Source organism: Phalacrocorax aristotelis, chromosome 2, assembly GCF_949628215.1.
Source record: "Phalacrocorax aristotelis chromosome 2, bGulAri2.1, whole genome shotgun sequence".
Classification (NCBI taxonomy): Eukaryota; Metazoa; Chordata; class Aves; order Suliformes; family Phalacrocoracidae; genus Phalacrocorax; species Phalacrocorax aristotelis.
In genome coordinates, this window is record NC_134277.1 from 17,383,286 (window position 1) to 17,454,961 (window position 71,676).

At 46.3% G+C, this 71,676-nt stretch overlaps 1 protein-coding gene across 2 annotated transcripts; it reads right to left on the reverse strand.

Annotated features, from left to right (window-relative positions):
• Positions 1–9,260: 9,260 nt before the first annotated feature.
• JCAD (junctional cadherin 5 associated) lies at positions 9,261–42,665 on the reverse strand. Of its 2 annotated transcripts, XM_075082547.1 has the most exons (4): positions 42,572–42,665; positions 29,134–29,492; positions 18,753–22,402; positions 9,261–14,759 (listed from the first exon to the last, which is right to left on the reverse strand). In XM_075082547.1, exons 2-4 carry the CDS (start codon positions 29,430–29,432, stop codon positions 14,725–14,727), a joined length of 3,984 nt encoding a protein of 1,327 aa, XP_074938648.1. In that variant the 5' UTR covers positions 29,433–29,492; positions 42,572–42,665; the 3' UTR covers positions 9,261–14,724. The 2 variants fall into 2 exon arrangements, with proteins under 2 accessions (XP_074938648.1, XP_074938649.1); XM_075082548.1 differs by lacking the exons at positions 29,134–29,492; positions 42,572–42,665 and adding an exon at positions 28,046–28,466.
• Between the last annotated feature and the right edge of the window lie 29,011 nt (positions 42,666–71,676).

A 71,676-nucleotide genomic window follows, 5' to 3' on the forward strand; every position in this document is an offset into this window, starting at 1 on the left:
ATCCTTTCGGATTTCATTTTCACTGATACATGTTTTCCCAAAAGCATCTTGTACTGCAGGAGAGAAGAGCTCCCTGAAGCTGGTTTGTGTAGATCTTTAAAATAATACTGGCTTACACATTAAAAGACAGACACAGCTGCAGTGAAGGGCACTAGGCTTTTGATCTTAAAAAGAGAAGAACCAGGGTTTAAAGAACATTCATTTTATGCAAATAAATCTGTGCAGAAGAACAGTGTACGAGAAAACTCTGCCCTTTAGAGACCAGGGAAAGCAGCTGGCCTGGCTCATGCAGGAAGCAGCCTGCAGGTGCTGGGAACCGGCCAGAGGGCGAGATTCTCAGCTGCCGGACTCCAACCTGGCCTTTGCTGCTGTGGGAGCAGGAGGATGTGCTTGAGGAAGCAGGGCTTTTGTGGTAGCTGTCCCTGGAGAGATGGTCACCCCCTCCTGACTCCAAGTGCTTGAAGAGAGTTGCTTGGCTCTTTGTAACTATCAATGCAGATAACTACCAGGCTGGGTGTTGAGTTTGTCTTTTCTTGTGAAATAAGACTTAATTTGAGAAATGTTTGTTCAGAGGTGGTGACTGGCAGACGTTTCCCTGTAGGGCAGCCTGTGGTCTAGACTTTGGTCAGCTCAGAAGAAAGTCAGATAAATGCTTCTGGAGAGCTGCAGAGGAGAGTCTGATCTATTACTCATTTGAAACGAGAAGAGATTCTATTTGCAGGACTTGAAACCTTTTTTGTTTATTTCTCCTTTTTTTGTCTTGCTGTCATGACTACGGATTTTCTCCCTCTTCAATGTCTTTTATATGAATACCCTCCCTTATCATAGGCAGTACTAGAAGGAGAGGGGAGAAGGAGATACAAAAGGACTGCAGCTGCCATGTGCCCACCCAGGCAGACCTGAAGTGCTTGACCTTCATCTCCCTCCTATAGTCTGTAACACTGAAGGGATCAGTATAGGTAAAAAACATTGCTTGTTGCGTAACTTGCAAAGGGCTGGCAATTCTCAGGACTCTGTAACGAGCCGAGGCTGACAGAGCTCAGGTAATGTGATGGCACTGTCTGCCTTTTGTGTCACCAGACGGGGAGATAGATCAAGGCATCTGCCCATCTCCCAGCTAAAACAGGAGATAGAAGATGTGTAGAGAGCTGGAAAAACAATCATTTTAAGAAAAACAGATGAGAAAGAATGGAAAACACACTCATAAAGATGTAGTGCTAGTGCAACCTTTTCCTACCTCTGGATCTCAAAATGATTCACCATTTTGTAAGATGGAAAGCACACGAAGCCCATTGCTAAGTTCACTGAACCTGTTTACATCAGAATCAAGGGTGAAAAATTACCTTCATGCTACTGCGTTCTTGAAATGTTCCTGTTTCTTCCTCCCAGCTCATCTTGTGACCTGTTTCAATATAAATGTCCCTTTCCCCACAACAGAGGTTCACCAAATTCAAAGGTTGGAGGAAATCAAAGGTAAACTTGGGATTGAAATGGATTTCAGGAAAAAAATGGGGTTAATTTAGCAATATCTCTTTTGAAGTTGGAGAAAAATGTGTAAGTGATGGGTGAGGTTATAGAGCAGCCGGACAAATAATTGTTCAGTTCAGTGGGTATTCCCAGTCATCCTGGGACCCAGCTCCCCATGAAAGAAATGCCAAGACACAGCTTTCCTCCTCCAGCATCAAGCTAACATGCCTAATCCCTTCCCAGCTATTCTTTAGCCATCTGACACAATCAACAATGAAAAACAGCCTCCATATACTTTCATTTTACTCACTGCCTTCAAGCTATTTTCCATACAAGTGTGAAATGTCAGATTTGCCTATGCTGGGTCTGAAACCACAGGACTGGGATCGGACAATTCAGCTGTGGTATCAAAGCCAAATGGGATTATGGGTTACATATTTGGGACTGGGGTATAGTATGGCTGGCAGGAAAAGAGCTATGAAGCTCTGGCTGTTACGGTTCGGCAAGCGGGAAGAAACTGTGATTAATCCAATTTTGAAAACAGCCTCTTATTGCTTTGCCTCCATGAGAACCATCACTGGAATAAACCCCAGGTCTTTTGAAATATTCATTAAAAATTAAAGATTCTCCCTTGCCAGAAGAGCCCAGCAGACTGGAGTATCCTAGTTTGAATAAATAATTTGGTATTTGATAAGAGTAGGAGAAATTGTGTCTGTATAGGCCATTAGTTGGAGTACACTGATTACTAATTACTGGCACCCCAGTTTAGAAAGAGGAAGGAATTAAAACCAGAGGGTTTTGGCCAGAGTGCAAGGTGTAAATGAGAACAAGCCAGGCATGACACAAGCAGTAGGGAGGAGGGATGGCTACAGGAGGAAAACAGGATGCTCTGAAGGGGTTTACTGAAGAGTCAAATGTTGATGATGTTGTTTTGGCCAAAATGGGATTAGAGGTGTTGTGTTCAGAACCAAGAACAGATGTTGGTGATGTAGAGACAGATGTTTGAAAAGGTCAGTGGTAGCTGATGAATGTGGTGACACTGCTGAGTAATTTTACATATGTTTTGTTTTGTTGAACACTTCCTAGTCACAGGAAGTAGTGTAGTTGTGGATCCCCACACCTTCGGGGCAGGTGCTAAAGCAGAACCCATGTGTCTCAGCGATGCTAGAAGGGCAAATTGTTTGATGGTGGTAGGTGGATTGGCCACCTATGAAGAGAAATGCTGAGCCTGGTGCTGTAATGGGTGCCTCTACAGACCTGAAGGGAGCTGCTGAGGTCTGGTACATGCTCCTGGGTAGGCCTGTCCTAAGGAAAGTCACAGTGAAAGTGGTTTCAGGACTGAGGTATACTGATACATGTCTCATAGGTAAATCCAAGGAAGCGGGACCTCCAGGGGAAGAGTTTCTGAAATTTTTTACTCCGTCCAGGTCTGCCAAATCACACTTCTGACAGTGTGCCACAGCACCAGCTACAGCAGCAAGCCACTACACCTAATCTGCCTGGCCTCCCCACCCTCCTCTGCCACTGGCTCCTTCTGCACCTTGTCCAGGCTCCAGTTTAACAGGAGTTGGAGTCCACCAGCTCCCACCCATCCCATCGGTCTGCTGCCCAACCCCAACCTGTCCCTGAACACTCCAACTAAATCCTGTGGCCCTATCTTGGCCTGTTTGCGTTCAGCTGTCTCACAAGCCCCTTTCATCTTTGGTAAAAGGCGCCTGGCCAGCAAACAAACCCCTCCCCGCAGCACTCTTCCCCGTCCCCTATGCTGCTCCCTAACCCCAAGGCCAGGATGAAGATGAGGGGGGGTCAGGGTGGCAAATACCTTCCCTGCCAGCTTGGCCTGTCAGGGCTGAGCCGCCTGGGTCGGCCAGCCACGACAGGCCTGGCAGCAGCATTCCAAGGACCACCCTGGTCCGCCGCGGGGCCGGGGTCACTCCTCTGCCTGGTACCACTTCAGCTCCCCGAGGACCCTCCGGATTACCAGTCCTCCTGCACCCTCTGCCTCAGCTCACCGGTGTGCCCGGGTGGGGGGTTGATCCCCCAGCACCCCGATCGCGGTGTCCCCGCGAACCCCAAGACCCTCGCTTCACGCCTGAGGGCCGGGACCCTCTCCTTAGCCCTGCCCGTGATCCCCGGCCCGCGGCGGCCCCACAGCCACGAAGCCGCCCCCAGCAGCGCCAAGCCCCCCCAGCCCTGCACCAGCCCGCCCGGCCCGGCCCGGCCTCCCGAGGCGCGCCCCGCAGGTGGCGCTGTTGCAAAGGCTGCCGCCGGTGGCCGGCACGGCACGGCGCGGCGGGAGGGCCGGTCCCGGCGGGGCGGGTCGGTCTCAGCGCGGCGGGAGGGTCGGTCCCTTCGGCGGGGCACGGCCGCAGAGGGCAGGCGGGAGGAGGGTGGCGAGGCCCGGCTGTCTGCCGCGGGGTCGGGGACGCGCGCCCGCAGCGGCTGCGGCGCGGTGTTTTGCAAGGCTGCGAGGAAGGGCTGGGTTTGCCTGTATTTGCCGCTCTCTGAAAAAGCCCCGCGATCCTGAGGGACGCTAGGGGTCCCCCAGAGGAGCCTGTGCAGAGTGAGGATGCCACGGGGTGGGCAGTACCCTTAAAGACTTGACAAACTATGGCTTCTTGACGTTTTTCCTTACACCAAAGACCAATAAAACAAGACAAACAAACAAACATAATTTTTCAATGACAGTCTTTATTCTGCAGAAAACAAACAACTGTGGCAGCAAGGCGGTGGGCAGCCTTGATCCCCCGAGAGGCCTGCAGCCCCGTGGCTGCAGCGTTGGCACAAAATGGCACCTGCCCCTGCAACAAGGCAGCGGCTCTAGCTGTGGGAGGCCCTGATGTTCCCTCACAGATTTTGGCTTAAGGTCGGGGCACACCTCTGGAGGGATCAAGGCTGCGTGGCAGCTCTGCGCAGGGTGGTGATGACGGCCAGTTCTGCAGACGTGCAGTGGCGTCGAGTCCATGGCCCAGTGGTTGTACCTCTGAGGGGATTTGCAAAGACGGACCTGCAGCAGCTCCTCATCTGCACTTGGCTCCTCTGTGTGAGGGAGAAATGGGGAAGCGAGATCTGAGTCCTGCTGAAGGGGTGCTCCAGGCTAGCCAGACAGGAGGGGAAAGGACCATCTCACTGACAGGTCTGTGAGCATTTGCTGTACCCTGCTGTGTAAAAACAGGGTGGAACAAGTGCTTGACAAAGATAATCTGAAGTTAAGGGGAGGATACTTCAGAGCTGTGATTTTTGTCTCTTCTAATGTCTTCACCCTCGAGGATGAAGGTCTACACCCTTACGGCTGAAGAGTCCTTGAGGAGGACGTTGGGGAAGGAGGTCTGCCGCTGCCTTCCCAGGCGTTTCCATGGAAGAGCACAGTCAAACCCAACTGTCAGAGCAAGAGTCGTGGTTACTAACCACCTGTAAAGGGGACATGCAAACCAACAACCACGCTGCAGTGAGGTTCGTGGGCTGACAGGAGGTCACAGGTCAGCTGCAGCCATTTTAAACAAGTGACTCTCCTGAAAGTAGCTTGACTTTTTTACTGCCCCGCCTGCATGTCATGGAGTTTTTTGTTTCCCTTCCCAGCTCCACCTCTTCGCTTCACTGCCCTGTGGCTATTATGAACTCCTTCAGCTATTTATATGGTTCAAATGTACCGACACTGCCTAAAAAAACCCTTAAGGCAGAGTTTTAGGAAATTGGTCAGAAGTCTTAGAAACCGAGTCATTGGGGATGGGTTGAACTTTGCTTTTTTCTTCCAGCTGCCTGCTGTGTGTTTGTCAGATAGGGATTGAACTGAGAAAGGGTCCTGGAGTTCAAACACCTTCTGCAGCGAGGTGGAGCATGGCACAGGATGCAGCTTATCACAGATAACAGCTGTGTGTATCAGGGGTCTCTGCTTCCCTCTCCCATGCTGTTTGCTCAGCTCCCTGCCTCTCCCGCGCATGCTGTGTGGAGGGAGGCTGGGGTAGGAGTATGGTTTTCAGACCTATTAACAGCCTCTCAGCCAGCTCGAGTCTGTGTCACAGGGCATATCCTGCTGATTCAGCAATAGACGGCAGTTCCTTTCTCAGGGGGAAGGAGGATAAAAGAGATAAATCTCCTTTGCCTGAGGAGGCATGAGTTATACCTTCCAACCCTGTCTGGGTGAAATGTGGACCTATATTACAAAACTCTACTACTTCACTCATGTAGTTAAGGTACTGTAATTTCTCAGCAGTCAACAAAACTGTACACATATAAATGTAGTCACCAACATTTACCAACTACTGAATTATAACTTCAGCTGGAATAGATACTCTGCTTTATTGAGCTGTGTGCACACCAGGCTTTGGTGGTTGTGGTATGAAAGTTTGGAGGCAGAGGGAACCTGGAGGTGTAAGCAGACCAAAAAAACCTGAAAAATTACTTTTGTGCTGGGAAAAAGGGGGTTTTCAAAGAGCATTTTGGAAAGTTTGAAATGTATCCACAATTGTTTCATTATTCCCACTTGCCCCAAATACTCTTTCTAAACGTGTTAGCAAAACAATTATCCAGGGTTTATTAAAATACCAACACCATAGCCAATAATCATTTGATAATGAAAATGCAAAGTACACAGCAATAAAAGGCACAATGATCTCCATGAACATTACCTTACTACAAGAGCTGACAACATTCATTAATTTTGTGTTTTACTTCTCCAGAGGAATAATGGATGACTTTTACACAAGGAATGTTTCTGTTTAAAATCTGGCCCAGGAGCTTGGTGGCCTCTGTTTGACTGTCCTAACCCACCTCCCCACAGTGACTATGATTCTTGGGGGCACGGGAGAGAGCCCTGTATTTTTGGCATGGTGCTGATATCCTTCAGGGGACCTTTGGTTGAAGTGACCAAGTTGTATGAGAGCCGTTTAGGGTAAGGAGTGTGTTGCAAGAACATGGAGATGTGTCTGCACTGAGAGGGAGAAGGAGCTGAAAAGTAATGCAGAAGGAAAAAAAAAAGGTTTTGTGGATACTTCTCAGCCTCAGGCACTCAAGAGGAGGCTGAGAAGGGAAGGAAATAAGCAGCATATCACGAAGTGAAGAGAGCAGTGACATTTTACAGCAGCTGAAGATCTCCTCCACGGTGTTTGTACTCCTTTCATGTGGTGTTATCAGAGTTCTTTGTGAGGGTTTATTATCATGTTCTCCTAGACAGAAAGCAGACAGCCATCCTGTGACCCACATCCTGAGTTTTACAGCCCTCCTTGTCCTGTGCCATCTGGGGTATTTATAGTCTGACCCACCACCGGGAGAGCAGAGGACTTCCTTTATACTTAAACATTATGCTACAAAATTAATGAGAAACTGGGACAAATGACAAGCCTTCCTGCCCACGAAATGTCATAATCCTGCCACTTCAAATGACGAGAGCTGGCTGGGTCACCATGCTGTTTGCTCAGTGGGTTTCAGGTTACTGCCTGTTGTTGCTGCTATGGTGAAACTGAGGCTAAAGTCTGTACCTCAGGCAGTACACAGAAAGTGAGTCTAAATAATCTGCAGGCTAAATAAAGTAGGGAAGGAGTAAGACAGGCTGAAGCTCCCAGGGTAGGACAACATCTGTCCACCCAGCACTTCCCAAGGTCTGGCTGTTAAATCAATGGCAAAGTGAGATAGATCTAGCCCTTGAAGCACACTGCTGCAGAGCAGTGGTATATCCCCTCAGAGAGGTTTAAGTGCTTTTTTCCTATTGTTTTTTTGAGAACATTTGCCTTGATCTTGCTCAGTTATCCTTACAAGAAATGTTCTTATTTTAAGGGGTAAAAGGAGGGATTTGGCTTCCTTCCTTTTTGCACCACCCCCACCCACCCCGAGGTATGACACTATGACACTTCTGCAGGCTGGTGTTAGCACCTCACTGCGTAAATGGTGCAAACGGACTCCAAGGGGACTGTTTTTCTTTTGCCCAAGAAAGGGAAGATTCAGAGGAGAACAGAGAGAGAGATAATACAGCTTTAATTGAACCTGGGCATGCATACCATTGTTACCCAGGAAAGGCCAAACATGCTTTAGGGCTGTAAGAGGTCAGTGGGAGAGATAAAGAAGATGAGGTGTGTGTGTAGAGTAAGATAAGAGCTAAAGGTCTTACACATTAGTCAGGGGTCAGGCGTGTGTGAGCTAGTGTGGCAAAGGGTGAGTGAGCTGGTGGCTCTCCAACTAGTGCTGGAGAGGGGGTGTAGGGAAGCCCTGCAGCTGGGATGGCTTCTGGTTGACTTAGCAAGAAACCTTCTGAGTGAGGGCTGAGCTGCATCCACTCATCCTTAACTGCCCCTGTGTTTCCCGCTGACTTGCTTTGCAGGCCAGGGTGGGCCTGAGCACCTGTAGGTTTGTCTGGTGGAAGCATAGACCACGTTGTCCAGCCCCATCCATGTGATGGCAGTCAGTAGAACATCTGACTGCCTGAAGCACATTAGGGGAGTGCTGGCTGGGTAACATCCAAAAGAAAAAGCAAGAGATGGTTCCCTGCTGGTGTCAGCCAGAATCAGCCTTGGTACAACTGCCCACTGCTTTGCAGAGAGGGTGGGTGCAGGAGGGTGGGAGCAAGCACAGAAAGGTATCTGCCCTCATGCCTTCAACCTTTCCTAATGGGCTGTGTCTGTAGGCTCCCCAAGGCATGTCCAGCCCCTCGCTTTGAAGCACTGGGTCTCGGGGTAACAGGATGATTTGCTCCCTAGGCACTCTGGGGACTTCCTCCTGTTGTAGCTGAAAGCAGATGTGCCAGTTCTGTTATGTATATGGCTACTTCTGGAAAAAGTAATGAATAATATATGTGCATTGATGTAGGGACCAAAACTAAGGTGAAGAGTAGAAACAAAAAAAACACCCATCAGCAATTGGAAAGAACTGAATGCCTGCCTTCTCCTACCAGCAGAAAAAAAGTAGGAAAATTGGTTTCTAGACTCAGATTGGGTGGAAGATGGGATAATGATGGACTAGGGATTTTTACACTTCAAGCAGGTGAGGAAGGAAAGGATACAGTGAGATCAGAATGGCTAGACGATGGGAAGAAAAGGAGACCAAAACTGCCGCAATGATTTCCATCTTCAGCCTCACCAGATCTGTTGGGTCTTTCGTTCCACAGGTTTGTTGATGACAGGTGAGGAGTACCAGCATGAAACCATCCTTCTACACAGCAATATCTGTGAGCATGACAGTAGGGTCGAACCTGCTTGTGGGCCAGTGACAAAAGACAGAGCTGCACTTTCTAGCCATGAGCAGCCTATACTTTTGCCTGAAAGAAAATTTTTTTTTATATATTAGCTTGATAACTTAGCTCTCTCCTATCAGCACGGATAGAGAGCATGCCATTCTTTACTGCAACGTAGCCAAAGTAAACTATCCCAGTGCCATATCAACTTGTGCAAAGGGAGTAGAAAATACTCACATGGAGTGGAAAACGCTCTGACACCATAGGTTTAACCAGTGCAGATGGCTGGTTGCCAGGCAGTAAAGGAGGAATCAACTCCCTCACAGAGGCAGAATGTACCCTAAAGGTAGCAAACAGAGCACAACTTGGAAATGAGTGACCTACAGTCTGTGCTGATCTGAGAAAGTGCGGATGTAGAAAGCAATTCTTTCAAGTAAACACAATTTCTGTACCCGATGGTGTAAAGGCCAATCACAACATCAGGTTTTGAAGTAGCAATCCCCTGAAGGATGCTGCAGCCTTTTAACACTTCACCAACACATTTATCTTTCTTGAAGGCAATGCAAATGTCAGAGCACACGCTCCATTTTGCCCCATTATAACAACATCAACAACATCATAGAGGAGTGTATCCATGCAAAATCTTTATTTGGAGAATGTCTCCTCTTGAATAACAGCACCCCTCCAGTTTACACATTAGTCCAGAAACACAGTATTTGCATTGTGCAGAAAAAAATACAAAGAAAATTCTTAAAGCACATTAATCTTCTGCTATCATATAAATAGTATTGTAATTGCTTACCCCTATTTCCTCTCTTTTTATCCCTCTAAATCTGCCTTTGGGCCAGTTAGAGCAGAAACCATGGCAATGACATAGTATTAGTTTTGGAGATAAGCCATGGTATCTTGAAAGTCACCATGGAGAATTATCTGCATTGTATAAGGACAAAGACACAAGGATTCTGATATACTGTCTAGGACATATATCTCCGTGTTCTCCTTCCAGGTTAGGAATGGCTTTTGGAATGATTCTGATTATTTTCTTTGCTGGTCCTGAGCTCAAAAGAAGGCTGAGATTGCTGCTGTTGAGGATGGAAAGTTCCTCCTTCATTGTATAATCTGTATGTTATTGCGGTTTCTCTTGGCTGAGAAATTTCATTTTTATTTCTAATCTCAGCCATGTGTCTGTCAGTTCTGACATAAGTTCTCTTCACCCTCTCCCTGCTGTGCAGCTCTGCAAGCCATATTGCAAACATGTTTTTCAGCATGGGTGGGAGGTAGCATTGCAGTTTGGGGCTTTGCTGTTGATATCAGGATTTCCCTTTTTCTTTGTTTGAAACATTTTTTTCTTTAAAAATACAGTTGACGGTAAACAGCTTTCATTTAGTCCCTAGGGGGAGATGCAGTGAACATTTTCATGCAAGTCTGAATAAGAATTAATCACAATTTCCCAACTTTCCTAATGAAATCAATTATATAGTAATCATCTCATGAAATCTTCAGCTTGATCCTTGATGGGGATTATGCAGAAGAATAGAAGTTTAAACTTTGTAGACTCCACTTATAATTAAATCTCACTCCAGTAAATTAGGATTGCAGCATCGTGGCTTATTGCCAGTGGAGGGAAATGAAGGGATCGTTTGATCCTCAACCAAGAAAATACTAATGTCCTCCAAAAGGACAGCTTTACAGAAAATATTCAAAAGGCTGAAAAGCTGTCAACCCTTTCCATTCCTTTTAACACTGTTTTGTCTCCCTTCTTTGAGCTGATGGCTCCTGCCAAGTAAAGATTCACTTCTCACATATGCTTGCCTCTATCGTGTCATGAACCTGGACATAAGTGCCCACTTTGCAGTTGCAAGAACTACTGCCATTTAAAATGCAGGAACATTTCACTTCTACTTTTCCCCTAATCACTTCACTAGTTTTTCCTTTGAAATGGGGCAGTGAAGAAAATATCATCATTGTAACCCAAAGAGAAAGTAGAGTACTATAAAATTAACATTCAGCTGGCTGTCCATGTGGCAAAGGCAACAGAATGTTGACTTTATTAATATTGATTTATGATATTGAACAAAAATATTTTACTAAATTCCAATATCTATATGTAAATAATCTTGATGGGACTGGATTTTTTCGAAGGGTGACAGATTAATACTGTTACTTGACCACTTTAGGCATAAGCTGTCCTTCATTGTTTTCAAGAGATATTGGATGTTTCAGTATATAGACTGTTTGCTCCCAACATCAGGAGCTGAGTCAAGGAAACTTGATGGTTTTGATAAAGGAGAGTTTTCAGTAAAGACTAATCTGCCATAAAACCTGTGGTATGAAATACAACAGTCCTTCTTATGCCTAGGGAAGGTTTCTTGAGTTAGTAGCTGACAAGTGATGCTTAGTCAGGCACATTGCTGGGCACTTCCATCGCCAGTGAGCGTGAGCCGTTCAAAAGGGTTTCCCTCCTTTGCCTCCCCCATCCCGCCCCCCTCACTGCGATGGCGGTGGGATCTGAAACACATACTTAAGAGCTCTTCTCAGACCACACATCTGTCTAGTTCAAAATACATTATAGTTCAAAGGAGGCTGGAGTGGGGTCCGAAAACAGTGATTCTCCGTGGAAACAAACGTCCTGTGGGTGGTGAGGGGAACCGCGCGAGGGAGCGCTCTCACCTTCCTCCCTCAGTGGTCCTGCCACCTTGCACCCTGCCGTGGCTCTGCCTTTCCCCAGCCCCAGCAGAAAGCACAGCTGTGCTCGGATGATTCGGCAGCCCCCGAAGCTCATGAGCCACTCTTCTTCTTCAGAGAGAAGAGCGTGAAGCTTTGGATTAGTTGTTTATCTTCCTGGCACCTTAGCACGGCCACCAGGTGCCGTTACTGTCACTAACCCTTTAGGCTGGCTCTCCATTCTGGATTTCAGCAGGGTAAATGGAAGGAGATGGCAGGTCCTATTTAGCTATCCATTTCCTGAGCAGTATCCCCATTCAACATTTCTGAAATGCATAAACCAGGCATGCAGTTGTTCCTTGAATTTCTGGGAATGCTTGTGAAACTGGTATCTTCCCACCCAAGCACTTTGATAACCTGTCATCCAGCCCCAGCTTCCTCAGCTGCAGCAGCACAGCAACAGCACAAGCTGGATCCACAACAGCATGTAACAATGTGATTTCCAAGGTTCTAGCTCTGCTCTTCCTCCTGAGGATAAAGATAAATGCACAGTTCTTCACTGCTGTGCTGCAGTCACACGACTGCATTGCAGGAGGCCCTGGAAACAGTGTACCACATCCTCCTTCTCTCTGTCCACTCAGCCCTGAGCCCCTGCCATTGCCATTATCAGAGACAGCTGTTGCCACAACAGTTTTATGCACCCCTTGAGATAGACCCTGAAAGTCTCCATTTACTGTTTTTTAACTACATCTGGTGTAAAAGGAGCTTTCTGTTAACTGCTGTTTGCAACTGGCAAAAGGCTTCTGGGAAGGTGTTCAGCTATGGTACCATCCAGCCCATTCGGGTGGCTGACATTTTAATTATGGCACAGGTACTGTAGACACACTGAGCCACAGTTGTTCATAAAACTGTACTTCCTGCATTTCTTAGTTGTCTGTATCATAGTATGAAATTAAACAGCCAGTGTTGTTAGAGGAATACACTGTTTTTAGAGCAGTACTAATTCTAGCCTTTCATCTACTGGTCAGTCACATACTACTGCAAAACAAAGCTTACTAACTCTCTAGGCTTTAATTTCTCATTTTTAGCCAACAAAACCTTCCTTGCAATATTGCTGCTTCCTATTTTTTTCATTTTCTTTTCAATTTTTTTAAGTTCTTGGCTGTTTACAAGCATTGGAAAAGTAATTACTTGACATGACTGACGAAACAGACACATTGCAAAATCAGTTAACCCCCTCCCCATCAGAAGAAAATAAAATGCACAGAAAACTCTTTTTCCACAGAGACATGAACTGGAGGTAGCAGGGCTGGTTAGATGTGACAGCTTACAGTTCTCCAGAAATCAAGGATAAATTAAAACTTTCAAGTTATTGCCAAGCATCTCAGCTTTAGCAGTAAGTGGGATGATGAGGGCTGAAGTAATTCTTTTTAGGAACTGGTTTTTTATGGGCAGAATTGGGACGGGCAAAGAAACATGTTTTGTAGCTTTTAACTAGCCCCCAGATATCTCAGATGGTGATGAAGAAAGGTGGATATAGTAAGAGTGGTAGGAACAGTTGTCAACAAGTATTGCTACACAGCATGCACAAGAGTGAATAAAATCAATTATACACCACATTTTCTTTTCAAACAAGCTTTAAATAGTCAATATGTAACAGAATTGTGTTACAGACAAGAAATTCTTGCTGCCAAAACACAGGATGAGTGCTTTTCCCCATCGTTCTTTCCAATTACAGACTTAGGAAAAATATTTTAAGAAATTAGAAGATTTTAAAAAATAAAATTATGCTCAAAACCAGAAAAGGCCAGTAAAATAGGTTGGTGAACTACATGAACAAGTAATCAGAAGAATGTTAGTACACAGATACTTACAAAGAAACACACAGGAATGGGCATAAAGGCTGTAAAGACACAGATACTATGCAGGCTAATTCAGTGTCAAAGAGGAGGATGATAGGCTTTATTATAAACTCTGTAATTCATGCATTTGTGTGTGCAGATAAAATATACTTAAAGCCATGTATTTAAATGCCATCAAGAAGATACCTGAACTCCTCCCCAGCAACATCAGTTGACTTCAGGGAAGAATTAAACCCAGGTTTGTTATTTTTATACACTGGCCTAATCCAAACTCATAATGTGTAAAAGGGAACAGAGTAAAAGAAACCAATCAGGTATTTTTCTGAGCCGCTCAGAGACACCGGGACAAACATCCAAACCCAGTTTTTGGTAGTCACCATCCCTGGAATGTAATGGCAGCAACACCAGCCCGGACAGTTCTCAGTTGTGTTTCAGAAGGTGGTCCAAGAAGAATGATCCAAGGGTTGAGTGGGAAAAACAGAAATTAACCCTGTGGTACATACATACATACATACATAGAAGGCTCTTGTCAGAACAAAGTAAGGTAGCACTACTGAGTATGTGGCAATATGGAGTGTGCATTAAGATATACAAGTGAAATCTGCTTGGGGCACCTTCACTCAGAGGGATAAGTCTTCTTAAAATATAATAATAATAATAATACCTCTTTATACTTGCCACTTGTTAGCAATTGTTTACATCGTAGAAAAATAGATAGTATTCTGTAACAAGAAATATAGTTACTTTGTTAAAATGGGCTATTTTAAACCAGCTACTATTCTTTCATATAAAGAATTTCTAAACAGCAAAACAAAAATAGGTAATACTGAGTGCAAAACAGCCAGTGGTATACTTTGCATTGGTTTGAAACACTAGTTGCCAGCTACTATAATTACACGTTCTGTACACTGTACTAGAAAAGTCTTCCATCTTTTAGAAGCTTTGGGTTTTTTGCTTTTCTTCTCTCTAGGTGGCAAGTAAGTATTTAATCTGAGCAATTTCAAACTCTGGAAGTCAGAAATAATTTCACAATCAGTCTTTGCTACCATTCTCTCACATTCCTTCCCCCACATAGTGCAGCAGCACTTTCTACTTATGGCAAAAAAATCCCTTAAGTTAAACAAAGTTTAGACTGTAGATACTTAGAAGTTTAGCTTATAAATTCACATTCTTTTAAAATTCATTTCACTAATCTCCCACGTTTACGTTTACACCAAAGAGAAAGCTCAAAAGCCTCATTTCATGCATTTCATCATCCCCACTGAAGACTCAAATGGAGTTTGGATAAAAACTCTTTACCAACAGTAGGTATTAAGTCCTAATGCTACAAAGCCAGATGGTTCCAATGTAGAAGTCAGATTCTTCTGTGGTTTCCACAACAGTTTCAGATATGAATAGCTAATTCCTAGTGACAGTGGTAAAGGCATTATGATGAGTACACCATGAACACCACAAATGGAAGTGATTTCCAAGCATCAAAGAACAAAAATCAAACAAAAAGCACCCAAGAAAAAACTCAGTGAAACATTCTTAGTAGAGCAGAAATCTCTATTCTCCTCTCCATTCATCTTACACCTTTTCAACTTTGGTGGGGTCATATGTATCTGAAAAAAAGACAAGAAAACACCATTAATAATGTATTGTGAAATCTATTCAATGTTGCTAGCTGCAGGAACGAGACATCTTTTCCCTAGTTTTTATTAAAAAACAAAGCTAATACTGGACTTACAGCCTTAATGATAGAGACTGCATTCCTGACCCAAATTCTGTATTTACACCAGTGTAATTCAGGTGTGACTTGGGTCAAATGCACGCAGATAAAATTTGGGAAACCTTCAGTAGGTAGGAACAAGCACACTGACTGCTAAGTGATTACTTCAAGTTTTCAGATGCTTTGACAGGGAGAGAAAGGCCTAAGATTTGCCCCCCTTGTACTGAACACTAAGGACAGGTAAATGCTTTAAGCGTCCTAGCAGGGTGTTTAAGAGTGGCCGAAGAAGTGATGATGCCATCCAGTCATCAGGGCCTTTTCATTCGCATTGTAAGTCCTTGGTTTCAGATTAATTCAACAGAATACAGAAAAGCACAGCTGCGTTGCGTCACTACGGTTAGACTGTCTCACTTCTGTCTGCAAAACTGCAGCTCACGTTTTGAACATTATTCACTAAAGCACTAGCCTGGCATACAAACATTGGTCTTCATTTTCAGCCTACATTTTGTCAGTTCACAGGACAGACCACACTTCATTTTTCTTTTCCTGAAGCCCTGAGGACACTCTTCTAATGGATTTTTGTTATTGGATTTATCCCAACACTGGCCATGACGGGAGCAGATCTGAGCCTTTTTCTTCACCCTTGTGACTGTGTGATAGGACTGCAATGGAAGGGCTTTGCCTTGTATGATCTGCCTGCCCTGTACCATCACGCACACATCTGACTTACTGTAGGCTCCTTGGGTTGCACGGTCATGTCATGGAGGAACCAGGGCTACCTATGGAGGAGTCTGTAGGCACACAGGGGCCTGGACAAACCGGCACTGTGGCCTGTGCTACTTGCTGGTCTTATGCCACCTGGGCATCTGTGCTAACCTTAAACGCCCCTCCTGTAGGCTGTAGTCCCACAGCACTCGCACTTAAACAGTTGAGCACGAAAATAGTTACACACATAAATATCACACTTTGGAGTAAATTCTTCACCCCCAGGATTTTTATGTTGATGTGAATGAATGTCTTCAAAGAAGCAGAGATAAATTTTTACTCCTGTGTGCAAGTGGTCCATCTACAGCATTCAGACTCATATTGAGGGGGGACCAGCTAAGAAAGAACTTCTGGATTTGGCCCCAGTGGGTGGATCCCTGGTGCAGGATCCTTTATTGCTTCTCTTGCCCACTCTCCTCAAATTGCTAGGCCAGCCAAGAAAGGTGCCAGCAGCACCTATGTTTTCAGAACTGCTTATCACTATTCAGCCTCTTCTGTATATCCAAACTTCAACAATAGACACCACATGAATGCAAAATAATCAAGGGGAAAAAAGTTTTTGAGGGCTAGTACACTCCAGGATAACACAGACTCTTTCTCAGCTTAATGCACTGATGGTGTGGGAAGACACCTCTAAAGCAGTAACATTTCTTCAACTGTAAATATTTTGCCATCTAAACTGCTAGAATGTACAAGCATTCTGAACTGTTCTGTGTGAGGTTGACCTAAGAATAAAAACGGATTTACATCTCAGAAACCTGATTTTCCTAAGGCCAGACACATTCACACTAATAGAAGTCCCCACAAAATTGCAGGTGCTCACTGTTTCGGGGCATGGTGGCAGGGAGAAAATGAGGCCACAAGACATGGAGTCTCGGGATAGCTCATTTATTCCTTGAAAGCTTACCCACACCCTCGGCACCTAAACCAAGGACACAAAAGGGCCAGACTGCCAGGCTATGTCACACTTCTGGGAGGACAAACATTTGAGTTCTAGCACTGATACAGAAATGTTTATTCAACATTTGGTTAAGCTCATTTGAAATGCTCTCTACAGAAACAAAGCCAGATCCGTAGCCTTGTGGAAGCAGTCTTCAAATAGCAAGGGAGAAAAGACATCCAGTGCATTTGGGAACATTTGGGAACATTTGGAGTTGTTCTTCTAACGGCAGTATTTGCATAGTAAGATGAGCTTCTTGCACTGAGTTTCGGCAGAGCTCTTGCTCTGAGATGACTGTTCCTCTGCCAAGCTGCATTATACATGTGGAAGCCTGTTTCTGCGAAGGCCTCTAGCCTCTGCGATGGGCCCAGTCTGCAACTGTAGGATTAATATCACCCTACCTCACTCCAAATAGAATGGCCTTTAGCAAGATTTACTTTTTAAAAGCAACAAATACACTGGTTTTCCAGGATTAATTCTCCTTTTGGGTTTCAATGGTACTGGTGAGCTAGTCTGGAAGTTAGAGTGAGGGTTAACAGAGGAAGACACAACATCAGGCCTTTCTATAGACCTGAATCTTCAATCCTGTCCCGGTAAGGTAAGGTGAAGATCTTGTGGCCATCAGCAAATCTGGGTCTCTTTGGATGGGAAGAGGCCAGCAGAGGAGATGCCGTCCCGTCCTGTGTGAGTACGTGTTACCCTGCGGTGCTGGATGTGTGCAGCAGGAAGGGGCAGCCACACTATCCAGACATGGGGAGGGCTGTTACATCTGTGAGGGAACTGCTGCAGTGGGAACACACTGCAGAATACAAGCCTGGCATTGTCAGCAAGAGGGATAAATTTAGACCTAATTTACTGCAGAATAACTCTCCAATAAAACACACACAATCTGTTTTGATACATCCCTGAAGTCATGTCACCACAACAGTTATTTTCTTCACTCCAGCAGAAACCCCAAGGGAGGAAAGCATATGAAATGCATGTGGGGCATACTAGACCTGATGGGTACAAGGGAGTTGAATTAGCCTTTTTGGAAAATCTGGTCTGGAGAAATACAGTTCAGAGCAGAAAGAGACACAGAGCTGTGGGAAACAGAAAAAGACATGAAGAGAAAGGCTGCAAGACTGCAGAAGCCAATACTTAGAACTCATGCAAATATTTCTCTTCAGATGGAAATACATAAATCCACTTTAAAGTATGCTCCATTTAGTTTCAGTCTCTCTGTACTGGAAAACTGTGAACAGATTTATATTGATGAGGTTTAATGAATAACCTGTGAGATTTCAAGGTAGAACGTCAGCTGCTACAGAGAGGATGGAAAAAGGAAGGAGGAGATTAATATTAATTTAACAACTTTCACACCATACATTTGCTCACTCCAATTAATTTAATGGACTAGACAGGTGGCCTGGGAGATTTATACCTTTACACAGGTCTATGGCAACAACTGATTTTCAGTTGTTCAACACAATGCCATATGAAAACTGTTTCAGAGAGAAAACAGCTCATGTTATACTGGGAATGCATATAGACTACAAAAGTTTATATGCTTTTGAAAGATGAGGAACACCAAAAAAAAAAAAAAAAGGTGTCCACTGAAAAAGTCAACTTTCCATTTGACCTGGGGATAACAGTTATTCTCAACATCTGATCTGGAAAATATTAATGAGAGAGAGAATTCTCCAGGCCCTTTAATGCAGCCATTTCCCAGAGGCTTCGCAGAAGAACATCAGATTTTTATTTTTAGTTTCTTCTGAACTCCAGTAGAGTATGTGTCTATGTAAGTATTAGAGGAGAAAAATGGGTATTCAAGGAGAGGCTATGATTAAATCACCACGTGTTCGCAAACACTGGCACTAGAGTGGCTGTCTTTGTACTCTGCTGTGTGAAGCTGGATGTTCCCTGAAACATCTAGGCAGAGAGAAGACCTCAGGGATTGCTCCAGTCTCTCTGAATGAGTCTCAGTATCACAAGTGAGTTTTACAGTAACTTTTCCTAAAATGGGATGAGAGAACACTCATCTCTTCCACAAGGAGAGCAACAGGGGTGGCAACCAGATGGGGGTAGTACCACCTACAGCCTCCTAGTATATGAGCAGCATTATGTGGGCATAAGCAAACCAATCATGCCCATTACATAAGGAAAAAGTATGCACTTGGATCTCCCATAATAGGGTCTTACCTAAAGAAAAGTCTCTGATGATCTTCTTCTTGTCCATTCCACCTAAATATCCATTTTCATTGAGAGAGATAACACGATTAGAAACTGCCCCTGAGCTTGCCAGTTTACTTCCTCTCTCCTCTTGTACCCTCGACAGCTTCTCCTCGTCCACCTCCTCTCCCGAGTCTGCGCTCTTAATGCTCAGGCGTCTCATCCGCGACACAGAGTCAACTTCTTTCATTCGCACTAAGCGATCCATGGCAGTCCGACTAGGTGGAGAAGTGAGCTTGCCTTGGAGTGTCTCTATCACTTTTGAGGTGCTTCTCACTCTCTTTTCTGAGTGCTGATACACAGCTGACTTGCAAACCAAGTTTTGGTCCTCACCTTGGCTAGGACTTGCAGGGTGTTCAAGAACTTGCTCAGTTACTAGTGTTTTAGCACTGGTTTCCTGGTGAGCGGTCTGGCATTCATCAGGGTATAAAGATCGTCCTCCCACCCCAACAAAGAGAGCACTCTCTGTCCAGCCACACTTTCGTCTGCCTTCATAAGAACCATCTTTTTTTCCTTCTTTGTCACTTACTGTGCTCCCCATTGATGACCCAAACTCCTGGGCACCATTTCGAGGGCTAGCGCCTGGGTGCGGCCCAACATGGTCATCTGGAAGGAGAGACTCCACTGCTATATCTATACCTAAAATTCTTGCAGCTCTTGCCTGCAATGACTCATTCACAGGGATTTCCACTGCATTTGCATTTGAAGAGTGATCAGAATTGTTAGCACCAGGTCCTGGGGCTACATCAAGTCCCACTGACCTCAAATCCGGCTCAGAGCGCCCTTGGTTCCTCTTTGTTAGTGACAAGCGTACTACCGAGCCTCTCTCTAACACTGTATCATTTGTGGGAGTTGCACCTTTGCTCAGTTTAACAAAGTCTAGGTAATTTTGGTCTTCACTTATCTCCTGCAAGACAGGGTTATTGAAAGGATTACTGTAACATGAACTGCTTGGACTACTGGACAAAACTCTCTTGAGAGGGCCCACGTGAACTGTCTGCTTGTTTGTTCTGCTCTTGGCTTCCCCCATCCTCATTTCTGTTATCAGACTTCCATCTGCTGGCCCAGCTCCTTCACTGCTCCCTCCTGGCTGTGAGGAGCCTTGAGAACCAATGCAGCCAGGCTCGCCGCCACGTTCTGTCCCCATGCTCCAACTTTCAGACTTACTTTTAACTCTTCCTGACTTAAATACCGGCACCTCTGGCACAACTGTTTCCGATTTCCCACTGTGTTTTGGCTCCTGGTTTGACTTCTCATTTCTGGACGCCCTCCTCTGTGTAAGTGCACCTGCCTGTGGAGAAGCCACAGCACTTTCCAAATCTTCTTCACTGCTTGTGCTCTCCTCCTGCCCTTGCAGCTCCTTGTTAAAACTTTCTAGCTCACTTATTGCATCCCAGGGACGGCGACTTACAGGCTTCAACAGGAACTGCCCAAACAGCTCTTTACTGTTGCAGGGAGCGCCTGCGTCTCCCTTAACTACATCTCCCTTGGAAAGAAGGCTGGTTTCCCTCTCCTGGGCAGGCACAGGCTGGCTGTGGTGGGCTTTTGGGGAGGGGGCCTGAAGGACCGAGCTGGCAGTCCTAGAAAATGCACTGTTGCTAGACTGGCTGAGGTGCGTCTGACCCTTCATCCCGTAAGCACTCTGTCTGCAGCTCCCTCCGTCAGAAGGTAACCCTGTCTGTTTTGACCCTATCGTGGATGCTGTACGTCCTAGGAGCTTCGGAGACAGCACTTTGTTAGTATTGGGCTGCCCAGGCTTTGTACCATGGAAAAATTGTGGGCTTTTAGGTTCTTCGGCAAAACTGGTCTGTGTCTGCTGGTCTTTGTACTGATCACCTGGCCAGGAGCCAGAGTATTTGAGCTCTCTGTGTTTTGCAGGCTGAATAAATCTGAGGTCATTCATTTGTTTGAACTCTTCTGGTCTCCACAGCTCTTGTTTTTGTAACTCATTTTTATTGGTCATGCTTCCTGTAAGCGCTTGTAACTCCAAGTCAGTTGAAGACATACTTAAGAGACTTTGTTCTTGCAAAGCCCCATTGTTATCAAACCCATTCTTATCAGGGCTCTGGGTTATGTTGTTGTTCCTATCTGTATCTGGCAGATTGGATTCTGATTTAACTGGGATAGAGACCAAACAAAATATAGTTTCATTCATTTTTTTCTTTGAACTCTTTTTGCTCTGCATCCCAGTTCCAGGTTCAAACTTTTTTACTTTTGTAACAGTCTCACAGGTGCTGTCCATATGTGAATTTCTTACAGAAAATTTGCCTTTTGTGTACTCTGCACTGTCTTCATTACGGGTGCTGTGATTAGTTGTGCTACAACTGTCTCTTTGGTCAGGCAAGGCACAGTTTTCCTGATCTCGCGTGGATGGTGCCAACCATCTGTTGCTATGAGTGGAGCTGTTGGAAGTTCTTTCTTCCTTTGCAGAACTGGACAAGTTTGATGCATCCAAAAAGGCACTGTTGTACTGTACTTCGAGATCTCTCTCTTGTAAAGCACCAGAACTGGGACTACATGCATTTTCAGTGTATTTAGTGTTGTGCTGCAGACCTTCTGGTGGTGCAATTTTAATGTGTCGTATCCGAGGATCATCAAAGGGAATATACTGAACAGAACGCAGGTAGTCAGTGGGGCGCCTCACATGGCTTTGTTTCCCATGAGGAAGATGGTTGTCTTTGCAAGGGTCCTCCCCCACTTCAAAAGTATTCACAGCTGGTCGTTGGCAGGGTACAACCTGCTCTGCAGGACCCTGCGGATCGCTGGTGGCATACGTGTTGGTGTTAGGCACTTCATTGAGGGGATGTGGGGTCACGTTTTGGTGAGGTGGGGATTTGTAAGAAGGAGGAGGTACATAGACCGGGGGCTCCAAACCAGAGTCTTGGATGCAAGCATCTTGCCTTGTCTCATTAACTTTGGCTAAGTAGGAGGTGGGTTCGTCTTTCTGGTAGTGGTCCTGGAAACCTGCAGTTTCTGCAGGTGCCCTTGTCTGCCGCTGCAGTTCATAGGACGGAGGCTTCAGAGGTCTCCCATACTTGGGTTTCACCAGGGGAAGGAAATGGCCTCCCATTTCATGGTGCTTGGCTGGTTCCACACTCAGTCTGTTTGGGGGATAGGAGGGGGTTTTAGTTACGCTGAGCGAGTTGTTACTGTTGGTCAGTGAGGGCATTTCCACACACCTCATGTTCTCTGGCGAAAGGACCCTCGGCAATGACTGCGATTTCCCCTTGTTCTGGGCGCTCAGTACGTTGTCTCCCAGAGTCAGTGAATACAGCTCTTGAAGGAGTTTCTCCCTGTCACCCTCAGACATTTGCCTCCCTACCTTTTTTGGCTGGTTCCAGTTTTCCATTCCCAGACTTTGCCATTTGCAGTCGCCAGGCACTTCGCAGCCCTCCCGCAGGCCGCTTCTGACGTACCCTGTGCCCGTCCCCACTTTCAGCTGACTCTCCTTGGGGTGCCGGGGTGCCCCTGGGGCTGCAGCCAGGCCTTTCATTTCCACACCACCTTTCTGAGAATAGCCCAGGAGCACACTGAAGTCCTGTCCTCGTCTTCTCCAGTAGGCAAGATCTTTATCAGTCTTGGGCTGGGAAGACCATGCTAATTGAGGCCTATCATAAACCCTGAAAAAGAAACACAGCAAGCATTACAGGCAGTTTGCACAGATGCCCTTTCTTTCCGTTATGGGTAAGGCCATTAGGAGGTCAAATGTTGAGTTATGCCAATGGGGTTTGTGTAATCTATTCGCAACCAGATTACTTTATGATGACTTTATGATTTTAATGAGAGGATTTAAAAGTCAGTCATTAACATGAGTAAAGGAAGGGGCTGATGCTCTTCTGGCATGTTGTTAGCTATGCAAAGCTGTTAGAAAGAGAAACAAATGCACACAGTTGCATGCTGTGCAAACATGCACAGCCCTCCTTGATGGACACTAGAAGACCAGAATGATTGTGCTGAACTTACTTCTGTACTCTGCTACATCAAAATGGTACAGAAGTTTAATAGGAAACCAAATCTAAAAATCAGGGGTAGGGAGAACAGGTAGGGGGCTATTTCGTAAGATATATTCTGTAAGAAGCATTATTTGTATCCTAGTACAAGACCTGAAATAAAACACGTAATTTCCAGTGTTGATTCTTGTTCATCTTTCAAACGGAACAAATTTCTTCAAAGTGCTTTGTATGAAAGGATGCAAGCCAAAACAATGGTGATGTATCAGCACAGTTCTGAATAAGATGGAACCAATATTTGAAATCTAAAATACCTCAAAAGAAGTATAACACTGTTAAATAAAAGGGGGATTAACTCCAGCGGTCTATTAGTGAAATATGAAAGACATTGAATTTCTAATCTGCAATAAAATGTCCAGAACACAGATTTACATGAACAGAATAGGTTCTTTGTGTGTTCTGAACAGACTGTAAACCATTTAATATATTACTACTGAACAAAATTGATACCTTTCCATATAAATAATTAATATTCTACTTGAACCATGTTCTGCTATTCTTGTACCTAAGCTGTCCAACACTGTAACTGCCTTTACACTATGTAGCTGCCACCAGCATAAGACGGGAAAGAAAAATCAAAATTGACAGAAATAGGACACGTATGTAGATAGAACCCAAGAATTTCTTTCTCTTCCCTCCACCCCAAGGTATATAAACAATGTAATCTAGCTCTTTTTTACTAAAAACAATGATCTATTCAAATAGTAGTTTGTGAAAACAGAATACAATTCAAAATCTGGAATTAAAACTAAGCAATCCTGATCCACAGCATTTTTCTTGTATGTATATTAACTTCATCCTGTGACTACAAAACTTTAAAAATCAGACTGGGATAAGGAGCATCTTGTTCATATTAATTCAACTGGATTAAGACTTAACATCTGAACAAAATGTTTTGCCTCTGAAGTACAGTTTTTTTCACTGAACCCCAGGAAGTAACAGACGACTTAATTCATCAGTGAGATATAACAGGACACCTCCTATACTGGAAAGTTGACTGCTGTAACAACGAACATTTCTGTGCCTCTCTGCATGTGGAAACATGGAGCTGAACAAATGCTGCCTTCTTCTGAGATTATCAAATCTACTTTTTTGTCTCATCCCTACGCTACTGTGGCACCATTTGTGTCTGTGTTTACAAAACAAGGTGAGAAACAGAGTCTATCAATAGTGAGGAAGGAATGGACAGATTGCTGTTTCTGTTCAATTTTAACCATTACTCTAAAAGAAATCTCAGGAAGTACAGAGTCATAGATTCCAAGATCAGAGACCGTTGACATTTTGCTCAACACAGGCCATCAGACTTCCCCAAAATTATTCCTGCGACAGTGGTAGTGTGTCTTTTAGAAAAGCATCTAAAAATCTTGACCTTTAAATTGCCAGAGATGATGTTGCAAAGTTTAATTCACCATTAAAAAAAACACAAAGGAAACCCAAATTCTTATCAACCCAAATATAAAAACATTGCAGGGAGGAGGTACGGTAGACAATAATACTGAGATTTGCAACAGTTGCAACTAACAGCACAGGAATGGAATGGGCTGGATGTTTAAAGGATTTAATAGGAAATCAGGAATAGGGAAGGAATCATTACTCAACTCTTTCCTAGGAAACCACTAAAACAGAAGAGTTTTTAAAAACAAAACAAAACCCAAGCTCAGACATTCATTGAAGTCAATTGGCCCTAAGTTAGGACAGCTTCAGTTACAGAAGGGATGTTCCTCCTTTTATTAAAAGCTGTTTAAAATATTAAATTTATTTTTAAATATTAAAATATTAATAACTAGGCTCCAGTAATAAATTTCTGAACATGATACAAACCACTGTGGCCTGTACTATGTCATCATTGCAATGTGAATGTAGAAATGACATTTAAAAGGAGGTATTTAGAGCTTTTCAAAAGTGACTATGATCTGTTCATAAGGTGGACAACATGAGTCTCTCCAGGTTCTGGCTCAGGCGCTAGAGGTGGCTATGCAGACAGCCTGTTCCCTGGGCCTCGCAAGCCTCTGAAGAGTACGGCGCTTCACCGCGCAGTGGGAAGAGGATGCGCCGCAGTCTCCCCAAGAACCCTCCAGTGTAGCTCCAGCCTGAAGACTCCTCTGCTCCCAAAGATAGAGAGTGGCTTCTGCACACCTGCCTGCAGCAGGCATGGCAGGCAGGCAGCAGGCAGCACGGCAGCTCAGCACAACCGCACTGGTTGTGGCTGCAACTGTGGCAGAGTGGTTCCTTCCAGGATTCATGGCATTCTTGGGTTTTGCAGTCAAATGAAAGGGTGGGAAGGGGAAGCATCCAAAAGCCACCCTGAGTTCAAAATGCTTCACTACAGCCTCAGCAATGCTACGTCACTGGATGGCAAATGCCAGTCATGCTGCAGTCTTTGTATCCATGACATATTATCAATGAAGAGACCACACAGTCCCTCCTAGCAGCAGCTAGTCTCTGATCATGCCACTACACGATTCTGTCTCACTCCATGATGCAACGGTACTGATGCAGGAAGAAATGCACGCGCAGATACAATGACTTGCAAGTGCTTCACAGCTGGGAGGGGTGCCAAGGATGGAGTGGTTCCATGGGACCAACTGGGAGGATTTAAATGCTGGGGGCAGAACGGTCCCATGGGACCAAGCAGGTAGATTTTAACATTATGAACTCTTTTCTAACAGGCCTTCTTCCAACAAATATCACGTTTGCTGTCATTAAGTGCTTTTAATTGATTCTATATAAAATTAATCCAATGAAAACCACTTAAAAAATAAACCATTGCTAGCTTTCCATGAATTTTAGCCCTTTGCAAGAAAAGAGGCCATCAGTCCACCCTGCACCAGCTGCATGACTGCATTTCACTGAGCTGCCGCTCTCAGAGCGATGGGTTGAAGCTGCCCCATTCCCCCAGGGCAATGCTGGACAAACAGGACCTTGCACAACCCACTGAATGGGGCTAGAAGTGAAGGAGCATGGCACAGGCTATAAAGTCAAAACCCTGCAGAATGAGGCCACTGCAGAGCAATCTAGCAATACCACGGGAGGTCCTGTCCCTGCTTCTGGCTGCCAGCATGCAAGCAGTAGGTGTTAGGCACCCAGTAACTCAGGGCAGGTGAGCCACAGGCACCAGGACAGACTTTGTGCCCAACGAGGAGGCACTGTTAGGAGATTTCCAGGATCTGGCAGCAAGGGGTAAAAATTGTCAGAGGGCTGTTCTGGACACCGGCAGCTTCTGTTCTATTTTGGGATCCTGTCCTCACATACACTCTTCCAAGCCTCAACATTGGGAAACACCAGTATGCTTTTCTAATTTTTCCAGCAGGTAATCTCATTAGCGATACTATCTATTTATCTCTAAATTTGCTAGCTACCAACATAGTTCCTCCCACACAAATAGCTAAGCAAAGCGCCTCTTCTCTCCACTCAGAAGAGAAGCAGGGGAGAGTTCTCCTTCTGTGAACCCTCTTATCTCTGCCCATAGGGTCAGCTTTCCCATTTTCTTTGCCTTGTCTCCTCTTCCAAACCTTTACTGTATGGCCTCCTAATGCTGCCCATTAAGCAAGGACAGCCAGAACAGCCCTCCCACCATCTGCTCCCCCACGCTGTGCCTGAAGAACAACGGGATGGAGCAAAACATCACTTCCCTACTCTGCCAGGGCATCACTCCCACCTTGCAAGCAGCAGCGGCAGGGGGTGTGATGTGCCCACAGGCAGTTGCTATGAAGTCTCTCTCCTCCTCCTCCTCAGCAAGGACCGATCAGCAGAACAATCCCAATGAGCAGAGACAACAGCATCATACCCTGCCATCATGAAACACACTGAGTCCTGCAAACCTGTCTGCAAAGGCAGCAATAAGGGCAACATCGCTCACTTCTGTGGTGTCTGGAGGGATTATTCCTTCTACATCAATGGTCTGAGCATGAGTGTCGTGTAGATAATTCCTCATCTGAGGAGCCTGAGTCATGCTCCAAATTGCCGTGGAGCTGGTCAAGGTCTGTGAAAGTAGTTGGGACACACACCGCCTTTTGCCACTGTGCTGCACTGGGAAGGCAGCATCAGGAGATGGTTGCAGGAAGCCTGTGATGCCCAAAGAGCAGAGTCTTTGTGCTGGACCTTGCTGGGTGGTTGTCCTCTCTTCAGGCCCAAATCGTTCCCAAATCTCTTCAGTGTGCAGTTCTGTCCCAGCCTGAGAACCAGGAACCTCTTTCCTGTGATGGTCCATAAACCAGACAGTGAGATCACAATCCCTGGTGGAGTTCAGTATGGCCCACCTGTAACAGGCCAAAACACCCCAAAATGGGCCATCACAAAAATCTTCTCTTCAGTTTTAAAACAGCTCACACTTGCATGGCAGCCCCATGCCTCAGATGCTTCCCCAGAGCAGGGGAGTGGGTCTGGAGGGGGACTGTCACCCTGGAGCTCAGCAACTGTGCTCTTCTTTTGGAAACACAGGTGATGCAGCACTGAAGCTGCAGACAGCCTTCCTGGATCAGGCCCAGAGAGCTTACTCCTCCCTTCCTGTACCAGCAGGACAGTGGCAGTGTCGCACTCTGCACCGGAGTTACTCTGCACACCCAGGGATGGCAAGAGGGATGGCTGATACAAAGGTTTCCCCATGTTCATAGTTGCTAGTGCTTTGTAAGAGTTCCCAACAGGCTCACTGGGAATCAGAATTTGCTGTAACTATAATAGTAAGAAAAGATTTCTATTTTTGTGAAAGTGTGACAAAGGCATTTCCAGGGCTGCATTCCCTATTTTATGGGGAAAAGCTGCTTTTTAAAACCAGGATATAATATTTAACTATGCTGTAGACTGATAGGTTTTACCCCTTGTATTTTAAGATGTTAGAAAGAGACATTTGAACTGTCAGAGAGCATTACTTCGTATCTAGCCTACACCAGCAGTTACAGGTACCTCTCCCACGTCTGAGACAGACAAGCAAGCCCCTGCAGATGCACCTGGAGAGGCGGAAGGCTGGGAGGCAGCAGCCCTCCCACACCACCAGGCACCCATGCAGGCTCTGCCTTACAGGGCATGGGAGCAGCAGCGCTGTGCTTGCTTGCAGCCTCGCACGGCCGTATCTTATTCACACCAGTAGTAAACTCTGCTCCAAGGCCAAGCGTCACCTCCCTTGACACCCCTGCACCCTCGCTTCCCCTGCTTCAAAACCTTTTTCCCTTTCATTCTTTTTCAGTATCTTTTCTCACTTTATTGTCATCCAGTTAACGTCACCCAAAACATACCGTGAAGGATCCTTCTTATTACCTTTAAACATGTGTCCTCTCCTTCCTTCTCCAGAAGGGATAGTTCCACCTGGGAAGCTTCACTGCGGCTAGGACCTGCTGTCCAAGGACTGCTTTACACCTCTTCCTGCCCATTATCCTAGCAGGCAGCCACGAGCCATTCTGCTCCAGGCAAACAGGCTTACAAGGGGAAGAGATGTGAAGGAAAAGAGCACACAAGCCCAGTAATCAGGGGACACGTGCCTTTGCCATGTGTTACCGAAGGTCTTCGTAAGAGGACAAGCTCCCAAGGTGACAGTGTTTTTCCCTGCTTTCAGTTTCAAGCCCATTCGGCAGGAGGAAGGGGCTTTTCCTCATAAACCACCGTCACACTTGGGCTGGCTTCCAGTCCTGCTCTAGCCCCTTTCCTTTGTTCATCTGCAGCACTCAAATAGCCACAGAACAATGGCTGAGCCGCGGTGTGTACACACAGCTCTTCCTGCCCAGCCTGCCCCAGCCCCAGTGCGCACGTACTCTGTGTTAAGCAAGCCACAGTTGTACAAGCACGTTTTATGGAGTGATGACAAAAGCTTCCACTGGCTTTAAGCTGTTTTAAAAATAAATGAAAAGGCACCTTCTCATGTTTAGTCCACAAGAGCGGCCTTAAAAAACCAAGAAAGTCCTCAGTGCATGTAGGAACACCCACCAAGAGCTGCACGTGGCTGAATCTACAGCAAACCCCAGGGTGTATATGTGGCAGAAGCAGCTGGGTTCAGTCTTTTAAAATGAAGAAAAGGAAGAGATTTTGCCCCTTTTTTTTACTGTATACTTGGACTGAGCTTTTCTAAGCCCATCAGAAATGCCTTTCTGATACAGACCTCACTAGTAAATGCAACTTTCCCACACTCAGCCACTTCCGATCACCCCGATATTTTCAAAGGCCTCACTCTAGCAGAAGGTGACTGGATGTGCCACTACTTCGTGCGGACTTGCAGTGCATGGAAACGGTCACTGGTATGGGAGCAGGAAAGGATCACAGGAAGATGCCATCAAGGGTTAGGATCATGCTTAGTTATCTGACAGGACCAAAAGGAAGAGAAAGCAAAGCCATGGCATGATGCTGAAACTTACCCCCCTTTTGAAGTATGAAAAGTGGACAAACCCTGAACGTCATGGTGGTAACCAGGACCCGCTTGCCTCCCTTGGCTCCCATGGCTGCTTTCAGTGCTGCTCGAGTTGGTTTTCACGAGAGGTTTCTTGCTGTATGCCCCAGCTCTCAATTCTGTCTCAAACCCGTTCAGTGTTCTCTGAGCAGATCTGTTCCCCACGATTTCATGCCGGTATCCATCATATCTGTTCTCATATGAAACGGGGGGATTTTTTGACAATTTGTATCCATGAGAAATCAGGAGGTCCTCAACACTGAACATATTGTGCTGGTTTCACTCACAGCTGTGCCATCAGAAACCTCTTTCCAGCAGGACCCATCACTGCAAAACAAAATGAAAAATAAACAGAAGGCCACTTTAAACAAGGAAAGATATCTTTGATGAGCTGGTAGGCTGCTGAAGCTAAAAGTCTCATCCTGTGGCCTCAGTCTTCCACCCTTATAATAAAATAGATGAAGCAAAGTGCACACAGATGCTGATGAATCATGTGCTGACCTTCCCTAGACAATACACCTCCATGCACTCAGCCAAGCAGCAGATGCCGTGCTGCTGCTGACTCAGTCCCTTTCACTGAAGAATTCACTAGTGATTGCAGCTTTCGGATTTCACTAAGTGATCTCAAAAAAGTCTTTGCACCAGAGGTAAGCCCACAATTTGAGTCAGGCATTTCCTTAAAAAACAATTTTTCCCCAGTCATGGAGAGGTGTGCTCTGTGTTACCTTTTAAGTTGCTGCAGGAGGAGGGGGCGGATTACAGGGCAATATGCCTCTCCCTACAGCTTTGCGTATTCCAATTAAGAAAAAATGTTCACATGAACAAGGACAAAATATGCATGAGAACAAAAATTAATTATGCAATCACATGAGAAACCCAGGTAATATCATGCAATACCCCAGCTGAACAGTCCTTTTTACAGATTACTTTCTTTTTGGCCTGTGATGGCCTGCTGGAAATCAGTAATCCTCAACTGGAATAATACAAAACCTAAGACTCCAAGTATGGTCTATTTTTACAGCACACTTCCACTGTGTAAAGTGACTGGAAACAACCTGAGATGCCCATGTCTACTGTGTCTCAATGATTTCCAAAACATGGGATAGTCAAGATTTTTCTTCCCAGTGACAGCCCTCAGTTCTGCACTGACTACAGCAGAGATTCAGCAAACTGAATTAGTTGGCTGGAAAAAAATCCCTATTGTCTATACCACTCTCGCAGCTTGTTATGGCAATTACAGAATACCCATTCTTCCAGAGTTTTAAAATGAGTCGAAGGCAGTGATCTATTCCATAGGTTGTGCACAACAATGGTCCCATTCTGGTACATTGCTCCTAACTTGAACCGTGCTACCAGAAGAAAGTAAGGAAAAAAAAAAAAAAGGTGCATAAAGCACACAGAAATTGATTTGTTATGTAAATCATAAAACAGTCGAGATGATTTTCCCTGCATGAAGAGTTCATTTGACATGCCTGGTGAGTAGTGTGCGTCCTTAGTAGTAGCAGGTTTACCTGAGGGACAGGAGCCCAGCATTGGCAGTTGATCAAAAGCAGATCATCTCCACAAAGATCATGAAAAGCAGGTGTATTTTCTACACCAGGCTCTAATGCTCTCCTTGGGTAAGAAGAAAGGGAGAACTTCGTTCACTGCCATTTACAATAATTTAGTTTAGATGGAGCAACTACCGAGATGGCTGCTGCACGTTTATTAGTACTAAATCTCTCAGGCTATGTATGTGCAGGAGTTGATGAGTTGGCTTAGAATATAAACCAGTTTCTGTGGTGCAGCACTCCATATATTATAGCCACTTTTTGCCTATCCAGCGCCCCATCCATTTTCTGCTCCCGCCCTGTCTCCTGGATGCTCTGCAGACTGCAGAGCCAGTCCAGCCGGCTGCTCCGGGCCAGCCTGGTGTGCGACTCCTGGGCATGCAGGGACCCTCCAGCCGCCTCTGCTGTGCATTGCCTGCAGTGGCCACGGCGCTCGCCCAAGGACAGCCTGCAGTGTGGAAAAACATGCACGATTTTTGTGCAGAGCCACAATTTAACTGGTAATCTGGAACACTGCAAAAGGGGCTTTTCAGCCTGAGAGCCTGCTGAGCACTTAAACCAGTTTGTCTCTAGAGCTTAATGAATCTCTTCCCTTTTCACACGTGTAACACTACACACCCTTTAAAAACAGAAAAGTAAAGCTCTGAACCAAAGATATTTTAGGAGTATCTTTTGCTAGAACAGGACTCAGATTCTCACTAAGTGCTCTGAGTAAGCGAGCCAGCAGTACAAGCAAGCAGAAAGCAGGGAGGAGTGGGACCCTTCCCTCTTGAAAGGAAGGGAAGGCTTCATGGATTATTTTTGAATGCTGACCTAAAAGGCTGATTTCCCATCCACCCACCACCCTGGACTGTGCAAGGAGCCAGGTATGAGCAGAGCAAGGGGAACAGCTGGCTGCTAGAGCTGTTCAGCCTCTAACAAGAGAAGGATCCGATGTGACTACCATAAACAGCAGAAAGCCCATCGGAGTGCTCGCAGGTGCAAGGAAGAAATGTGTTTTTCCTGCTATTATTGTCAGGCTGGCTTGGAGCACAGCTTAACCCTCTCTCTGCCACCCGCTGCAGCCATGGTGCCATCAGAGAGACAAAGACGAGCGGGCAAGAAACCTCCAGCCCGTGGGGTTTACTCTGATCCTGCTTTTGGCACCAGTGGTAAGGAGCAATGGTGTGAAAATGCACCATGAGGAACTGGTGTGATCCTCTCCTCTTGCTCTGCAAACTTACCACCTGTGGAAAGGAAAGCCCTGCAGTGCTACGGGTGGTGGGAAGGCCCAGCTAGGAGTGGGATACTACCACTCTGTCTTCACAGCTCTGCAATGGGAACCATCAAGGCAGAGAAGCCTGCATCCTGCTGCCTGCCCTGGCACCCTCAGCACCAAACCCCCGACGAGCTCTCTCCAGACCCACCACATGGAGAAATGCTCTGAGCCCATGACACAAGCTCCCAGGAGCCAGTAGCAGTGGTGGCAGGAGGCTGGTAGCTGGGATACTTCTGGACACATGCCTCAAAGGGCTGTGCAGAAGTCGCAGGGAGGTACTGTTCCCCCACATCGGACCTGGACAGGGGCAAGGGAGCCAGAGGCCCTGCCCAAGCAAAGCCTGCAGGACATCAACCGTGTCAGCACCCAACATCCGCAAGGATGCTGGCCAGCTTTCCAAACCTGGCTGCAGCACTGAGATGCTCTTCCCACCCTCCTTTAGATAAATAAATCTAAGAAATAAAATCAAAGGATTTGGATTGGCAGGAGCAACAAAACCATTGCTGCAGCGCTGTCTTGTAAATAATCTCTCAGACTGGGCCAAAGTGTAAAGGCTGTGCAAAGCTTCTAATTTGAGGGAAGATCAACAACGCTGGAAAACAGTTTGTTTTTCCAGCGCTCATTTGTATTGTTTGCCAATGACATCAGTGCTTTCTGATAGGGTTTGCTTCCTGAGGATGCCTGCTATCTTGCCAGCGTTTCCGACTTGTCCCCGTCAGCCGGTACAACTCTGCATTACACTGGAAACAGAGGCCAAGCTTTTCTCTGGAAACTTCTCAGCAGCACTCTCAGATGCAAAGAAACAAGCGCAGGCTGACAGGCGGAAATCGGCATCAGCCCCTGCGTACGTGGAGACAATGGGGACCTGCAGCCTTGGCGAGCGGGACACAATGGGACCACCAGACGGAAACGTCATCAGAGCATGTTGGCTCAGGGTGGTCCGTCCCAGGGTGGGGATCTCATCACTGGCCTTGAGAAAAACCCAAAGCACTTGTGAAAGACACCCTGAAGAAATCTGGTGATAGAGTTTCCTCTGAGCTGCTTCTGGAGCCCATTCTCAGTGGGGGAAACGCTCTGGTTTCTGTTGATTGTCTGCTTTTATCTACAGGTTTTTCAGTGGCAGGGGTTCCCAAGCCTTATTATTTTGTGGGGTATCACCAGCACCTGTACAACAACCAGAACAAGAGATGATAAATGCCAACACTTGCAAGAGTGGCAGAAGCAGCTCCCACCTCTGTGCTCTGAAATGGCTTGTGTGCTGCTGAATCCTCTCTGCATGGCATTTAGAGCTGCCCTTTGGCATGCACCTTTGGTTAGCCCTGGCTCCAGAGAGCATCTGGGCACAGCACCCACATATTGGGTGGGAGACCAGAAGCGACAGAGGATTTAGCCCTGGATGCCCTCTGTTACATCTCTCCCACCCTCTGCTACTTGAAATAAAGTAGAAGGTGGCAACCTTTTAACTGTTTGGGTATGACCCCTGAAACTCTTTCTTGCGCATGATTTGCCCTGCCCACCTCTGCAGAACTATTTATAACATTTTTGTAAGTGATTCTGTACAATTTCACAGGAAAAAAAACCCACAAACCTAACAATGGAACATGATTCATATTGCAAGATGAAGCATACAAACATCATGAACTGCCAAAATCAAGGCACCCTGCATGGACACATGAGTTGCCGCAGTCTGTAATTACATGACTTCAGGCTACTGAAGTCTGCAGGACTCCTGCCTCATTTGATACACAGGCTAGGTGATGCTAGTCTTCCTAGGCTTCATCTACAGCAGCTATCCAAACACTGTTCTGAAGACAGAGTTACTAACAGACATCTGAATTACAAAGCATATTATCCAGGTGGGTCACACGTTAAACGAGCTTATCTTAACTCACGTCTGGGTGACAGAATTCCCATTTCATATCAGACCTGTGCCAGAGAGAAGTATTTATGCAGATACACTAAAGTGATAACAACCCTCTCCATACTGGGCACCCAGTCTGAAGTGTCTACAACCGGATTTTTCAAAGCACTTAGCCTTAAAACTGAACTAGGTATGTTCAAAGCAACTGCCGCAAGAACCCTAGTGCCTCTGCATGCCAAGCCAAGTGTAGCAAGTCAGGTGTCCGCACAATGAAGACATGGGATTAGCCAAAAAAGCGGTTGCAGTAATTTGTGTACATTGCCCTTCTCTGTCCCTCTGCCCATCTAATCGAGCACCAACGCTTTTGTCCGGGCAGCCCCTGTCTCCCTCCCACCCCTGTCAGCTCCTCACCACCATGCACACCAGTGCCTTCATTTCCCATTTCCCAACCTTCTGGCCAGTCACAGCCACTTGTCCTTCCCACCACACCCCCAGCATCCCTCCCCTGGTCCCACCAGTCTGGCCACCCTTCCCACACAGCCCACCACTATGCTAACCAGCCCACCCTGCCCTCCTGCAGCCCTTACAGCTTCTCCCCACCAGTCTTCTATTTGCATCCCTCACCCCAATTTTCCTCCGTCCCCTCCTGATAACCAGCCTCTGTTCCGTCTATGTTTCCAGCAGAAGCACCTTTGTGCCTGCTCTCTGCTCCCAGGTCCAAGACCCTGTCTCACCTGTACCTGGAAAAAGCAGGAGCCGTCATTACGGGGACAATCCAGCTCCACCACAGCAGCCCTGGGCAGGGGCAGCGCACCGGGGCTACGCAGACATGCTCTCCTCAAACTTCTGTTGGACTGGTTAAGGGCACGAGTGCTGTCCCTGAGCAGGGCTTCGTCACGAGTGGGCTGCTCAGCACCAGAGGCTGTGAGGTGCTGGTGGATGGGAGGAAAAATCTTCAGAAAACAGAGTGTCTAGAAACAGAGACGAGTCTGGCGAGAACATGCGTGGATGTCTCTGAGCCTTGTCACCATAGATCCTGTTCCTGAACATGATGGCACAGCAGCTCTCAATCAAAGAGCTGGAGGATTTCTTTTCTTTCCCCTTTTTAATGTGGGCAAAACAACATTCCTTCTCTCCTCCCTCCTCCCCCCTAGTTTTCCTTGGAAATGGTTGAATTGGTTTAGCTGACAATATTAAAATAAATTTAGCCTGAGAGAGAGACACAACCTGAAAGTCACAGATCAAGTGATAAAAGCCTGACAGACTACAGCAATGGAAAACAGGTTCTTGTAGCAGAAGTTTTAATACTAGATGGTACTACTCACTCAGTCTATAACCCTGAGCTACCTCCCAGGAGAATGTGTCTTTGGCCATTGTAATAGCTCCTGTTTTCTCACCCTGCTTTTACATGTGTGCATATGAGACAGCTTATTGAAAATAAACATATTAAATGAGGCTTTTACCTCGATCATATCACTTTGGGGACAATGAAGTCAGATGGGACTGTAAATGGCAGGCTGCTGTGCGTGCAGCCAGCCTGGTGTGCTGTGCCCCTGCCCTCTACTGTGGAAACAAACACCACCACATTCACTGTCCTGCAGACACACACTCCATCAGGAAAAATAGAATTAATGTACTTGAAAAGCCTTCAACAATACTGTTCACTATGATCAAATATTAGATATTTAATGCAAAGATAGTCTAGAACATGGGAGAAAGAGATTAATGTAAAAGTTGGATGTATTCAACTCAGCAGGGCTTAATTAAGCATAGTCTAGGAGTAAAGAAGGAGTAGGGAACTAGCCAGGGCAGCCTCCAAGCCATGAGTAACTACCTACTAGAAATTCTCATCGGATAGGCGAAGGGCAAACATATTATCTAGCTTCAAACAAAAGGGGGAAGGAGACAGATCTGAGGTATCACAGACCAGACAGCCTGGCTTTGATATTGACTCAGACAAATTATTATTCAACCCACTGATAAATGCTTATAACAGGTGTCAATTTATCGTGGAGGGGGAGGGAGCAAGTATGTGATCCAGGAGGAGCAGCGGTGTTTCCAGCTCCCTCCTTTCTGCCCTGCATTGCAGCTGTATCCACTCCCGCATGATAAAGTCATGAGAAAACAGAAAACACAGACTTGTCACGAACCAATTAAGTCTAATCAATTTAATTTTCTTCTTTGACAGAGTTGGGAGCATAGTGACTAGGGAGGAAAAAACAGTAGAAGTCACACATTGGAATGAGGAAAGCTTTTGATGGATGCATCTGATAGTCTTATATGCAAACCAGGTGAATACAATTTAGGTACAATTTACTCTCAGTGGGTATACAAATTTTTTGAATCTGTACTCAAGGAACAGTTAGCAAATTCAATGTCAACCTGAAAAGACGCATAAGGGCTCCGCCTGGGGTCTTGCTTTATTTGGTATTTCCATTAAAGACTTGTAAATTAGAATAAAGATTACAATTACAAATCTGTAGGGAGTGCTGTGAGCATTTTCAGGGATTACAGTTAGAATAAAATCTTAATAAATTAGAGACCCAGTCTGAAATGAATGACAGATTCAATACAGGCAGGTGTAAAGCACCATGTTGAAGAAGAAAGATGTAAAGCAAAAGTGCAAAATGGAGCAGTATGGCAAAAGTCTTGGGGGCTGGAGACGCAAAGACAGAACGCATCAAGAGAACCACAGGGCTTGGTATACACGTATACCTCCAAGCATATTTGCCTAAGAGGAGCATCACACATCAAGCTCTTCATTCCTCTCAGCCCTATATCCAGCTTTGGGCCCTACCTCAAGCGTGATGCTGCTCCCTGCCACTTGCTCACAAGAATTCAAAGTTTAGGAAGTGTGACCCCTTGAGATGAGGGTACAAGAAGTAGGCTTGTTTAGTTGAAATAAAAGGGAGGAGGAATGAGGGTGAGAGAATGAGAGATGATAACAAGTTTCAAATATGTCAGGCTGCTAAAAGGCAGCGATAATCTCATCCTGCTCCCTGTGGATATGGAAAACTGAAGGGACTGGCTTAGCATGCAGCAGGGGAGATTTAGGTTAGATATTAGGGGGAACTGTCTAGCTGTGATGATAGTTAACCACTAGTTACGCTGGGAGGCTGTGAATCTCCATCAACGGAGGTTTTCAAGAATAGGCTAAATGAAGATCTATTGGGAACAGTGCAGACGAAGCAGATCCTGCCTCAGAACCAAGAGATTTGAGATGGAAGTGAAATATTTTTACATTCCTCCTCTCCCTCCCCCCCCCACCCCAAAAAGGTATTGTTTTGTTGGCATGCCCCACACCTGGAGTTTCCAGACTTCAAATATCGAGTATTTCTCACTTTGATTCCTCAGTTATAGTTTGTTAGCCCTCATTCTCTCCTATGGGGCTGGCTCCCTGGCTTTGTATGCCTCCATGATGAGCCACATACAGCTGAGGAGGATCAGTGCATTGGGTTTTGGGAGTTGAAGTCCTCTGGGGATGTACAAAGAAGTGGGGTTGGAAGCACAACTCTGCAGGGTAATACAGTGTACACAAGACTTTGTTTACCAGTCTGATCTTCTCTCCAACAAAATCAAACCCCTTCTGTACAAGATTCCCAGTCTTATAAATATCCATCTTGCCTGAATTACAACCTGGCTCTCCCCCAATACCACTGTCTGAAGTAAAATGAACGCTTTATCACAAAATGCCACCAATGACCTACCTTGCGCCCCCCTGTCCTGACATCCTCTGCTCTGCAGGGAAGAGTGGGGGGAGTGCCAAGGGCAGGCAGGCCTGGCAATGTGGCAAGCACCTCTTAGTAGGAAGAGAAACTTCTGCTTCTCCTCTAAGGGTGGGAGGGGTATGGAAACTGAGGCACAAGAGACTCGCTCACATTGAAGGCTCTCACACAGAGAAGAGGCGGTAGATGACCTGGGTGGAGGTGCAAGAGCAGAGTCCTGACCAGAGGACTTGTATCAGGTCAGAGACACACATCAGATGCAGCTTCAAAAATGTTCCCATTGCAGCCAACACCGAGGGCTTCAAAGCCACTAGTGTTGCATGTACAATCATCTCTGCTGACTACGTGGGAAGAAGATGTGCCAAAGTCATTGCTGAAAGATAAGCCAACTCTATGTTGGCACATCTTCCTAGGCCTGCATGTCTCTTCCATGCATTTCACAGAAATTAAAAAGAAATCCATGAATTTTTGTGTTCAACCTTCATTACCTGTGGGCAGGAGGGTTCACATTTTTTCTCCAACACAGAGATTCACAGACAGTGAAAATTACAGCTCACAACATCTTTGCATTCTTTGAGCAAAAAGTCGTCACTGAAGTCACCGAACTGTGCCAAAGAATAAATTAATGATATGACGCGTCTCCAATAAAATTAGGAAGCAGGGAGGAGAAGAGGAGCGAGTCTTCAAGAGTTTAGTTAATTCTCAGAAGGTAGTTATTCCTGTCTTGTATCTGACCAGTACAGACGTATCAGCAAACCTGCTGTGGCACGAGAGAGAGTGCAGAGCACCTCCTGGGGGAGACCTTAATGAGTGACGCCTGCTCTCTAGGGGTCGCCAGCCCCATTCGTTAGGAAATTTCAGGTCATATTTCGGAGTTTGCTTTCTCAGATTTGCCAAGAAAAAAAATGGTATAGAGCTAGATTTTTTATTTTTTTTTTTAAGTAATGTGTGTCATTGAGTACTGGGTTCACACAATGATGAAATAGGTGTCTGACAGTGCATGGATGGGAGCTTGTATCTGAAATAAGGTTGATTTTTAAATTTGCCATGGACCAATCCAGGCCCGACTCAGCACTGATTCGCTGAGGCTCATAAGCATCCAAATAGAAGTAAACACATAAAGGGAGAGAGGAAACGTCCAAGCATGCACAGATACCACTGCTTGAATTAGCTGGTTTTCAAAATGTCAACAGCTCACTTCCACTGATGACAGAGCAGCACATTACTCCACTGAAAGCGGTCCAGACTTTTTTCAGAGAAGGAGCAATTGTTAAAGATCACTCACTGCTACTCTGTGCTCCAGATATAACCAGTCCTTCGACCAATTGGCAACATATGGTGTATTTCCTCAAATGACAGCTTTTGTTTGTCACAACAGGAGAACAAAATAGTACATTTATTAAACAAAGTATAACTAGCCAACTCTATCCCTCCCAAAAAGGAACTGCAGAAAAGGATAATTTTTAGGAATCAGACAAATGTTTCCATGCTGTTTACGACAATTCTGTACAGAGCAATACACTCTGGTAGAACAAAGCACATGGAATCAAATTGGTTGCTCACATCTTAAAATCAAGATGTTAAGGGTTAATCATCCCACCTTAAATACGTATGGCAAAGTGCCGATAAGCTGCTCCCACACTAGGACTACATGGATCTTTATTATTGTTTGCATGTTTTTTAACAGAAAAGCTCTCCATCTGTACAAAGCGAAAAAAAAGGATCTCAATAACAACTATATTAAAACTTTCAAAGTACAATTTTTTAATAAGGGATCCATCACATCGTTGAACTTCTTTGAGATGACAGTGACATGACTTATAGAGCCTGGACTCTCTGATCAAAAGGATTACACACATTAGCATCCTACTAATCACAGCAGGACAGGACAGCCCATCAGGCCAGGACTCATGGAGGAGAGATCCGTAAACAAACACTTTCTCCCGCTCACAAACGTGGCTGGGAGCAGAGGCACTCCGCAGTTGGTGTGGTCTTCTCCTCTTTCAAAGAGATAAAGATTGTGTCTGCTGGAATAAATAAATTCTCAGCATAGGCTTATGCATCTGTTTGTTTACTCATTTTCAGACATTACCATCCTTTCCTGTGTCGTTATCCCTTTTATATTACCCTTGTAAGTATAATCAAATGCCCTCTCTTCTGGATTGACCTTCTGCTTCTTCCTGTATTATAGATGCCTTTGATCTTTCTTTCTTGCATCTGTGTGTCCTGCCTTGTAGTCTCAGCAGGATTTCCCCCGACCTCTTGCACTATCAGAAAATAAATGCCAAAGTAGCATTTGTATGCATTAGTGTAGAAAAAAATAAGAAAGACAGACACTCGAGAAGCCTGCACGCAAGCGCTGTTATGCTGCCGAGGCACTGCACGTGCTGGGCACGGCTGCCGACCAGCAAGGTAAGCCCAGGCTGGTGAAAGGTGGCCCAGCTCCTGAGCACACATGAGCCACCTCGACCAACAGGGCGAGCAGCCATCATCATGATGGGGGAAGAGAGACCATCCTAAAATTTCAGAAGTGGCTGTTAATTTTTCCCCCTTCATCACACACTGGGTGACTTGCAGGGCGCCCTCAGCACTTTCAACAAGCAGAACTCTGCCTTTAACATTTTTTCCTTTTTTCCACTAGCTCAGCTTTCAAAAGCCCTTCCCTTGCCCCACCATTTCAGATGGTCCAAGTTAGGGCTGACAAACTCTATTAATATCCTAACTGTAATACATTTGGGCAGTGAAGAGGCTGCTGCTGACTGTTGTTCTCTGCAGGCACTGCCAATACCAGAAGAACTGAGGGTTATCTCTAGGTAGATGTGAAAAGATGCCATCAGTTCACATAGAGACCTTAACAATTGCATCAAGACTGCTGAAAGGCTAACCAACCCCTTCCTTCATAGCTGGAACTGGTGAGTAAGCTTCCCCAGCAAGCCCGAGTCCACTGGCTCTTTAAACAAAGCACAATAACAAGGTTGCAGAAAGTGAGATAACCCTTTCCACTCAAGAGGTGGAAAACAACATCTGTTAAAAAACAAATAAACTGGTGTAATGGCTTCAGTAGGAGACCCAGAGGATTTTAGAGATGCAGCTCATGGCTTGGTCAACACATTGTGAACAGCAAATTACAAGAGAACAATTGTTTCATACCAAGCTCCCCCACCCCTGAACTCCCTCAAGGTTAATTAGGATGGCCTCCAGCCAAATTAATTAGAAGAGAAGATTTGGGCAGGACTTTGCTATGCACTCGTAACTAGTTCCAAGGTGACCGAGAAGTTCAGAAATGCCTCACCTTCCAAATAAAGACTGCTTGGCAAAAAACAAGCTCACATGTGCCATGTCATTTCTCTGACAAGCAGGAGAAACACTTAAAAGTAATCTTTCCCTAGCTAACGGCTAAGGCAGAAGAGTTTTCTGCATCCTTCCCACTGAACAATATGCCCTTGTTTATTTTCTGTGTGCTTTTTAGGTCATAAGAGGCCAGTGAAATTATGCACCTAAAGAACAATATACTACTGTAACTTGCCACTTGATACACACAGCGTGGCAGACTCTGAAATATACGTCCTTTCCAAGAGCCCATGAATACATGTTGCAGCATGAAGAAATCCTGAACACCACCATAGGAAGAGAGGATGCAGATGTGGGCCCAGCCTTCATGCCAACAGCCTAAGTTGGTATTTTAGTTGGTATTATGACATGTCCCTGTGCATAGCTTAGGAGAGTGCCCTGCCTTGAGGGGGACAGCCCTGCCTAGCTTCTCCACCCTGCGGCAGCAACCTGCCTTGACCTCCTCCGGACTCTGCTGCCCTCAGCATCCTTGGCAAAGGGAACAGCTGGCAGGACCACACTTTTTTCGTCCAAGTGGTACCATGGTGGGTGGTAGACCCTGCAAGAGCGTAGTAGGGTAGGGCAGACCTAGCCTCTGTGATTCGAAACTAAATTCTAGTACAAATTGAGGCTCTCACAGTGGCTGCCTCTCTGAACTGCAGAGCCCTTCTCAGTCATTCATCTGATATTCTTTAGTCTGAAGCTGGAAGGTTGCTATTTTCCATGTGTCTGTTACCCCCAAACAGCATCAGCATTTCTGGGCAGAATCAGAACTTTTAAAGTAACAAAGAGAAAATACTCCAGCTCATGCAAAGAAGAGTAGCTGAATACTTTTCGGCAGGACACGATTCACATTGTCACTAGCCAAGATTTAATGTCTTGACCATGTGGATCAGACTGACTACTCAGAACAGTTACATAGTATTTTCACTTAAGGACTTGGGCTGGAGTAGCTTACCATGTAGGGTCCATGCCACAAAAAAACCATTATTCTGAACTCTTGACAAAAAAAAAGAAAAGAAAAAAAAAAAAAACAAAGCCCAATGCTTAATAGATGCAAGAGTCCTTTGGCACAGATCCAGTGGCAGACTAAGGCCATAATTTGTAATTCTGGGGCAATTACGACATGACATAACAGCACAGATCTCCTCCTGACATAACAGCTTTTTTTCATCCTCTTTGCAACAGTACGCCGTTTGAAACAGCCACCAGAAAGGAAATAACCCAAAAGATCTATTGGGCTGCTGTGTAGGTAGCGGGGTACGAACAAGCACGGAGAGGGGCGGCAGTGGATGTTTCAGACCCCGGTGCCACGTCCTGGGCGCTGTCGGCGGGGGCCGGCACCGAGCGGCAGCCGCTGCCCCGCGACGGGCGCCGGGGCCGCCGCGACGGGCGCTGATAAAGGCGAGTGGCTCCGGCGAGCGGCGCCGACCACCTTCCTGCTCCGGAACGGGCCGGGGCGCTCGGCACGTCGGCAGGGAGCCCCGAGAGAGACGGGGCAGCGGCGGGGGGAGAGGAACGAGCAGGTGCAAAGCGGCGGGGCAGGGGTGGGAACCCGAGGGATGCGCCCCCCGCAGCCGCGCATCGCCGCCGCCCCGGGACACCTCCGAGCGCGCGCCGGTACGCCCCCCGCCCCCCCCCCCCGCGCTCCTCCAGCTGCCCCCCGCCCCGCCGGGACTCACCGCTCCGCCGGCCGCCGCAGGACCCACCCGCGGGTGGCGGCTGGGGCCGCCGCGCTCAGCGGCTGCCGGGAGGCGCCGAGCCCGCCGCGGGGGGGGGGCGGGGCGGGGGCCCCGCCCTCCCCACGGCCCCGCCCCCGCCCCGCCCCCGCCCCGCCCCCGCCCCGCCCCCGCCCCGCCCCCGCCCCCGCCCCGCCCCCGCCGGTGCGGAGCGTCCCCGCCGAGAGCCGCGGGTGCCTTCGCCGAGGAGGCGTTGCGGGATTTTCCCTCCTTTTTCCCTCCCAACCCCCCTCCACTTTTCATTTTTTGCCTTTTTTTGTTGTTTGTGCCCCGCCGCGCCCCCCGTCCCCGCACAGAGCGGCACTGGCACAGCCCGGGTGCCCGGGGCACGATGCTGCATCGCCCCGCAGGGTCCCCAGCACAAGCCGCGGGGCTTGGGCAGTCCCTGGGGTAGCAGGGCACCAGGCCCCCACCCGCGGAGCCATCCTTGCGGCCTGGAGAAACATTCCTTTGCCCTTAGCAAGCTGCAAGCTCCGGCCCTTGCAGGCATTACACACTGCCTTCCCAGCCCAGGATTCGATTCTCCTTCAATCCATCCCCGTAAACATGTTTCCTTGTGCACTGGGGAGCTGATGTCCTGCACCAGTGGTGAAACGCGTGTGAGGCACTTGCAAGCTAAAAAAGCTGAGCCCTGGAAGGTCTGGTTAGCTTCAAGCTCCAAAGCCCGCCCGTCACAGGCCTGCTCCATGGACACTTAGCTGCAAAGCCAGGTCTGGGACGTGTCCAACAGCAGTGCATCCTTCCAGAAGGATAACCCAGGAGGACCTGTCCCAGGAGCCTGACCCGGCACCAGCAGACCTGCCGGGAACACACTCTTACACGGGGCAGGTTGTTTTCTCTGAAAAGTTTAACAGGCACCTCTTGTCCCCTCCCTCCACAACTGAGCTCAATGCACAGCTTAGCTGAGAAGAAAGATATCAACTTCCTTGGCATGAGGAAAATCTGCAGAAGGGAAGACTGGGGTCCGTCAAGGATGGAGAGGGACCGGAGGAGACCCTTTCAAGGCTTGCTATGCCTACCAGCACCCAGCCATGCACCCGAAGGGCTCATCCTCGCCATGGTTTTCATTGATACATCCACAAGCATTTCTGAAGCACTTCTGGTTGCCTGCTTCTCCACCTCTCCTCTCCCTGTCATTTATTCAGTCTCTAGAAACAGGTGAATAATTTGCAAATCTGTTTGGGTTTAATGATACTCTCAAAAAAGTACGTTTGTGAATCATTCACGTCAGCAATTGCTTGGGCTCATCAACTGTTTGCCATGTCTTAAGTGACTTTTACCCTAGGCTATGGAAGTGCTTTACGCATGTTCATAAGTTGAGTCCTATTCAATACGTGCTCTAGTCAATAGCGGGAAAACAAGGGCAATGAAGTTATACGATGAGTCCAAGGTCACGGGAGAAGCCTGCAGGAGAGCCCAGAACCACATACAGGTTTCCTGGTGCCCTGGTTTTGTAGGGCACTGGGAGTAATTGTCATTGACCTGCTTTTCTACGGACATCTCCTTTTGTCTTCCAGCAGTGAGGCTCTGAGCCTGCAGCTGCTGATGCATGAAGTATCCACCAAGGGCAATGCCACCAGTGGCAGGGGGACCTCCAGCAGGACCCCGCACAGGCATCTTGCACCCAATCTCTGCAGGGTACCTGTAGAGTTGTCTATGGCCTTTCTTGTTGGGAAACCCCCGTATTTTCCCATGGTAAAGCCTTGTAGCCAACACAGTCAATCAGTAGAAAGTTTAGGTTTTGCCACAGAGCAGCTTCTTGTGGGTGTGACGATAACACAGGTTTCCATCAAGGAAGCCGTGCTGGCACAAGTTATGGTTTATTACTTAAATATCTTGACTCTGACAGGCAAACTGGGAGTTGTGGGGTTTTTAAATACCTGTCCTTATTCTCTTGTATGAAAAAATTTCCAGGATGATTTTGTCATGTGCATGGCTGCAGCTCAGAGCTGTTTGCTCTCCTTGGTTGTAGGAGACGGTCTTATTTACACCCCTCCTTCCTGAGTCAGAAAGCTTTTGCTCCCTGTGGGGTACTTATGATGCACCACACAGAGCAGGTCCTCGCTGCTGGAGCTCTCAGCTCTCTGTTGGGAAAGCTGCTGCTGCACTGGCTTTAGGGGATGGGAAAGTGAGGGGTGACCCAGGCTGGAGCTGCCACTCCAGCAAAGGAAATCTGGATCATTTACTGAACAATGTCAAGGTGAAGGGAAGGGACATCTTTTTGTCTTCAGGTCACAGACTGCAGAAAGCACGATAAAAGCACAGAGGACAGCACACCTCAGAACTACCTCTCTGCCCCTGGGGGTAGTTTTTGTTACTCTCTTCTGAGTCTCTTCTGAGAACACTTTGTGGGCTGCAAAGGGAGGTGCAGCCCTTGGAAGGAGGCAATTCTACAGATTTGTTTGGAGTCCTGCAGTCACTGACAATTTCCCCTGAGTGAAGTCCAAAGGGCCTCAAGCTGAGACACAGAGCTTTCCTCCTCAAAAAAGAAAATGGCTGCCTCTGCTGCTAGCTCTCCTGTTACAGAGGAAAGCCTGAAAGCCTGAGCTGAGCCTCCATGGTCAGACACCAGAAAGCAAATTGCATGATTTTTGAGACAATCTGAGAGATCTCTTGGGGTGGATTCGTAATCAACGACCAATGAGGGCTGGAAGCCCCAAGTCATGTCCAAGCGGGATTGCCCAGAGGGCTGGTGTAACACATGAAGCCATTAGTCCATGGTTTGGGAAGTCTGAGTGCTTGCCCCTCAGCAGCAGTGCAGCTTTCAGGGGCTTTTGCTCCTGCTGCATCTTGCCCTCTGCCTGTTAGAGAGCAAACTCTTTGGACAGATGCTGCTTCTGGTTTTGCCTTAGCTCAGTGCCCACATCAATGGGGTTGTGGTCTCAGGTGGCTACTGCAGTACAGACCATGACTGCCAGGAGAACAGCAAAAATGAAGAAAAGCAGAGGAAGTAGGAAAGCAATTCTGCTTTTTGATGGTTAGAGCAAATGTGCACAACTGATGGAGCATTGCTCACCCGAAAAGCCCACGGTCCTGCAGTCACCTGGGGAGACCTCCCTCTCCTGGCTCTTTCTGGAGAAGGGGACCATAGCCAGACATTCTTCAGTTTAGAGCTTCAGCCTCGAAAAGGCTGGAAGACCTAAATATGGCTGAAAGAGAAGTGTACGAATGGGGTTTGTGGAAGAGAAAAGGGCACTAAAGCCTCTGCCCTGCCATGGAAGACTCCTGAGATGGGTGAAAATCAGCGTGATGGGGCAGGGTGACACAATGGGACAACAGAGGACGAAGCTGTTATTGCCCCTCTCCTTTGCATGTCTTGCAGGGGGCAAGAAGAAGGGCAGAGAAACCATGAATCAAAAGCTGACAGTGGCTGTATGCAGCAAAGGTGGGTGTCTGGACAGGAGAGTGGGCTGCTGCGCAAACTCAGCAGGCGGTAAAGCATCCCCTGTGTCAGGCGGTGAGGTTCAGATCAGTGTCCCATGGGACACAGTAAAACAGGTCCGCGTGCCTGGGTGAGCAGGGAGCGCCAGGGCTCGTCTCCTCGGGAGACGAAGAGCAGCGCCTACAAGTCTGAGCGAGTGGCTGTTATGGACAGAAATCGTGGAAAACAGAAACACGCAAATACGAGAGAGACGGGCCAGATGGGGGAAATACAGATGAATTAATGCACAGGGAAGGGAAAAAGAAAAACACACAGGCACGCTGCACGCCCGCCAGCTCTTCAGCAACAGCACTGCTGCATGCCATTGCTGTGTGATGAGTGAATGGGAAGTCCTGCTCTGCTCGATGCAAGTTATTGCTGCTTTATGCCTTTATAATTCTCCCTGGCCTCAAAACCTCCCTGATCGGGAGTCCTCTGTTTATGTTTAATGTCCCATCATCAACATTGCTGCTCATGGCCAGAGCTTTTCTGCCATTCCTATCGAGTTTGTTGCAGGCTTGGAGCCTCATTTCTGGAGGTAATCCTGCGTTAGTGGTTTTTACATTGAAATCAAGCAGATTTATTCATAATTTGGTGTGGTTTGAAGTGTCAAGGTGCATTAATTATCCCCTGAAAGACTGTAACATTTTTTGTCTTAGATCCAGTTGCAGGGGATGTTTTTAGGAACATACGCTGAAATCACCGCATACCTGAAGTTTACCATAACTAACTAGCCACAGATGTGCTATGAAACCCATACTTATTTTTTCCTCTTGTCCATCCTATGCGGCATGTTACAGCCATGATATATTAAACTTTCTTAGAACAGATGCTAGTCATAAACAAAATGGCTATTACCCTTTTGCAAGGAAACATGTCACGTTACCCATCCCACCAGTAATCACCTGTTTATAGAATTGGCACCTCTTTTTAAATTGGAATAGAAGAGCTTCAGATTTTTTATAGCTGCATCAAGGGAAACACTAAGCACTGCCACGGAGAGTGGATGTTTTAATTTTCCAGTTCTTGGGTGCTTCTTTAGCTGTATTTTGACCTGGTATTGGGGGATGCAGTTCTTGAACTACTTTGTCACTTCCTAAGCATCCCAAAGAAGCAGATGGGATGGGTGTGGGTCTGTATTGAATAGATGGAAACAGTTCACAATGCTGGGTGGTGACCATTCTTCAAAGACGATTTAATGCACAGCAGTCAGTGTCTATGCAAGGTGTTGTGCCACAGGCTGCTGGGGAGGAGTAATAGTTCAGTGCATTAATGGAGCCTATTCTTCTTTAATGTAGGGGCTTAGCTATCACCTCTGTTAGATGTACCTCAGAGTCCTACAGTATGACACACCAACGTGTGCTGGAGGGAGGAAAAAATGGGGGAAAAAGCTACAAAATGAAAGTTAACATGGAGAAAGCGTACACACATACTGTGTGTGTGTGAAGACACCTGAGCATTGTGAAGACTGACAAAAAGGCTGAGGTGTGACACACAAATTACCCTTCAGAATTTAGCTGTTTTACATTTGGTAAAATTAGGTAGTGCTCCCAAAACTTTTGAAGTTTGCTTTGCACTTTTTGAAGTGTTAAGTATTGTTAAAATAATCCTTACAGCTTTTCATTCAAGGACTTGGCTCAGGGTACTCAGCAAATATTAATGAGTTTCTCATCATAACACCCAGGAGAGGTGGGAAGTTATCATAGTAATTACCCCCGTTGCCCAGCTGAGGAACAGAACAGTTAGGCCTCATTTTTCAGGAGAGTTTCCTGACCAAAATATTTGTACAGTCGTTCAGCTGAAAAGCTCTTGAGAAAGCTCAGGAGCTCCAGCCGGCTACCCAGCAAGGTATCGGGACTGGGGATGGAAAGGGTTGTCCCTAAAGGTAGGGGAAGATGAAAGGGGAATAGTTATGTAGTAGCAAAGCATATTGGTGCTGGATCTGTCCTATTTTTCCTAGTTTAAAATTTGGATGCTTACTACTCTGGAGGAGGCTAATCCTTGCATTCGCTGACAAAAGTAATAGAAATTTTATGCACTACATACAAGGGTACATGAACAATACAATACTGATGTTATCGCAGCTCCATCACTCTCCACGAAGATATGCATAGTCATTTCTGCTAGTGATGTGAGCTTCACTTGTTAAGGAGTGAAGCCTTGCAGACTCTGGGAAGTGAGGCCGTGGCTGAAAGGGGTGCAGCCAGGAAGCTCTCTTTTTTCAAGCACAGACAAGGTTTCAGCTTGATTTCTTTAGTCAAAAAGAAGGGGTTGGCAAGAGTTGTGGATCCCGTTAACACCACTGTGTGGACTAGTGCTGATGGAAAACACACTCCAACTAAGGTTAAAGAAAAGCAGACCCTGGTCAGATCTCATGTGTTACCACAAGATATTGATGATCTCCAGGGAAAATGCCCACTTCACCATTACTAGTGAGTGGTCAGCAGCTACCAGCCAACACTCAGCAGCCCATCAGGTCGTGATCAATATCCAGTGTAGGTCTATTCAAACAATAGGATTCACCCTGTCCTCTCACTGAATTTCAAGCTACATCTCAGCACCGTCCAACTGCGACTCCAGATTTACTGTGGCAAGAGCAGATGCTGACCTGTTGAGTTACAGCAAAGGATGAGAGCAAACTCAGATTGCCCACAGGCATTAGCTAAAAACTTGTTGCTTTTCCATGAAACTAATTGCAAATCCACTTTGGGAAAAGAAAAGCAACTTTATCTTCAAAACAGCCGCAAACATTCTTAGCAGTATAGATAATTTAACTTACATAGTGTGTGCTGAGCATCTCTTTATCTTGGACAATATAGTCTGAAATAATGGGGCACCTGGGGGAGGATATGCACTAGGGGCAGGGTGATAAAGACATGTGAGGTAATGTAGAAACAGGAGAGGCAGTTGGGGAGTGTCTCCTCCCTTTCCTGAACATATATGTATAAACAATTAGCTGGAAGATGGCAAATACAGTACTGATAGAAGGATTCTTATTTATTTCCACTGATACAGTTACACTGTGAAAATCACTGCTACAAGATACAACTGAAGCCCTGAGGTTTATAAGGAACAAACGAAAATGCATACTGATGGGAAAAGAACCTATAGTTATAGCAGTAAGTATCAATAAATAGAGTATGGAGGGGTTGCATTCTTCAAAGCTTTGGCCAGGCTGTAATTATTGGCAAAGTGAGGGAAACCTGCCCCGGAGCAGGTCACCCCCTTCCCCCAGCCCCGGTCACTGCCACTTAGAGAGGCACTGAGGCGCTGAGGGGCCTTTGTGCAGCCAGACAGGGCACACAGCAGGACGGGGAGTCAGGCTGGTGGCAGTAGGCTGTGGGCCAGCTATTGGCATGATAGTCCTTCTGCTTGCCTTTAGAAGGCAGGAGATAACCGCAGCTTCAAAATTGAGAGACCATCCTTCTCATAGCACTTGCCGTGGTTTGAGCAGCATTGCTTTGGGTACGTCTTGTCTGGGAGCCTCCACAGCAAGCCTTTCCCCGAGGAGCACAGGTTCATCCTGGGGAGGGGGGAGCATCACTGAAATGGTGCATTTCAATACAAAACTACAGCACACAATAAAAACGCTCTTTCTATAAATGCTCTGTGGCATAGTTCCTGTTAGTTCCATAAGGACTTCAGTAATAGCTGTTTAAGTTTAACTCACCAATTTCAGCTTTTAGTGTGGTAACATTAATTCTTAAATCTTATGTTTCAAAGGGCAGCACTGTCCTTTCTGAAATACTGCCTCCCTCCTGTAGATCTATATGAGCTGTTTTTTGAGGGATCAAGAGGAGAAAACTCTCTATAGTAGTTCATTTGGGTTTTTTTCGTGAGAGAAGTTGAGCATGGTAGCAAGGGCAGAGCATGAAGAAAGGCTTGTCTGTAACAGGAATACTCAAAAAGTTCAACAAGAGTTTGCAAGACCCCTTCATGCCAGTGTGTTGCTACAAAAAGCCTCACCCAAAAAGCTGAAATTACAGTCCTCCTCCATTAAAGAGAAAAAATGTGAGAATGGTTTGTAACTTTTGAATCAGAAAAGCTACGTTTATCTTCTGAAGACCAGCCCCTTGAAGACGTGTCTGACATCCAGGGTTAAAGAGCAGGCAGAAAGCCCGCAGAGGGACAGGCCCTCGGCGGCTGAACACCCAGCACCAGGCATCTGTCTCCTCAGGAAGGGGGATGCTCCTGTTATCTAGCTGATATATACCAAAGTGTCACAGCTTTCCATATCCAAACACATCTTGACACTGGAGATTACACAGATCCCAGAGCTCTGGAGTGAGGCCAGGGACGTGCACCCATCCCGGCACAGCTCACCGCCACGGGAGCAGGCAGAGGCAGCGTGGAGGATCGTTATCAGAGAGCAATGACATGTCACGGCCGTCTCGAACGGGCCAGGGGGTCAAAGGATTATAGCTCAAATCCATTCTTCACAGAAAAATCTTTTCCAAATGCCTGACTTAAAGCTATGAAATCACACAGGGACTGTGCTGTTATCTGTGGGGGTGGTACAGACCCACCTCTGCTTCAAGTGGGAATCCAAAAAAAGAAAAATAGAGCTGCACAGAATCATGCTTGCCAAGCTGCTTTCCTTCCCCCTCACACCCGCTGGTGGACAGGTTTATAGGAGCGAGTGGGGATGTGTCTTTAAACCCACAGTACTAAACTTGCCTTGAGAATTCATATTTTAGTCTTGAATTTAATTCCTATTTTCTCTCATTTTATTTTACAGCAGGGTATACACTTCTGCAGATACTGCTGTCATCCCTGTTTCTTACCTGCTCTCCACTGGAACTACTTTTGGAGGGACTGAGAGGAGACACTTTTTTTGGAAAAGTACTTTTGCCAAGAACTTATCTGAGCAACATTATGAAAACATGGTTTTGCTCTCTAACCTTTCAGTTACAGCAACTGTGCAAAGGATTGCAGCACCAACAACAGAATGTCAGCCTGCACCATAAAGGCTGGCAGGTCTGTAGGGATTGTGTTTGGGATTGAAAGTCATTGAAATCTATGAATTATCTTGTAGCAGGTGCTACTGATATTACAAAGAAATCTTGCTTGGAAGGTAAAGGAATCCAAGCTCTCATACCAAAATGCTTTTCTTGTCAAGCTGAATTGTTCCACTTCCCTCCTTCTACCCAGGATCAGAGGGAAAATGGAACCAAGAGCCAAAATAATAGAAGACTTTTATTAGGCAAAGCCTCATTCAGATTATTCGGAAGGCATCCATGTGCATTTTACTATGTTATATCTTTATGAGACCACCTTCTGTACAATTTGTGCAGACCCCTGATTCACTAGAGGGTTTTCAGACTCCCCAGGGAAAATTATACCTATATTTACACCATATTTGGGTTAGAAATAGCCACTGTGGAAGCCTTAATTTATCACATCCTTTCTTTCACTGGCTCAGGCTTCACCCGATATTTGGGCATATTGAAGTGCCGTGATACAGAAGCACCACGCAGGCTCCTATTAGGAGGCAGGCAGTTCGAAGACCAGGGGTGCTGCAGGTTATTTATATCACTCACACTCTTTAATTGTGTTACCACCATGCCCAAACCCCGTCATCCCCACAGGCAAGGCCCTACTCTGGAGGGTCCCACATCCCCCTGCCCAGAGCAGGGGGGACCTCCCAGGACTTCCCTTCACTTTACAAAGACCTGAACCTAGAAGGAGACTCTTCATTCAGGCTGTTTTGGAGTGCCTTGTCTGGAATGCTCTTGGAGAAAAGCAGCCAGCCAGCCTCTGAATGAACTGCTGTTTGAAAGGAGATGAAACCCTCCCCTGCACGTGCAACTTATAGTCAAGCAGACAACATCAGAGAAGCCAAGCTGCATCCACTCCAAGGAGAAAGTTAAAATAGAAACGAGTCTTCTTTCTTCAGCTCTGCCTTTTGTTGTGCCCTGCAGGCAGTGTGCACCTGCGACTGTGTGTCCTCCAAAGTCAGAGTATGCTTGCCCAAAGTGAAAACAGCACATGCAGCCTTACATTTAATTCCCATCATTTCTAGAAGAGCCTCTGTTTTTCTTCTATTGAACATGAACTTAGTGGTCATGAGCAGTACCACAAACACATCTCAGAAGGGAAGTTGAAGAGTGAGTTGCAAAGCTTAGAGCATAGCTCAGGTCCTTACAAGTGGCCACTCCATATTTAGGGAAAGAAGAAAACAACCACTACAGAAATAACACTACTCTAAGATGGTGTCCTCTGCCTGCCAGGAGCCATCTTCCTCCCTAACAGGGACAAAGGCATGGATGCTGGGAGCTGCAAATCCATTCCAACACTGTCAGTAGTACTAGCCTGGCTAGTTTTCTGGAGTGCACTACGATGACGGTTTTGCAGTGAAGCCAGTGAGGAAAACCCTGCTGAGGGGCATTTCCTTGTAGAAGTGATGAAGGAAACAGCTTGGGGCAATGACAGCATAACCCAGTACAGCTGTTTCTGCAGTGATCATTTGTTCACATCCTAGGATGCATTAAAAGAGCAGCTTGGAGCATTTCTGTTGCTGTTTATTCACTGTTGTTAATGCAACACTCACTCAATGAAGTGTTTGGGATGATGTCCAAAAAAGCACTTAGGTGCCTAAATCCAAGACAGCAATTCACAGCTGCCTAAGGACTTAGGCTCCCCCTTTTGTACACCCCTTTCTCAGAACCTCTTAAAAAACTTGGACTTCTGCAATGGGGGTGACTCTAAGTGCTGCCATCTTAGCTGGGCTTGGTTACCGGAGCCTGCCTTGTGCCTCTTTGCCATCCAGTCCTGCAGAGGAGGTGGCCATGTTTGGGGTGCCTCAGATGCTCTGTGGCTGTGCCCTGAGCTCTGAATTCAGCATCTGGAGCTGCTTTTGCTCCAACCATGGCTGGTGCTGCTCTTCCCCATCAGTATATCCACCATGGGGTGGGGGGGTTCATGCTGGCTCTTTGCAGCTGGAGAGTCATGATGAGCCTGGCACAAGGGTGACAAGGGAAGAGGCTGCCACTACCCTGGCTTGGATGCATTTCCTCCCAAGCAGCACTCCCCTTCTGCCCCTCCCTAAGAGGGGTCTAGGATAGAAGTGATGTACACACCCATCACGGAAAACAGATATTCCCTCTTACATTGCCCTTGCTACTCATGGCCTGATAGAGAATGGTGGACCCAGGTGGACTCTGCAGTCCAGCAGCTGCTGTATGTGTGGAAGCTGGATGGGTCATGGGATGCCAGGCTCAAAGCCACTCATACTGCCACCCGTCAATAAAGCTGTACAAGAACAGCTTAAAGTCATTCCCACAACGGTATAAAATTCCTCCATTAACCAACTCTTCTACTATATTGCAGAGTATGTCTGTTCTTGTGCCTCTTTCCTCAAGATAGAGCTCAAAATAGTTTTAGAAATCTGGTTATCAAACTCCTGTGATTTACAGGGAGCGAGAGAGAGCATAGCTGCTCTTTTACTACAGCTTATCCACCCTGCTCCTGAAAAAGCCGATTACTTCCCAGGAAGCTCTGTGGGTAGACAGTGAGCTAAGACATGAGTGCTGGCAACGCCTTAGTTGAGATGGCAGCACCCCTTCCTGCAGCCTGAGTGTCTGGTTCAGTGGTCTGACAGGCCTCTTTCAACCATGTTCACATGTCTTGCCATGAGATCGTTAAGCTTTGCCAGGTTTCTCCTCTCATCTGATAAAGCAGTTAGGGGTCCATGTAACAGTCACTTGCACTTTTCACATATATGTCTCAGGTAGGGCTCTGCACAGGCAGGCTGTTTTTCTCATTAAGCCATTCAGTTACTGCAATTTACCTAAATCCATGCTGGACTGTAAAAGGCTTAATCGATGTAACACATTCACTCCTGATGATGTCAGGGAGCCACTATACTGATCTAACAGATGAGCTGGTCTGGTAGCCAGTAAATTTGGGAAGACAGGCAAGGTTTATCATGCTAAACCAGAAGCCATCAGCACCCTTCAGTTCTGCAAAAATGCTTTCATTCTTCATAAAGCTACTACTGAGACATAAGCAAAACATAAGCTCTGAGCTCCTTCCTGCTCCAGCCTGCTGCCGCTGGCTCCTCTTCCTACAATCAGCAGGAGAGCCTGATGTGGAGGTATGTTTCTGAAATTATTTCAAAGATGAGATCTGGTGTCTTCTCTGCCTACATATGTCCTCAGCAGGAAAACTGCAGAGCAGCAGAAGAGGGAAGATGCAGGCTACTGTGGGATGGAAAATGAATTGTCTGTAGGTCTGTCCCTGCATGTGTATCTGGCTGGGCCCCATACTCCAGCCGTGCTGCGATCTGTATTTCAAAGGGACCATCATTCCTTCTCAAATTACTGGTGCTGGCAGAGCAGCAGAGCTGGCAAGTGAGCTTTTGGGAATGTCTTTATCCTTCATAATCCATATGAAATAGGTCCAAGTAGTCATATTCTTGGAGAGCCAGATACACAGATTTTGTGAAGGTTGGGAGCAGCAAAGCACACTATTAATAAAACAGTCACAGTGCTCTTGGTTTTGTTCTGACTGTAATAATCATAAGCAGAAGTTTTCTTTTGCCTAGGTCAAAGTCTCTGTTACCTCATTTATTGCCGTCAGAGACAGCTGAATAAGGGAGCTTCATTCACTGGGCAGCAGTATCAGAACCAGCAAGTGCCATCAGTCTACTTTGGTAAATTCAGCGGAAGAGGGAAGAGGAGAGCTTGCCTGAGGACCCACTCTTCCATCCACTGTTACACTACTGAAGCTCAGAGTAGCTTACCAAAGGTGTCTTGCCTTAGAGAAAAAGAATGGACTTTTCTGGATGTGTACAAGCATATCCATGACCATATACAATGGTAAAAGCTAGTATTACATCAATTATCATATTTATTATTCTATTAATGCTGGATTATTTTAACGGGGCACCTTCCACAGAGAGAAATAAAGGACATATTCGCAAAATACTGGGAATCAAATACAAAAAATAAGCTACTCAGAAGTGTTTTTTTTATTCTCAGCCAAATCTTATGAAAGACAGTTGGTGCGTCCTGGTGGTATGAGCCTGCTTAGGAGGGGAGGGTTTCTTCTGATAGTAAATAAAGTTTCCCTATAAGTTTTCTACAGGTAAGTCCCAATAGCTACCACTAAGAATGAAAGTCTTTACTCTCTAGAGGCCAATGTACCCATCATTTCACCTGATTTGCAATTTAACAGGTTTATCATTTACACTATGGTGTCTCTTTTAAAGGAAATCTGGGTGGAATTAACCAATGTTAGATTTCAGGTGCAGCAGGCGAATGTGCAACAAAGCACATTTATGCTAGAGACAGACTTTGTGCCTAGGTACGCTGCAGTGGATATTACTGAAAAGGGCAGCTTTTCTGCAAGTTCTGTTAGATCCCCTCAGCAGGAAACAATTATCTGTAATACCAGTTTCCCACAGATTTTCGTAATCCTTCCCTACAGGGATTTCACCTTTCATTGTTTCCCCTGCACAGGACAGAAAATCTAACGCCAGTGGTACAAAATCAGATCTGAGTAATTTTTTTTTCAGCCTCTGGCAGCTGAGGGGAATAATCTCATCTTTGACTAGAAGGAGATAGACAAACAGGGTAAGGGCTCGTGACCTGAGTCCCAAGTTGACCTCCGGCAATCCCTTCCCACTGCACCCATTTCATGGTGTGATGCCCAAACGGAGAGGGGTGGAGGGTGAAGTGGTGGGGTCCCTGCTTTGGGGGCACTCATGCCTTGGCAGCAGAAGGGGTCCAAATCCAGGCATGCCGGGGCCCCAAAACATCCATGGGAAGGAGCACTGCCATAAACAGTGCCTGCAGGGAGGACCCCCTGACAAAACCTGCCGTCCCCCTATGTTTCCTCTGAAGGCCACAGCATCCCCATGGCAGAGCCCCTGGCTGCCTTGAACCACTTCTCTTTTTCTTTCAGCTGCATCAGTGCAGGGTTTCAAGGAGGATTACAGCCATGGCAACCGGGAGTTACATTTTCAGCGCCTTTTTTTTTATTTTTTGCCTTTGTCCATGTCCCCTCTTCCAAAGCGAGGTATCTCACCACTCGGCTTCCTGACAGCATGGGCAGAGCCCAGCCTGTGTGGGCTGTCTAAGAAACAACCCACGGTGTGCATGGGCCTCTGCTTTCTTCTCCCACATTGGAAAGAAACTCCAGGCTCAGTGTGGGGGTGCTCAGACTCCGTACTGGGCAGCACATGCACAGGGAAGGACTATGTGTGGGATGCTCCAGGGAGGTGGGCATACAGTCAGAGACCTCTCTCTACACACAGTTCAGCATATTCAGAGCTACCGTATACCACGGTTTTCCTACAGAAACCACCTTTTTCCACCTCAACAGATATTTTGGGGCTGGGGTAAACAAAGACTTTGGCTCTGTGGTTAGGGATGCGGGTAGGACGGCAGCAGGAACACAAGACAGTCCATTTTGGTGTCCCCAGTACGTGGCAGCCCAGCACCAGCAGGACCTCGCCTGCTGGGTGACAGGTACAAATAACCAGTCAGATGTTTTAGCTGCATTTCCCACCATGAGGAGTCTTACGAAGTTGCGCTGCCTGTCCATCTGCCCACGGACATGTGTGGCTCTGCCAGCCACTTCCACCCAGTCCTGATGGGGGAGGCGTTTCAAGGCCGTGACGTCCCCACAGGTTTGGGCATGCAATGGGCTGGGTCCATCTCAGCACCAGCTGCCCTTTGCCCAGGCAAGCTCTGGCCACCACGGAGGGCAGTGGGAGCCGTAAGGCAGCAGCTGAGGCCATGTGAAGGGCCCGGCCCTGCAGAAAACCAACCTTACAGGCTCCTACAGCAACTCCATCACTGCCTGACCCATCCATCCTCAGCTGTTTATTAACTCCAGCCCAGATGACCTGACATTCAGGTAAGCCAAATCTGATTTTCTGGCTGAGGAAGCCCTCAGATCTTTACTGTTTCCAAAAGTTTTCACCGTGGAAAGCACACTGCCCTCTGAGGCCTGATCTTCAATGCCAGCAGCAGAAAGCACCGAGTGTGCCCAGCTTCCAGCTAAAGGAAACTCAGACCTTTGCTAAGCCCTGGCTGAAACACAGGGAGGAGAAGGGGTGGTAGAGCAGGCCCTAGACACAGCACCCGACCGGGGGTCTGACCTGGGGTGTCCTGTCGGTGCCCACAGGTGTCCTGGGGTGCAGCTCCTCCCCTGCACGGCTGGCACTCAGGGGCTGCTGGCCCCCCACCAAAATGCAGGCTGTGCCGGCGGGACATGGGGCGGTGTGGTCCTGGTGCCACTCCAATGAACCAATTTGGCAAGGCACGTGGGAAAGGCAGAGGCACCCGGGCAGCTCCAGTGGCTTTAAGGGTAAAAGAGAGAGGGGTAAAAAAAGGGGAAAAAGCAAACAGAAAGAACCCCATGATATTTTTTGATGGAAAAATGAAATTAAGATTTCTTAAGGTATTTTGTTTTTCAGAAATGAAAAACTTGAACTATAGGTGTCATATTTAAATCCACTGGAAAAAACTTGCTCAAAAGCAACATTTTCCCACAACTATGGAATTAAAAACCAATGGTGAAATCCCTTCTTTTGGGGCAGATGTTTTTAAGTCACAAGAGTCTAAGCAGCTCTGCTTCCCAGTGTGGATGCTCTAAGACATGCCCATGTGTATATGGAGCTGTGGTTTGCTCTTCTTTGGGATGTCTTTGTTGTTGGCCTTGAAGCTGCAGAGGACCTGCCTTGTTTCCTCCTCAGCAGAAGGGGATGGAAAGTACGATGCTACCCCCTGTGAAATGTGATTACAACAGTGGAGGCACACAGACCCGCAAAATTTAAAGCTATGGAGCAATTCTGTAGGGCTGTTATCGTTTGGTGTTCATCCCTGATAATCCATTTGTATTCATGGTCTTTTTACTTGCTAGAATCCTCTAGCAATCTTTAATAATAATAATTAAAAAAAATAATTTCCCACTTCAGATCTCAGAGGAACAGGGTAAAAATGTAATTTGCAGGATAATCAAGGTCTCTTTTGTGGAAAGTGTAGGAGCTGGATAAATTAGCCACAACATGGTGGCAAGAGTGGGAATATCAATCAAAAGTTTGTTGCCTGACTTCCAAAGTCCAGGTGTCCAAAAAATGTTGTTTTGTAGAAGCCAGGAGAGCAACAACAAAAGGGAAAGATTTGTTCCGGAGAGCTCTGTCTACCAGAAAGCCCTGCTGAAGTGGTCACAGGGGAAAAATGAGAATAGTCACAGGCTGCCCTCCTTGCCTGTGGGAGGCAGGAGGTGAAGCGCAGCAATGAGACAGTCGAGGGGGGCAGTGGGACAGGACCAGGGGGAGGTCAAAAGCAGGTTTGACAAGCACTGGGTGGGCCATTTGGAGATGAGCCTGCCTGGGAGAGAAGCTGTTGAGCCTCACTGGGAGCTGTTGAGCCTCCCCAGGCTGCAGATCTCCAAGCAGAGATGCTCCACCTTGCCTTTGACCTCACCCCACTGAAGTCAGGGAAGGGGGATTGTAGAACCAGGTCTCAGCGCCCTTAGAAAGGATTTCTGTTTTTCAGCCTCAGTGCCTAGTTCTTATTTTAAGAACATTTTTTTGTTCTTAGGACAATGTTCAAAGGACATTTTTGGTTCAGTTGCAGTGTAGCCGTGATGTCCCATGACATGCCACAACATTTACAAAAATCAACAACAGTCAAGTCCTTCATTGACTAGGAGCACTCCTGGTTATTTCCAAGCACAATGGGAGAAGCAGAGATCCTGGCCTTCAGCAATATGTCCTTGAGGAGGATGTAATTACTGAATTGGGTTTTGTAGTCTTTCTGCTGGGCGTGCTCTGACTGACAGCCTGGGCCAACCCGCACTTCTCTCCTTCATAATAGTGGAAGCTTATCTGCCTGCAGTGCCAATAAAAATAAATCATCTGGTTGCCTTATGCTCTGTGTGGATGAAAACAGAGTCATCAGCAGTCTGTGTACTTCTATGCTAACTTTACGCCCACAGCATTCTTTTTTTTAAACCAAATTGCAGGATTTTGAAGAGGCTACTACGTACTGGAGAAGAACGGAGGGCTGAGGCTCAGTGTGTGTGAACGATGAGGTTACAACACATTCATTGTTCAGTTTAAATAATGTTTTTTTCAAATTAGGTTTGCATGTATGAGTGTAATGTTCTCATTGACTAAAGTGATGCACAATAGACCACCCACAAATTGGGAGAATGCTATGAGTTTGTCCCTCTGTGGGCAGGCATCACTTAGTTTTCCATCCCCATTCGGTCAATATATCTTCAGCCTGGCCTTAATCATTGCATCTAGATGAGCTGGAAGCATATCAGGATCTCATAATTTTCCATGGTGGCCTCATATGCAGTTAATAGATGATTTCAGGTTGAGAGTCCTCAAAGCCTGGAGATTTGAGACCTGTACCACACCACAAAATCCAACTTCAGCATTTTCCACTCATTCAGTGTGGAAGTAAATCAGGATTTATTCTTCTGAAGTCAGAGATTTACATCACTTTAAAGCAGGAGTAAGTGAACATACCTCATCTGTCAAGGGGGGACCACATAACAGGTTAAGTTTTTTTACCATATACTGGCAGTCTCAGCTGCTTTGCAGGAGTTTTATCATTGTTCCTATTATCAGTCTCCCTACTTTCATAAAAAAGTAAATGTGCAAGCAGCCAAATACGATGCAGTTTGTGGAAGAATAACTCCCACTCGGGTCACACTGAGATAAAATTATATAACTTGAAGCCATCAAGGGCACAACCCCCATTTGCATTTCCATCTGGAACATATGTCCTTGCCACTTCCCCCAGCATTTGTAGGGGAGATGCTTGGACGGGTTGTTATTTATGTCGGCTCAAACTGGTGGTACCAGGCATGTCTTTGCAGTAGTGAAGGAAAGTATTAGTGCCGGCATCTTTGCGGAGCATACGTATGTGATGAGATAATAGACATCTGGCTCTGAGCAGCTACTGGGGCTCTGTAAATCCCTTGTTTCGTAGTTTTGTGCAGAAAAGCTACCTCCAGCACAGTATTTGACTGTATAGTCTGTAGTAATAAATTAAAGATTGTGTTGGTCCTTACAAAGCACTGAGCTGTGTTACTGCTGCTTTCAGGTCCCCAGCTTAGCATTTGTGCCCGGATGCCCCCAAGGACATTGGTGCCTGAAGAGGGACTCAGGGAGCTTTCAGGGGTCTGTGGGCTTCCTCATAAATCTCTAAGTTTTGCTTTGCTTCCTCACATCCCAGCATTTTGGCCAGGCCAAACAGCCCAGTGTCTGGCCTTGGGCTGGATATCTCCCACCTGAGACTACACACACAATGCATGCTGCCTGGATGAGTCTTCCCACATGAGCACCCACAATCACAGCCTGGGCACCCCATGTCACCTCTCTGTCCCACATCACTGCTGGCAACTCGGTGTCCAGGATGCAGAATGTGCTCACTGGTTTCTAGGCCATGAATGCCACATCTCCCACTTCTGGGACAGGAGACATGAGTGTTCAGGTCCCTGCTCCAGGTGCAGGCTGTACATTACATCCAACTGCTCTTTAGGATACACAGCCTAAAAACCTGTGTTATTAACTCAAGGTCAATATATAGTTAATCTTTTCCAAATCGAGGAGATTACAAATGCCATTAATATTCACCACTGTTGAGAAGCATGAGAGTAAACAACTCATTAGAGAGTGCTGTGATTATGGCAAACCCGCTGCAGAACATACAGCACGTTCAATTCTGTGATGGGGCGTTGCCAGCTGAAAATCCCTTGGGATGGGTATGGGACCAAATTAAACTCTCTCTTGCACTGCCCCACAGTTAAACTGACTCCAGTTTGCATCCCTGTGGCTTTATGTGGTAAACTGGTGGGATATTTGATCTCCAGTACCAAGAATAGGAACAAAGGGTCTGATTCCAGTGCATGATATTCTGCAAATATCTATTTGAGTAGCCAGGTCTGAGTAAAAAGAGAAATCAAATAGAGGGATGTGGAAAAATCTCTGTATGCCTATAAAAGGATCACTTCAAAACCACAGGATTTTGTATAGGAACCTTTTTCCTTAAATAGTAGAAACAGTCACCGGGTACATTCCATCAGCGTAAAAAATGGGGGTTAGAGGAGAGCCTCCATGTCCGGCAGCAGTTTCCTCTCTTTCCATCTCTCCCTTTCCTTCCCCCACCTCACATGTACCTTGTCTTAGCCCCAGAAACTGTGCTTGTAGGAAGCACGAAAACAGTATAATTGCAATATATATATTTATACACATAGATATAATCACACCATATATACATACATGCTGTGCAGTTAAAGAGGAACTGCACGGTGGGATTTTTCTCCATTCTTCAGGAAGCACCTTTCTGTCCCATTTTCCCACTGAAATAAACAAAACTTGCAGTGAATTTTGCTGGGTGGCTAAAATCCCAGCACAGGCTCCTCCTGCAGGCTCACACCTGCAACCTTCTCCTGCCTGCCACCAGACAGAAGGCAGGGGAATAAAACCCAAAGCTCTTCAGCAGCCCTTCGTATGAGGGCAGTGGGCCAAATCCTGCCACGCAAAATCCTGCTGACATCATGGGGATTAGAATGGCTGCTAATCAGGACAGCGGGATTTGTGTCAATCTTTTACTTAGGATGCAATGCTGAGTCCCCCAGTGGTCAGTGTGGGGTGGCTAGGGCTGCAAAGGGACAGGGTGTCCCTGGGGATGAGCAGCTGTGGGGGGTGGCACTGGGCTTTGGGGTGCCCTGTGTGTGCTGCTGTGGGGAGGAGCAGGAATGTGGGACCAGCTCTCCCAGGGCACAGGACCCCGGTGCCTCTCAGGCCAAGGGTCCTGCCACTGCCCTTTCCAGCTTGGGGCTCCCAGACCAGCAGAGGACGGGACTGGGGAGAGGATTTCTGTGACCTTGGGGTTCAGTGGCCCCTTTGTAGCGGGTTTGTCTGAGGATGAGATGGGGAAAGGAGTCAAAACATTTCCATCTTCAAACTGGAGATGGGCTCAGCTGAGACAGAAACCTTCCTGGGGGCTGTTTAGAAACCAGGGTGGTGGTTTTAGTACTTTATAAGAGGAGTCTCATGTGTTCACTTTAATATGGTGAAAATGTCATGCAGAAGGGTCCCCGGGGACTCAGATTGGCTCTAGTCCACCCCTCCACCCCATGCCTATGTCAGTCCTTACAGATGTCTGGGTAACCTATTCTTAAAAACATCTAATAACAGAACCTCCACAGTCGCCTGAGCCAAAGTATTTCAGTATTTTACTACTCTTACTATTAGGAACATTTCTTAAATCTGTCTTAAAACTTTCTTAACTCCCTCCCAGCCAGGCCCAGTACCCATCCTCATTGAATTTTAGCACGTGGCTGCTATCTACAGCAGGGACAGAGAGCAGTTTATTTACTTTCTTTTTGCTTAGCCCCTTATGTGCCTGAAAGCCATTATTTCTGTCTTCAGACATCTGTTCTTTAATCAAATCCAGTTTCTTTAGCCTACCTTCCTGCAAATACCTCTATACACCTTGAGGAACAGCATCCCCATCCATAAAAAATCCCTAGGTGGAGTCTCACACTATCAGGGGGAACTGAACAGAGCAAAGGAAGATGTCTTGCACACTGTAATAAATATTAACAACCTCACAGTGGTTAAGACCTGTGCATATGGCTGGTCACCTCCACAATGGCTATGTTTCTACTTCATGGACCCTTGCATTTTTGCCAAGTCCTACCCCCTGCAGAGGGCACAGGTACAAGTTTCTAGTAAAGTTGTCAGGGCAATTAGAAAAAGATAAAAAGTACCTCTGCTGCAATTGTTCAATCTCCTTTTCAAAGAGCAACACATCATACAGCTGGCGACACGCTGCTGGAGAAAGTACGCTCCATGTACTGGTCTAGCAAACACCTCCCGAACATTTTTTAATGTGACCTGGCAGCAGACCAGGGTAAATGGCATGTTCTTTTTCCAGTGCTTTAGCCCAAAGTGTGTATTTCAGAGGCTTAAAAGAACAGTCAGTCAATTAAATGTGATAAACGAGGCCATTTGTCACCAGCATTTTAGCTTTTCTTTTAAAGTATAAAACGAGATAATGAGCAGGGCTTGAAATCCTTTGTGGTGTTGGGAGCCAAGGGCACATGATATACAGAACCGATTTTCTGCCTCTCCCATCATGCGAATGCGATCTGACAATACTCCTCCTCATGACACAGAAATCAGAGACAATGTTAAGAAGGGAAAAAAATCACTAATGGATGAAAAACCAGTGACATGTTGCAATGAATATAAGAAATGCACTTTGTTAAGGGCAAATCTACCCCCATTGCAAACTACCCATTGTAGGTGCTGGTCAATATGAATGCTAACACAGAGACAGCTGCTTAGTACCTTTAGCTTACAAAAAACCCTCAAGTAGCATAGTTACCAATGCATCACCTACTCAGACAGAAGCCAGCAGGGTATGCATCCAGGGGCAGGCAGTGGCTGATGGAAAAGATGGACCATTCCTTCCCCCAGCATGGGAGAGGGGACATGACTATGATGGTCTACGTGAGCTGTGGGGTCCTGCACAGTATGGGAGTCCTGGGGCTTTGGGGCTCCAGGTGGTGGGAGGATATTCCTCCTGTAATGTCCACAGGTGCATACAGCACACTGGGATACCCCATTCACTGACAGCCACCTAGGCAATGTGGTACAGGTATGTAGCTCATAAAAGCGGTGGCACTTAGGTGGTGCCAGCATTAGTGCAAGTTAGTACCCATGGCTGGAGGCTAGAGCTGGATCTGGATCCAGAGCTGGAGTGTTTCCAGCTCTCTTTTAAGCAGCACGTTTCTGGCAGGTTCCTGGAATATGTTTCCTGCTGTGTGCTGTCCTTTTCTATCACGTGTCTCTAGGAATTAGGAAACATTTACTCCAATGTGTGAAAGCTCTCTGCACCTGTAGGATGTGAACATATTGACTGTATTGACTGCATTTCACATTGGCCTGTGCGTCATGGGGTCAATGTTACTTCTGCACCCTTTTCCCATCTCCCCTCTGCATCTACCCGCTTGTGCTACCACAGTAAGAAATTACTCTTTTTTTTTTTCAACTTGTTTTCTCAATCAATCATCAGTTTATACTGAATACATTGAGACAGGAGTGCCAGTAGGTATGGTTGTGCACAAACACAAACAGATATTTAAGGAGATGAGAACAACTGACAGTTTGTCTCTACAACCTATGTTTTATTTATGTCTGTACTGTGCTGTCTTGGCAGCATTTGATTTAGTCCTGGGATGAAAACCTTGCTTTCTTAAAGACATGGACAGCCTCACACATGCCTCTGACATTAAATAAGTAATACACACAGTGTACAGAAACATATTTTAAGAAAACTACCCAGATGCACCAGCAGCAGGAGGTATCGAAGTAACTCAAAAGACAAAGAATTAAAATCTTCTTAAAGGAATTGCATGAAAGGAGGTCAGGTACCAAACGAGTAAACACCAAACATGCAGTTGAGCCAATGCCTCAGCGTCAGGTTAGCCTCAAGTCAGTGAGTTTTCAGCTGATAAAGAACTTTGTGCGTGGCCCTCAATGGGGCTCTGCGTGGAGGGCTGCCCTCCTTGGCACCTCAGTGACCCAACAGCAGCAATGTGCAGCCAGCTGCACCCGTGTGAAGGTTTCCAACACATGGTGGCTACCACATTAGTGGTGTCTGTGCCAGAGGGGATTTTTCAGTTGAGGTTTCAACAGGACCAGGTCCTGTGCTGTATAAAACTGCTGGTAAGAGTGGTCTGTCCATCTCTGCCGCCTCTGGAACCAGGCTCAGCCCCAGCCCATGGGTTGCCCTGGCTAGGGCTTGCTGAAAGGGTGGGATAATCTTGCCGAAGCGCTTGGTGGGCTGCCCATTTCCTCTCCTTCCAACTCGCTTGCTTCCAAAACAAATTCCTGTTGCAAAGGCTCAGGCCCTTTCAACTCCGCATTCCTGCCTGTAACATGATCCCTTTTGAAGAGGAGGTGAACTGGTACAACTCAGTGAACTCAAAAGGAAAAAGATCCCAAATAATTGTTGGAAATTATTGGAAAGAAATAGCTCATAAAAGAGCATCCTAAACCAAACAGAGAGTTGAATGTTTCAGAAGCAGTTAGCTGTGAAACGTGGTTTTGAAAGCACAGTGACTTACCACGGGCAGGCAATGGAGGTGTGGGAGTCAATGCCAACATCTTTCCCTTTGTCACACACAAATCCCATGGGACCGCTGCCTGCACTGTGAAAAGGTCTTGTAAAGGTGCTTCCACCATCCATTTCACCAGCAGTGTGAGAGGCTCAGCACTGCTCTCCCTAGCTATAGCCCAAGGAGTGAATGCTCCTTCTTTTCTGCAGCAGAGGTTTGCTGGCATCCACCTCATTTGTCTGAGTTAAGCAAGGAGGATGTGGAGAAGGAGGGGGAGGCTTTGACTCCCAAAAGTTCAAATTTACAGCCTCAGAGATAGTTTTTTTGCAAACACTTTCCATGGTTTTCTTCCTTCTCTCATCTCTACAGAAAGTTGAGCATCTTTAAAACTGCATTAGCCTCCCTTAGGGAGGCTTGTTTTCAGATCCCTTCTCAACCCGACTTGGAGAAGGGACATCAAAGGCAAGGCAAATCTGGTCCCCTGTTAACTTGGATCCATTTGGAGCTGGTCTGGGAAGTTGGAGCTTGCCATGGTGTTCAGAGTCTTTTGAAATATTTACTTATCTGACTGACAAAAGAGTTATTTAATAAGCTATGATGTCTGCAGTTTTGTGTAAACAATTTACAGTGCCATGATTGATTCTGGGTGCTGTTTGGAGAGAGGCAAGACTGATTGTATATACTGGGCTTCAGTTTGGAGAGTTCAGCCCCAGGACTGGGTAGTATTATACCTAATAAATAACACCAGTTAATCATTTGGACTCACGCTAATTTGGTGCTCATAAAGACACATTGAACATGGCTGAATTAAACCAATGCTTCTTTGAGCTGACTTTGGCCAGGCAAACATTAGGGACCTCTGCAGGGATGCCTGGTACCGTGGTCACAGTGCCTGGCTCTGCTTTTGCCCCATGACTATGCTGTCCACAGCCCTCCAGCACTTACTGGGCAGAAGGAAACAGCTAGTTTGTGGGTAGGACAGACAGTGTGGATGTGTGGCATCGCACTTCAAGCCCTTTCCCCAAATCTAGGAGGGTGGAGGTTGGGAAGTGAGTCTCACCACGTCCAGGAGGCAGCTCCAGTCCCTGCAAGAGTACAATCAAATGAGTGGGCACAGCTTCAGGTCATAGTACATGGATGGGTTTCCTCAGTCTTGCATTTTTTTTGTGCCTTACCTCAGGTGTCCAGGGGCTTCCAGGAGAAGATGGGATTTCTGCTGCAGTGCTTTGGGTCACATTATCAAAGTCCTATTTCTGGGTGAATACCTTCCATTACAGGTGTGCAGGATCAAGGGACAAGCCTATTTATTGATAGAAGAGGTGTTCCCACCTCCAGTGGAATGACACAGGCATGAGATTGCTGTGGCTCATGGTGCATGCAGCCCAGCTGGTGAGCCATAGCTACTGTAAATAAGCACAAGCCCCCATGAGACACCACAGCAGAAAAGAGAGTGCATGGACTAATGTCAAACTGAGAGGAAGTCAGGCGTTTTGGTTCAGTTCAAACTGGAAACAAGATGTTTCAGTCCTGAACCAGCAACATGTTTTGCTTCTGGAATTAAGTGACCTGGGTATGTCTGAAACAATACTTTCAGGATCATGCAACTCCCTCAGATTTTCTGCGATTTGACTTTCTGACCTGATTATGTACAAAGGCAAGGGCATGACTCTCAGAAGTTCCCATGAAATGGAAACCCTGGGCCCAGCGCAGCCATGTGCAATGCAGGAGCTGTGCAAGAGCTACTGCTGGAAGGCAGAAGTTTGGAAGAAGAGGAAGAAAGAACCCCTTTTTGCTACCAAGCAGCTGTTCAGATTGACTAGTACAAGCAAGAAATTTAAAGAAAAAGAACTTTATTCTGGAAATATTCTTTCAGACACATTCGCCGTCAAAGGTCTACACCAGATACTGTGAATAAAGAATGGGAGGAAATTAAAAGGAGGGAATCGACCCTAACACTGACACAAGATGGCTGGGTAGATGCGAGCTGGATAAAGGCTCTACATACCCACATAGAGAAAAATGTGCTTTCTCTGAGCAGAGCAAAGTCATGAAGTATTGATTTGAAATTATTGAACTGTGATACTACATCCATGCTGCTGGCAATGGCCTTGTCTGATGGCGAGAAAAGTACAAGGAGGTCTTTCCAGTCCAGACTGGAAAAAGGAAAAGGATGTCTGAGGCAGACTTTCCACATATTGCATTTACCATGGGAAGAAAATAATACTCAGTGCCCTCCTGATGTTCAAAACTGTTTCTGCAATCATCTTCAGCCACCAGAAAAGGCTAATTGATCCCCCAGCTTCACCAATAGTATTTAGTCTCAAAAGGATATATCTTTTCGTTTAGTCTGTTGAAATTTGCACTGAGAACAAGAAAGATCTTGAGCAAAACACAGCCTGCCTCTTCTTCCCGAGGGACCCTCTGGAGATGCACTGCACTTAGCAAAGCAAGTGAAGGTTTCAGGAGAACCTGAGGGACAGCAGGCTGATGGCACCACTCTCGGTCTCCATGGAAATAGGCCTTGATGCAATTACTGATAAAGAACTGGGACAAGAATAAAAATGATTCAGAGAAGCTCTGGTACTTCTCCCCTGTTAGGTCCCATGACTAAACCCACACAGAACCTAGAACAGGGAGATGAGCCTCAATTTTAGCTAAGGAACAGAATAATGAATTACCTCCTTTGCACTTACTTTAGCTGGTGAGTAATCCAATTTCTACCCAAACCCATGTTGGCTTCAGAGATTTTGCCAATATCTGATTCATCAAGGTGCTGGAAGAAAGTGGAATTAGAAATGCAGGAGAAGGACTGTAGCTCTCCACCACTTAAACACTGATAATTTCAGGCAAACTTTTAAAGAGATAACATTAATACAACCAATACTTTGGTGAGTGTCCACATTTAGCTAAAATTAAATACGATCAAATGACCTGCTAAGTGAAGAATACAATATAAAAATCTTTTTATTTTGGATGGTTAAATCCTTTCTAGATTTGCAGATTCCAACTGAATAGTACAGAGTGTGTTTGATGTGTCTTGAATGTTTTTTGCTCAGAAAATGCCCAGAACTGCTGGTTCTGAAGTTATAATTTGAATACTATTTAAATTTACCAGCAGCCTCAGCTTTACCCCCCTGCCTGGCAAGAGCTGCAGAGGGTTGGCATCCCTGTGTTTCCAGCCTCAGCCATTGTATGTGGCTACCAGTAGGAAGAGACGGCTCTCAGAGCAGCTTTCCTGCATCTGAAAGGAGCCTATTCCTGGAAGTTGCAGGGCTGTTGAGTTCCTGGGACGGAAACAATATGACTGCTGAAACTGCCTGGCGACACTGGGAGCTGCAGGCGAAATCTGAGCACTGGGTCTGTAAGCCCTGTAGAGAAGGCACTGGCTTTCTGAGCTCCAGGGTCTGCAACCCAGGCAGAAGGAGGTGCTGGCCCACAGCACACTGGTGAGGCAGGAAAGAAGTTCAAATAAATTTTTAAAAAAAGGTTGGGGTCTTTTATGAAAGGCAATCTTGTACAGCAATTTATAAATAGCTCAAGGGATGTTATAGTTTAAATAAATATTTAAGAGAGATTCCTCTCAATTTAAACAAAGCAAGCTGTAGCATGTGGAAAGCAGCAGCGTTTGATTACATATATGCAAGAGGCAAAGCAAACCATTATGAACAAAGGTGGTGGAGAATGAGAAAGCTATTTCATATGATTCTGTTTCTCTGAGATAGGTTATTGACAACACCATTTCTGCCTAGTGCCAAAGTGCAACAGGGATACAAACCCTGACCATCCCAGTAGTGGATGTGCTGTGCAGAAAAGCCGTTCTGCAAGCCCCATTGGTGTTTTGTCCTATTGGATGGCTAGGGACAGAATTAAGTGCAGGGTTTAGCTCTGCAGGTGATACCCTGCCTGGTGGTTAGCAACCTGACATGCAGCAGCAGGACTGTGTGCCTGAGGAGAAGGGAACAAAGAGGAGTATGGTTGATCATGCATGACCCATCACACGTGTTGGCCCGTCTTTTGACAGACACGCAATCACAGCCTTGGTACTAGAGGGCTGCACATTGCAACATGGGTTCACTTTAAAACCCTGCTTGATTTGGTTGAGGCTCCGGGATGGCAACTTGGGTGAGAGTTTATTATACTCTGTGGCTACAGAGCTGGAGTCACCTTGTGCAGTGAGCTTGGCACAGCCAAAGCTCAATGCTGTGCGCTGTCAGAGGTTTGATACAAGGAGGTGCTTTCTGCCCTGTAGGTAGAAAATGCCAAGGGCATAAACATCCAACTAGTAGTAACAGAAAAGAAGAGAAATCAAGAGAAATGCACTGCTGAGGGACAAGACATCTAAATAAAAGTGAAAACATGCTAAAGACCATAAGCAGTTAAAAAACCCTCAGTGAGTTTGAGGTTATTAGGAATCTGTGTATGTCATAAGTCTCATACATAGATTTGGACTATGGGATTCACAAGGGTGTTATAGAATAATTGATAGAAGAGGACTTAGGGGAACCCATGACACTTGCCTTAGGGTGGGAAACCTGAATTTATGTCTGGGTAGGGGTTTCTCAAACGGTCCTCACCAATGCAAAAGGCTGAAATGTTCATCTTCCTCACCCTGTGCTAGTCTCCTTCTTTTGAAAAAGGATTCTTCTCCTTCTTCTGATAAGGCCTTTGCCTTATCAGAAATTAGTTTCTCTTTTCTGATATAAGTCTGTATTCACTCCCTTTCTGAATTTAAGTCACAAGCCAGTAGAGCACCAAATAAATCACTTTTCCAAGTGTCCCTGAAATTGGAGGATTCTGTAAAGGTCAGGCAGCCCAGGTGACATATATTTCAGGGATGCATTCTGGCAACATGGCAGATCCCCTGGATGAATTAGGACACGGTTATATAGGAGAACACTCTTTGGATTATCAAGACAGTTGCTATGAGAGTACTCAGCCAGGGCTGTGTCTTGGTAGGAGACAAAATCTGTGTACCCATTCCTGAACAAACTTCTTTGATGTTCACCCTATCCCACATCACTGGACGGCAGAATAACATGAAGACAAATTTTTATCTGGGGTGCAACACCGGAAGGTAACAAGCTTCTCTCAGGGCTGGGATCAATCTGGTTCTCTCCAGGTACAGAATCTGAGGACCTCAATGTTACCGTACATCCACCTTGGAAACCCAAGACCTTGGCATGGCTCAGGACAGACGACCTGTCCCACATAATCTGTGGAGGCATGGGGGTCTGCAGAGTAGGCCAAAGCAGCTCATTTGGAAAAGAAGCATTAATTTCCAAGACAAAATAGTTCATAATTCATGACTATTTGGAAACAAATGAGAAATAGGAATTACACAAAAGGCCCGTTTTGTTCATTGAGGAACCACAGAATTACTTGCACGTACTTCAGTTTCCAGCAAAAGCTAAGTCCCAAGGTACAGTGTTGTGACTGTTGAACCAGTCATGTCACACGTACTGGTTTAAGTTAGTACAAAACTGTAGGAAGAGCATGATCGGGTATAGCCAGTAGCTAGCTGGGAATAGAGGTGGGATGGGAGCAGGGACTGAGTCTTAAGTAGGTCAAGCAATTCATCAAGCAATGAAGGTTTTGGGTTAGCAGTCATGAGGTGACCTCATGCTTTCCCTGGGCTATGTGCAGTGAAAGGAGTTGGCTGGACTAGCCAGGGTTGCAGATTAGGAGGCAGCAGCTCTTCCAGAGCTGTGCAAGAAACCTTATGCACAGACCTGACTGCTTCATTTATGATATTGCTCCCCACTTGTAATCATCACAACAAAGTTGTAACAGCAACAATTTCACAGATTTATTTCTTTTGTGACAACTTGCACAAGGACGTCCCCAATAAACATCTCCAGTCCTTTGACTGTCAGTCTCCACTCCACCCATCCACTCTTATCCATCATGAAAGTTTAGGGCACTGTTTGCCACAGTGTCCAGACAAGCACTTTCTTGTTTTCTTCCATGACACTGGGAGCAGAAGCCCGTAAGCATCCACCACTCCTTTTCTTTTGCTCTTTTGGTTCTCCTGCAAATCCTTACTTAAAACTCCTTCTTGTAACGTCCTTGACAAAGGCAATGCTGTCGGTTTGCAGCAAGCACTGCCTGCCACACTGGCCAACACTGTTTCACAGCTTCTTAGAACTCCTTCATCTCCATAGCTGTCTGTAGGCAGCTCTGGTCTTCTCACATTGTCAGCTCTGGTTCTTCTGGTCTTTATTTCTACACTGTCTTGCACAGCTGAGTCCTGGTGTGTGCATGGAGCTCCCAAGAGCTGATGAAGATGATGCAACTTCACTGCCTGGCTGTGTGGAAGGAGAAGCTGTACAGGATGATCTGTAACCCACAGCCATAAAAGAAGGTCTCCCTTGCTGAGGGGAGACCTTATAAGTCTCTACAACTACCTGGAAGGAGGTTGTAGCAAGGTGGGTGTTGGTCTCTTCTTCCAAGCTACTAGCAATAGAACAAGAGGAAATGGCCTGAAGCTGCATCAAGGGAGGTTTAGATTGGATATTAGGAAGTATTT

Excerpts from the sequence above, each read along its gene's own strand:
- JCAD (XM_075082547.1), bottom strand. The coding sequence starts at position 29,432 with ATGTTCAGTGTTGAGGACCTCCTGATTTCTCATGGATACAAATTGTCA. Across the intron at positions 22,403-29,133 it reads TTTCATACTTCAAAAGGGGG|GGTTTATGATAGGCCTCAAT; the intron begins GTAAGTTTCAGC and ends TTTCTTTTTCAG. Across the intron at positions 14,760-18,752 it reads CATCAGAGACTTTTCTTTAG|ATACATATGACCCCACCAAA; the intron begins GTAAGACCCTAT and ends TCTTTTTTTCAG.